This window comes from Coffea arabica, chromosome 11e, assembly GCF_036785885.1.
Source record: "Coffea arabica cultivar ET-39 chromosome 11e, Coffea Arabica ET-39 HiFi, whole genome shotgun sequence".
In the NCBI taxonomy this organism is placed as follows: Eukaryota; Viridiplantae; Streptophyta; class Magnoliopsida; order Gentianales; family Rubiaceae; genus Coffea; species Coffea arabica.
Genome location: NC_092331.1, coordinates 42,411,626 through 42,483,714, shown reverse-complemented (window position 1 = coordinate 42,483,714; position 72,089 = coordinate 42,411,626). Strand labels below are relative to the sequence as shown.

At 37.5% G+C, this 72,089-nt stretch overlaps 4 protein-coding genes and 2 long non-coding RNA genes across 14 annotated transcripts in view; 3 read left to right on the top strand and 3 right to left on the bottom strand.

The window, feature by feature from the left end:
- LOC113718270 (uncharacterized) overlaps positions 1-1,378 on the top strand; it is a 2,489-nt gene extending 1,111 nt beyond the window's left edge. Inside the window, exon 2 of the mRNA XM_027243184.2 lies at positions 1-1,378. This exon is cut by the window's left edge and continues 41 nt beyond it. Within this exon, the coding sequence (XP_027098985.2) occupies positions 1-1,378 (1,378 nt within the window).
- Positions 1,379-13,057: 11,679 nt separating this feature from the next.
- Positions 13,058-20,123, bottom strand: LOC113719135 (probable inactive purple acid phosphatase 29). Of its 8 annotated transcripts, none has more exons than XM_072072450.1 (6): positions 19,893-20,123; positions 18,569-18,694; positions 17,876-18,279; positions 14,615-15,009; positions 14,047-14,491; positions 13,058-13,358 (listed from the first exon to the last, which is right to left on the bottom strand). In XM_072072450.1, exons 3-6 carry the CDS (start codon positions 18,129-18,131, stop codon positions 13,324-13,326), a joined length of 1,131 nt encoding a protein of 376 aa, XP_071928551.1. In that variant the 5' UTR covers positions 18,132-18,279; positions 18,569-18,694; positions 19,893-20,123; the 3' UTR covers positions 13,058-13,323. The 8 variants fall into 8 exon arrangements, with proteins under 8 accessions (XP_071928551.1, XP_027100011.1, XP_071928554.1 ...); XM_027244210.2 differs by having other exon boundaries at positions 18,620-18,694; XM_072072453.1 differs by having other exon boundaries at positions 18,569-18,690.
- An 8,786-nt stretch (positions 20,124-28,909) lies between these two features.
- Positions 28,910-31,933, top strand: LOC140021072 (uncharacterized). 2 transcript variants are annotated; one of them, XR_011825051.1, is made up of 4 exons: positions 28,910-29,309; positions 29,410-29,540; positions 29,637-29,733; positions 30,719-31,933. It is a non-coding gene; the product is annotated as an uncharacterized lncRNA (long non-coding RNA). The 2 variants fall into 2 exon arrangements; XR_011825050.1 differs by having other exon boundaries at positions 29,410-29,733.
- A 6,045-nt stretch (positions 31,934-37,978) lies between these two features.
- On the bottom strand, positions 37,979-43,856 carry LOC140021287 (uncharacterized). Its single transcript, XM_072072052.1, has 2 exons — positions 42,194-43,856; positions 37,979-41,784 (listed from the first exon to the last, which is right to left on the bottom strand). Exons 1-2 carry the CDS (start codon positions 43,854-43,856, stop codon positions 37,979-37,981), a joined length of 5,469 nt encoding a protein of 1,822 aa, XP_071928153.1.
- A 2,610-nt stretch (positions 43,857-46,466) lies between these two features.
- Positions 46,467-50,846, bottom strand: LOC140021054 (uncharacterized). The gene is made up of 2 exons (XR_011825032.1): positions 50,380-50,846; positions 46,467-48,948 (listed from the first exon to the last, which is right to left on the bottom strand). It is a non-coding gene; the product is annotated as an uncharacterized lncRNA (long non-coding RNA).
- A 10,469-nt stretch (positions 50,847-61,315) lies between these two features.
- LOC140021286 (uncharacterized) lies at positions 61,316-63,046 on the top strand. The gene has a single exon (XM_072072051.1). It carries the CDS (start codon positions 61,316-61,318, stop codon positions 63,044-63,046), a length of 1,731 nt encoding a protein of 576 aa, XP_071928152.1.
- Positions 63,047-72,089: the final 9,043 nt, after the last annotated feature.

The window sequence follows — 72,089 nt, the reverse complement described above, 5'->3', positions numbered from 1 at the left end:
CGAGGAGAACGTACAGATACCTGACCAGAACGAGCAGGTAACTATTGCTGCCTTCACTAACGGGTTAGTGGCAGGGATCTTCAACACCGAAATCCATCGGCAGTACACCCATACACTTCGGGAGCTCTGGGAAAGAGTGGACCAGGGAATCCGAAATGAAGATGTAAATCGCATGAAGCGAGAAGCCCAAGCGTCTCGTACGGGGCTAGATCCCCGGAGGAGGAAAGACACAGGCCGAGGTGAACAAGGCCCCAGTGGCACTTCAAACCAACTCCGAGACCGCCGGAGTGTTTTCGATCGAATCGTAAAAGGCAGGTCGTCCACCTCGGACGCCGAGCGGACACCCCTCAATTCGAGCCGGACCCATGTCCTGGCTGTGATGAGGCAGAATCACCTCGGCCGCAACCCTCCCGAAATTCCGGGGAGAAGAGATAAGAGGAATTCAAACCTCTATTGCGCCTATCATCCGAATGTTGGGCACGAGACTGAAGACTGTAACGATCTGAAGCGAGAGATCGAGAATTTGATCCGGCAAGGATACCTGAAGCAATTCGTCCGCAAGGATGGAGGCTTCAACCGAAGCGTCTCCCACCGGGAGAACCGGGGCCCCCGCCGAGATGACCGGCGGGACACGAACATGCATTGCCGAGGTCCTGAAGACCGTAGGGAGGACAAGCAGCCTCCGCGCAATGGATCACCGGGCTACGGCCCCAACATCGTCGGGGTGATCAACACCATCGCGGGAGGACCAACGGGAGGAGACAGCCAGAACTCCCGGAAGCGGACCTACCGCCAGGCCGAGATGGAGGTGGCCGAGCCGAGCTCCCGGCTGTCCGAGGTCATCACCTATGGTCCCGCTGACCCCGTTCCTGCGGCCTCCAGCAATCACGAAGCTCTTGTGATTGAAGTCCTCACCAACAACTACGTAGTCAAAAAGGTCTATGTTGACCCCGGAAGCTCGGTAGACGTCTTGTACTACCGAACTTTCGAAAGTTTGAAGCTGACCAGGGAGCAACTCACTCCTGTCAGAACTCCCCTCGTGGGATTCGGGGGACACGTCGTCCACCCGGAGGGCATGTTGATCCTGATGGTAACAATCGGGCGTCATCCACGCTGCCGAACTGTGCCAGTCAGTTTTGCGGTGGTCAAAGCGGACTCCCCCTATAATATGCAGATAGGCCGGCCCACGCTCAATGCCTTGAGAGCCGTATACTCCACCTACCACCTGAGATTTAAATTCCCAACATCTGCGGGGGTAGCCGAGGTGAGCAGCGATGTGGGCGCCGCCCGGGAGTGCTATCTCGCCACCATTCAAGCAGCAGTCACACCCGGCCCCTACCGAGGTCAGAAGAAAAGAGGCCAGCGGTCCTCTCCATAGACTGCATCGACCCTCAGAAGGCAGGAGAGCCCAACAGGCTGGAGCCCGGAGATGAGGTGGAACAGGTGGTCTTGGATGAAGCGAAACCTGACCAAGTGGTCCAAGTAGGGGCTGGACTCCCCTCACCCCTGAAAGAAGAAATGATCTCCCTGATCAAAGACCACCGAGACGTCTTCGCGTGGTCCGCGAATGAAGTGGTCGGAGTGCCACCCGAGCTCATGACTCACCAACTCAACGTTGACCCACAGGCCCGACTTGTGCGGCAGAAGCGAAGGCACTTCGGCCCCGAACGTGGCAAGGCCATATCGGATGAGGTCGACAAGCTCCTGCCGGCCAAGATGATCCACGAGGTCCAATATCCCACCTGGCTGTCCAATCCAGTCATGGTCAAAAAGGACACCGGTGGATGGAGAATGTGTGTAGACTTCACCGACCTCAATAAGGCCTGCCCCAAAGATTGCTATCCTCTGCCGAGGATAGACGCCCTCGTCGACGCGGCGATGGGGTATGAAGTCCTCTGCTTCCTAGATGCCTTCAAAGGGTATCATCAAATAGGAATGGGTGAGGAGGACCAAGAGAAAACGGCGTTCTACACCGACCGAGGTACCTATTGTTATACTACCATGCCCTTTGGGCTAAAGAACGCCGGGGCGACCTACCAAAGGCTGATCAACCGACTCTTCCAGAATCAGATCGGCCGCAATGTGGAGGCCTATGTGGACGACATCCTCGTCAAAAGTCTCGCCACTTCATCCTTTCTGTCAGACGTGAGGGAAGTCTTTGGTGTCCTGCGAGACTCGAGGATGAAGCTGAATCCCAAGAAGTGCGTTTTCGGCGTCACCTCGGGAAAATTCTTGGGGTATCTGGCTTCCCACCGGGGAATCGAGGCCAACCCCGACAAGGTGAAGGCCATTCAGGACATGTCCCCACCTCGGAACATCCGAGAAGTCCAACGGCTAAATGGACGCCTGGCCGCGCTGAATCGCTTCCTGTCCCGATCAGCTGAGAAAGCTCTGCCCTTCTTTAAGGTGCTCAAGAAGGCTGATCAGTTTGCCTGGACGGAAGAGTGCCAAGCTGCTTTCGACAAACTGAAGCAATACCTCCATCACCTACCCACTCTCGCTTCACCTCGGCCCGAGGAGAAGCTCTACCTCTACCTCTCCGCAGCCGACGAGGCTGTCAGCGCTGTTCTGATCCGGGATGAGGGCACCCAAGTGCCAGTCTACTATGTCAGCCGAGCTCTCTGCGGACCGGAGACTCGATACACTCAGGTGGAAAAACTGGTGCTGGGCCTAGTCCACGCCGCTCGGCGACTGAAACCCTATTTCTTGGCTTATCCCATATCCGTCAGGACCGACCAGCCTCTCCGACAGATACTGGTTCGACCCGAGGCCTCCGGGCGCCTCACCAAATGGGCCGTCGAGTTAGGGGAGTACGACCTGTCGTATGAGCCGCGCACCGCCATAAAAGCTCAAGTCTTAGCCGACTTCTTGGCCGAGCTCACCTTCACGGAAGGTCCAGAGTCCACCTCTGCCTTTGCCGAGGTGTCCACCCCATCCCGGTGGACATTGTATGTAGATGGATCTTCTAATGGGGATGGCAGCGGAGCTGGGCTACTCCTGGAAGGACCTCAGGGAGAAGTGTGCTCTTACGCCCTCCGCTTTGGCTTCCCAGCCACCAATAATGAAGCCGAGTACGAGGCCTTAATTGCTGGACTCCAGCTGGCCCGCAGGCTCGGCGCACAGCAAATCCACGTCCGCAGTGACTCCCAACTCGTTGTACGCCAAGTTCTTGGTAAATACGAGGCCAAGGATGAGACCATGCAACGGTACCTCTCCAAAGTTCACAAACTCACCGCGTACTTCGAGTATTTCGAAATCCAAAGAATACCCCGGTCCCAGAATAAGCAAGCCGACGCCTTATCCCGGCTGGCTTCTACGTCATTCTCCGACCTCAACAAAACTGTCTTGGTGGAAGTCCTGAGTGAACCAGGATACGTGGAAGAGGTGGCATGCCCCGTGCACTCTGAAGAAACCTGGATGACCCCGTTCATCCTTTTCTTGGATCAAGGAGCCCTCCCCGAAGACCGAGCCGAGGCGAGAAAAATACAACGCAAGGTGGCTCGGTACGCTCTCCGCGATGGAGAGCTGTACAAACGTTCCTACCTCGGCCCCTGGCTGAGGTGTGTCACTCCCGAGACAGGACGCCACGTCCTCCACGAGATCCACGAGGGCTTGTGTGGAGCTCACGTCGGCCACAGAATGCTAGCCAAGAAGGCTCTGCTTCTTGGATATTTCTGGCCCTCAGTTCGGCAAGACGCCCAGGACCTCGTTCTCGGCTGCCCTTCCTGCCAAGTCCACGCACCCGAGTATCACCAGCCCGCAAACTTCATGGTTCCCATCACTTCACCTTGGCCGTTTGAGCAATGGGGGACAGACATCATAGGTCCCTTCCCCAGGACCGTCGGCGGTTATACCTTCCTGGTAACCGCGGTGGATTATTTCACCAAGTGGGTTGAGGCCGAGCCTCTAAGGACCATCACTGGGCTGGCAATTCAAAAATTCTTTTGGAAATGCGTCGTCTGCCGCTTCGGCATTCCTCAGGTCATTATCTCGGACAATGGAAGACAATTTGCCGAGAACCCCTTTAAAGCTTGGTGCACAAACCTTGGCATCAAACAACATTTCACTTCGGTAGGCCACCCCCAGGCCAACGGTCAAGCAGAAAACTTCAACCGAACTCTCTTGCATGGCCTCAAGACCCGACTACACCGAGTTGGGACATCTTGGGTCGAAAAACTCCCCAGTGTCCTGTGGTCTTATCGGACCACGCCGAGGTCAGCCACGCAAGAGACCCCATTCTCTTTGACCTACGGAGCCGAGGCTGTCATCCCTGCTGAGATCCTTACCCCCAGCCCTCGGCTAGCAGCCTATGCAGCCGAGGTGAACGACGAAGAAAGGCAGCTGGATCTCGACCTCGTCGATGAACGAAAGGACCTCGCCTCAGCCCGGATAGCTTCCTACAAGAACACACTGGCACACTATTACAATGCCCGCGTCAGACACCGTAGATTCCAGCCTGGAGACTTGGTTCTGAGGAAAAACTCAGTCAGCCGAGCTGAACCGCAAGGGAAACTATGCCCGAAATGGGAAGGCCCTTACCGAGTTGTGGGATCTGATCTTAAGGGATATTGTAAACTGAGCTACCGAGATGGCTCACTAGTGCCGAGGTCTTGGCACGCCGAGAACCTCAAAATGTATTATGCTTGAATTTTTAATCAAGTTATGACTTCGGATTTTATGTTATTTTTCAACATCGGCATTGCGCTATTAAAAAATAAAGGGGGACAAGCAAGGGGACGAAGTCAAAGCAAGAAATTAAAGCGCTGAGATGAAAAGAAGTAAAATTTCATTCAACAGAGGAGCGTTACAAAAAATACAAGGCCGAGGTCGGAATGCTACTAAGCACTCTCTACCTCGGCCACCCCTTTAAGGCCCACGAGCCTAGACCCCAGTCTCGGCTCCATTCCCCGTCTCGGCTCCCTCCTGGGCAGCCTTCTCTCCGGACTCTCCTCCGCCGGGGTGAAGTTCTTCTCCATGCTCTTCGCCGATGTCCCCTCCGGCTTCGTCTTCCCCAGCTTCTTCACCCTCCTCGAACACTTCGTCGAGTTCAGACAGCCACTTGTTGAACTCGTTCTGGACCTCGGCCAAGTTCCTTCCGGCCTGGATGCCCTCGGCCATCCGGTCGCACAGCTCCTGGGAGTCCTCATTGTAGCTGGCATGGCCTCTTAACGACTCCAAGGCTTCGGAGGGGAGGTGGGCTGCGGCCGCGTCCACACCCGACGTGAAGCCGAACATGAAGTTTGGTGTGAGCAGTTGGCCGAGATCCTTGGTGAAGGCCTCAGACCTCCGAAATGCATCCACTGCCGAGGCCCCAACACTGTTGAGGGCTTGCTCATGAGACTTCTTCGCCTCGTCCCCCCTCTTCTGCTCTTCTTCGAGGGCCGATCTGAGACTATTCATTGTGACCTCGGCTTCCTCACCCTTAGCTTCGGCCTCCTTAAGCTGTCTTTGAAGCTCGGCCTTCTCAGACTCGGACACCGCCAATTTCTTCTCCAACTTGGAGATCTGATTTTGCAGCTTGCCGGTGTCCTGCTCCTCGACCAGAGCACAGTACCGGTGTGTCATCTCGGCCACAAAGGCTGAGGTGGAAGCTGTGCTCACCATGAGGCTTTGAACCATCTCAGCCGGGGTCAGCTTCTTCATAAACTCCAAATCCCTTGGCAGGGGGGAGTGCATTACTAGCTCTTGGGTAACCCGAGGATGGCTGCACCTGTCGTTGGCTGAAAGTTTCCAGTTCGGACACCAGTGCCCGGCGGGGTGTGTCTTTTCATCCCCGGAAAACACCGGGGGGCTATGGAAACGATTCCATAGCGAGGTCCCCGAGACCGCATTGACCGGGGGCTTCAACTGCTTGTCTCGGCCATGAGGAGGTGAAAGTGCCGTGACGACTCCAAGGGGCACTCCCTCTGGCACGGACGAGGTGGACCCCGTAGCCGCGGTGGCCGAGCTGCTTTGGCCAGCCGTGGTGGGAGTGCTTTTAGCCGCCGAGGTCTTGGCAGCTTGTCCTTGTGACTTCTTCTTCGGCGGAGGTGCCGATGTCTCACCGGAGCTCTTCCTCTTCTGCCTTTTGGCCACTTCGGACGAGCCAGACACGACGATGTCGGACAGTTTAGTCACTGCACAAGAAACAAATATTATCATATGCCTTAGCCGAAGTGAAAGCGAAGTTATGAAAGAAAATTACAAGGAATCTTAAGTTTGGTGGAAGTGAAGGGAGTTCTGTCAGGACTGAGCAAAGCTCGACTGATCCCCCCGTCAACTAGCACGGCTTCGGGGTAGTCCAGACTGTATATCCGAAGTCCCGACCCCATCAGCTTCTGGAAGTCCTCCTCCTTGGCATCCCCAGCGGAGGGATCGGCCTTCGCTTTGATTGGCCTCCACCAGAAGCCCCTGGGGAAGTCCACTTCGGACACAAAAAAGAAGTCGCGTTTCCAATTTTTGATCGAGCTGGGAGAACCGATCACCAACTTCGGAATGGCATTGTTCCGGTTGCCAACATAAAACCATCCCTTATCCGTCCCGTGCGCCTTGATGGTATAGCATCGGCGGAAGAGGTCGACAGAGGGAGTCACCTCCTGATGTCGACACAGCATCTCGAACCCTACGATGATGCGGACCGCGTTCGGGGTGAGTTGGGTAATCCTCACGTAGAAGTGACGGAGCAAGTCCCTGAAGAACCTCGAGGTGGGCATCCTCAGCCCGGCCTCTAACTGCTGGACATAGATGGCCACCATGCCCAAGGGGGGCTTTTCGGCTGAGTCATTCGCCCCGGGCGGTAAAATCTCGTACCCCGACCGAAAAGGGTACTTGTTCATCACCTTCACGGCCCGATCTCTTCTGATGCGACTTCTAAACCTCGGCATCTTGCCGAAGTCGATGATGGCTGTGTCCTCCGGAGTGGCAGGCTCCAGTGCGTCCTCGTCGTGTGGTATCCCGACGCCGAGCTCCTCGTCGTAGCCCACCTCGGAACCACCCTCGCTCATCTCGGACGACTCCAACTCCGAGGCTGCCCCGCTGGCTCCCGCCTCGGTTGATCCCTTCTCAGAACTCGGGCTCGACCCATCCGAGCTGGACGTCGTCGCTTCTCCCCCAGGTTCCGGCCTCACCTCGGTCAGGTAGCTCGGAGTCACGGTCTCTCTATGGGTCTTAGCCGTTTTGGCCATGGGTGAAAGACGAAATAAGAAAGAAGAAGGGTACTTACTATTGCCTACGGAACTGGACGAAGTGGATGACCTCGGCTCTGATCTCGGCTACTAGACTGATCTCGGCTGATAGAACTGACCTCGGCTACGCTCACGAACTTTGCAAGTCTCAGATGAAAGTGAAAGGTGTGAGTAGTGCGGTGAGGGGGACCCCCCTATTTATAAAGGTTTGGGGGGAATCCGAAGAGGCGGTAAGAATGGGAAAGGACGGCCACGTTCGAATTCAAAACACCGCGCCTCCCTCTCTCCTCATTAATGCCCGTCCTTTTACCTGACACCCTCTACAAGAAACGTCCCACTACTTCACGACGCGACGGTTACCAGTGACCACGTCCTATCAGCTGACATGCCCACGTGTCACGTCCCCGTATCTTCCGGAGCAGTTTCGGGACTCCGACTCTTTACGACTTCGGCCAAGGAAGCCTCGGTACCTCCCTGGCCCGGAGCTCCCGAGGCTTGGGGGGCTTATTGAGGGTGCTCACCTCGGCAACCCCGTGTGTCCGAGGTGAACTCACCTCGTCCCTCATCAGAGCTCATCCGTGTCTCGGGCATATCTCCTAAAGCGCGGCCGAATCCCTAGTCTACCGTATAGGTGACCTCGGCACCTCCACCTCAGCTGCACGCGGATGAGGTCAGGACACCTGACATCACCCAGGATCAGTGCTTTATCTGAAAAGCACTGTCGCACTTAATGGCTACTGCGAAGGACTCCTCGTCACCCTGTCCAGGCGGCTACAGTGTCAGAGTCAGGCCACCAGACAGTGAGCAGAGCCGTAATGGCAGGGCATGGGTCCCACCGACATAAGACCTCCGTCCTGCCCTCCGCTCTCACTCTATAAATACCCCACACACTCCCAACAAGTAAACACACTGTTCATTCTCATATACCATTATCTTTCTCGTTCTCATACTAACTTAATCGTCGGAGTGATACCAGGGGAGAAGCCCCGCCATCCACTTCGGACAAGCAAAGGTATACCACCTCATCTCAGAGAGGCCTGATTTAGGTCGGTCCATTTACCCACCAAAAATCACCTCTTCAAGCTGGAAATTAAAGCATCAGATATCTTTGAATTACCTCTCTTCAAAGCGCAAATTAAAGCATCCAAGATGGGTGATTTTAATTGGGTAAAATATAGAATGGTGATGTTGGAGGCTTGATGTTGATGGTGGTGAATCATCTATAGCCCGAGTGGCTGGAGGCTTTGGGTGAAGAAAAAAGAAATACGGTCACTTTTACGGCTGGTTTGATCTTGATTTCTTTTGTTTACTTTTATTATTTTCTCTTTTTTATTTCCATGTTTGCATTTGTGTCTGAGACTTCATATTTTTTTATTGTATTGGCTTCACTAACAACATTATGCTATTTCGAGATGTAAGTTAATGTTTATGACAATTAGTTTCTACTATTCCCTGAAGTATTTTGCAGCTAATGAGATGGTGACTCATGAAACAATTTAATAAGATGGTAGTTTATAGATTCTGTTGAAATTAAGTTGTTGCGGGTGGCAAAGGATTCCTTGTCCCTCAAAACATATTTTACCTTTTTTTTTTTTGCATATTCTATCTATAATTTAGAATTTATAAGAAATGATGTGCAATCTATGGATGTTTCAGGCTTTTTCTTTTTTCGTCTTCTTCAATTTATCCCTATGCAATCTACTTGGTGGGAAAAATCTCTTCTTTGACTGTGATTATTTTTCACATGTATATAGCGAATTTCAGTGTATATTTAAGCTAGGTTGTGATTTACATTTCTAGGTTTGGTTCGTGCAATTCATATGTGAATTGACTACACGAGTATACTAATTTTAGCAAAATTTGAACTCTTTTTGAGTAATGGGATTGCTATTGTTCAGTTCACTATTCATCAGCTAGCTTAGTCTAGATTATTTTGATGTTCAATGCAATTCAAATTTCTATTCGTTTTTTTGTTATTGTAACATCCCAATTTGAGGGACCATGCAACATAGTTGTTCATTGATATTTCTCAATGAGGACAACGTTCTTTAGTTGACTGCTTACAATTATTTCTGCTCACTCTTCCTTTTTTTTCTGATATAATGTCATTTTACTTCCTGGAACAATGTTTGTTCTTGTCGCAGGTCCTTATCATGGAGCTGGAGACGTATGGAGGATAATGGCAGAATTGCAAGATGTTCATACATATGAATCTCCTTGAACTGGGTTTGTAAACAAGATTTACTCTCCATATCCTAATGAAAAGTGAGTTTTGGGGTGCTATTGTCTCATAATTTTCTTGCTTCTATGACATTTTTTCAGTATGGTTTCTCTGCTTTCTAAAGGATTAAATTTAAGATTAAGTGCTTTCTTTCGTTGCATTACTCTTTGAGGATAGAGGTCAGTTTTAAGATGCTATTAACCAGACATGAAGCCCCATGGTCGGCAAGTAAACATGTTTCAACTTTTTTTGTTGAATTTAGCAATCCATTGTTTCACAGTCCGTCGAGCTTTTTTTACTCTGTATCTCATTATAAAAAAATATTATTCATGTCTCCAATTTTGACTACATTTTCCCTACCTAGCAGATTTGGTGAATGTCTTCCAAGCGTTAATTCCTCAAGTCCATTTATATTGCAATCCATGCGCTCCTTGATTGAAAAGTCTTCTACTTTGGTGATGGATCAAGTTGCTCATGAACAGTGTAAAAGACATTGTCTGTCTTTTTTTTTTTTTTTCTTTTTTCCGGAAACGATAATTAATTATATTAACTTGTGCAAAAATTTACACCTAATGAGCAAAGGCTCAAGCTGCACTATACAAGTGTCTGCGACACTGAGGATTTGACCATTCCTCATCAAAATATATGCTTAGCGCATAAAAACTGAGGTTAGCTATGCTATTCCTCACTTCCTCCCTAGCTAAAACATTGTCTGTCTAAAACATAAAAAGAATTTTGTTATACTATGTTAACCCTTCTAAACGTGTCTTGCCTTGAACATTGGTTTTTCTTGGCTCACATATATTCTGTTAGAATTGTTTCTGCACATGCTGTTTCCGTTTCGATTTTAAAAATATAGTTGTCGTTTTTGGGCCATGTGTGTAAGTATCCACTCTTCAGTTTATCTGCTTAGTTCTCCAGTGGTGCAGAGATTTTGTCAAACTTTCATTGCCAAGATTTTGCAGACCTTCTTTCTTGGATATACTGTACCAGAATTCTTTCATTTCTAAAATTTTCACGATTTAACACTGGAAATCAAGGAAAATGAAGAAAACTCAAAGTTGCAGCGTGTGGTGGAAATTATTAAGGACATGCTACATATTACAGAGAGGTACTGCTTCCAACCTTTGATTGGTTAATCAAGTAGAGTCGTTTGATGATGAAGTTTTTGCCATGTTATTTCCTCTCCATTCTTTGACCACTTTATGATCGGTAAATTCACAGGATAGGAAGCATCAGGAAAATAGAAGTGGGAATCTGATAGTGTTTAACTCTAACACAGTGGATCTTCTCCAGCATGTGTAATGTGTCTGAAAGGATAACTCAATGTCGTTATTGTTTGAATGATATAGTTCATTAAAATGGTAATCTCAGTGGGAGAGTTTTGATGATAACAAAGAAAACAAGCATGTCATAGAGGAGATGAAAGTTCTTGATTTAATATGCCAATATATTATAAACCCAAATACCTATTAAATAATTTAAATAATTAAAGCAAATTGGATGGATTTCAAATCCTTCATCAAAATCCTAAATTCAAACGAAGAGCTATTCCTATTGTCAATTCCAGGGTATGGGTCTTGTATCAAGCAGTGTGGAAGGGGAGGGAAGGGACAAAAAATAAAAAAAGTTAATTAGTACCTAGTATCATCACTTATTACATAGTTATCACTTAATACTAAATTAGTATAGATGTCAATACATATAATATATGCAAGAGCAAATTTTCTGGGTAGTTACTAAACCTTTTGAATAGTTGATTTTTGACCACTCAACTATTAATAGTATGGTTTTACTCAATGAATTATCAAAAGTATAAAATTTGGACCATCCCGTCTAATTTTACCATTAACTTTGCCAAATCTAACTATTAATAATATGTCTCGTAAATCAAGTGAATCCTTAGATCTGACAGAGTTAACGGTGGAATCAGATGCAATGGTTTAAAATTTATACATTTGATAGTTTAGTTGGTAAAAACATACTATTAATAATTGAGTGGTCAAATCTTGACTATTCAAAAAGTTCAGTGGCTATACAGGTAATTTGTTCTATATGTAATGTTGTCATAAGTAATTTACAAATTTGGGAAGCTAACTTTAGGATCTATTTCCAAATTGTTTTATCAAATATTAGAGATTAGATCTATTCTGATTTTACTGAATTTGATGTTAGCAAAATCCAAGATCTAAAAGAGGTTGGTTTGGCCTTTTTTTTTTTTGTTAAAATACCAAAAAAGCTCTTTGCAATTTGTCAAATGTTCAATTTAACTCTCTCTAGTTTGGAAACCTACACCATAGCTCCCTGTGATTTCAATTAAATTAAAAATTGGACGAAAATCATTTAATCTAACGGTTATATGTGAAATATCAATATTGCCCCTATATAAATGAACTTCCCGTGGTTTGTCGAATATTCAATTTAACTCCTTTTGGTTTGAAAAACTACATTATAACTCTCTGAAATTTTGACTAAATTAAAAATTGAACGGAAAGTATTTCACATATAGCATGGGCAATATTGACATTTAATGTACAACCGTTAAATTGGATGCTTTCCACTCAATTATAAATTTAGTTGAAACCGCAGGGAACTATAGTGCAAATTTTCAAATCAGAGGGAGTTAAATTAAACATTTGGCAAATCACACAAAATTTTTTCATATTTTACCCTTTATTTTTCCAGATTATGAATTACCAATGCATTATTGTAACATTTTCCGAAAAAAGGTAGCACAGTATGAATCTCATTGCAGCAGCAAATGTGCTAAGATCTTCTTTAGTTATAAAACTTGCACTCCCAAGACTGGCCATAGTAGAACAAATTAGAATATTGGTTAGTTGTAATAGTATATGTATTTCTAGTTTATCGTTTACTGAGTGTTACTATAGTACAGAATTCGGCAACACTAAAAATCACTCACCATTCATCACGTGTACACTTTGAAATAATACCGATTTTACTATTATAGAATACTGATTTTACACTTTTAGATATTTATCTCTTAGCTTTCGGTAGTAGTTTCTCTGACTTTGGTATTACCACTAACTACTTGTCTGCAATGATGAAATATTAGTTACTTTTGACACTTGAAAATTTTCTTCGTTTAGTAATGTGCACAAATAGGACTTCTATGCTCCACCATTTTATACATCCTTTATCAAATCTTACCAAAATGTTCCTTGGAGCGAAAAGAGCTCAAATCAACAAGGATTTTGTCATGAAATCATCTATACATTCCCAACACAACTTAGTACTCTCATGATCATTTTCGACCATTTCAAGGCTTATTTGGTGTCAAAATTCTCTAGTATATCGAATCATTAATCTCCTAGTGTCACAGGAATTGCAAAAATATGATTTAATTGCTCATTTTGCATTGAACAAAACCCCCAAATTTTATAAAATTTACTAGGCCTTCAATTTTTGTTGTGTTGTACACGATGCAACTTTAGCAGCTCAAGTGAACGAAAGAATTAGAAATACACGCTTTCAGAAGTTAGAGGGCTCAAATTATACAAATAATAGTTGAAAGGTTAAAAGTATACAAACTTAATAATTAGAGAGGGGTAACTAAACATTTCGCCACCTAGAACTATTACTTTAAATTTAGTTGTGCAACTTTGGATTAGTACTAACCTGTTAGTTATAAACAGGAGCAATGGGTCCAAAATAGAAGAAACTATTAACTATGATTTACTCATTATAATTACTTTAGCCATACATTCCATCTGGTAAATTTTAAAAAGCATTGATGCTCGTCCAAACTTCTTTACTAATCTAGTGGTACTAACTCTCCACGGGAGAAAAGATTAAAGAAGGCCTTCATATGATTCTCTTCATCTATTTTAACAATCTAAACCTAAATAGCTAACAACGATACACCATACTCATTCAGTATAACTGCATAGACTTCTTGAATACTACCATTTCATGATCTCAAAAGTGTCCAATGTGCTTCTTTCTACGAGCACCTGTTTGATGAGACCGAATTATCAATACGCAGACAGAAAAGTAACATGATGATATCAAGCAGATCTACGAGGTGAACAGTAGACATTGAGTTTGACAAAATAACCAAGCACGCGAAAGAGAGAGAAAGAGAGTGTAACACCTAAAGCATGATCATTCCAAGAAAACAAGCAGAATAACATGTTCCCCTGTATCTTTGATTACAATCGTTCAGAAGAGGATGGGGGAAAAGAAGAACTAGAACGAATGATATGGAACAATCAGAGTGGAAATTTCATTGTAAGATGAGGAATAGAAACCCACAGACATGGAACAATAATCCACAGACATACTAAAATCACCTTACTTTCAAGGGTTCTTCTATTTTGTTCCCTTAATCAAATCTGAGCTTGGTGTTACTTTTTCCACAAAGTGTTGTGAACCAGGGGTGGGTGGTAATTTTAGAGTTTTCATGATTGGCGCATTTCTTGTTTTGGTGTGCTTATTGGGCACAGAATCAGAAAAACTATCGCTTATTCCACAACAGGCTAAGGATTGCAAATTCTAATGAAGGCAATATTCCTTTCTTCCACTCATTAACTCAGTAATCTTTATCATTTGTTTGTTACTCTCCTTCTCTTTTGATTTCTGGTACAGTAGTGTGATGATTTTGTGTCAGCGAAAACTAAAGCTACAAGAAAAGAAGCTTACCCATTTTGCTCCAAAGCACTTGAGCATCAATTGCAGTGAGGTGCTCATCGTCAAGCCGCTTCCATGTTTTGATAGACTTCAAAGTTCCCCAAACTCCCTCATCTGTTTTCTCAAGAGATGCCACCACCATTCTTGTTCTCCTTGACCATCCAGCCTTGCCATAAGCATGATATCCAAACCCTCCAGCATAACAAAGATGTATACCACTTAAATCACCACAGAAGTCATTAAGGTGATCATGCCCTGTGAAAACTGCCTTCACATCCCCAGCTTCTACCATGGTTGCAAAGAAGCCAGAGTTGATAGATGCAGAGCTGATACCTTCCTGTTTCACACCAGTGAAGTTTGATGAATCAAAGCTTGCATATTCAGGCAACGGAATGTGAAAGTATACAAGCCCTGGTGCAGGAGATTTTTGAGCCTCTGGTTCATTCATGTAAGCTCTCTGCATAAATAAATAGGTAAATTACATAAATTCCAACCAAATGTCAAGTGATAATAAGGTTAAAAAGTATGTACATTGACTACGAAGCTGTACTCGAAAAAGGAAGAACTGTAAGTTTTCTACCTGAAGCTTGGTAGAAGTTTGTTGAAACCAAAGCTGCTGAGAAGGTTTGATCCAGTCATAGCCAGGGATAGAAGGAACTTTGGAATAGTCACCACTGTCAAGGAAGTAGAGATTTAGTAGTGACTTATTCACCAATCTAGAATTTTCAATCCCGTGGACTTCCAGGTTGTAATTCCCAAAACCATCAATACCAAGAGCTTCAGGAGGATTTAACTGTGATAGAGTGTTCTTCATGCCAACGATATATTTCATGACACCTTTCCGTGAAAGTGTAGACTCTTGGTCATGGTTTCCAATCACTGCTGCCCATGGGATGTTTGATGATATTGCAGGGGAAAAAGCAGCATTCATAGATTTCACAGGATCGGTAGTATCAAAGCCAAATATATTGTCCCCTGAGCCAAGCATACCCAAATAAACATCATGTAATTTCTCATGATTAGGGGTTCAATATATGTAAATTAGTACCAGAGTAGTGAGGATAAAGGATACAGGCTTTTGAATATAGATGGCCTAAACAAATAAACATATTTCTTGCAAGTGTGATTGCTCCTTGACTTTTTAAGAACATACACAACAAGAATGAAATGAAGCTAATTTTGTGACCTACAGAAAGCTTTATTTACACTTGATTTCTAAGCAACATGATACTGAGACCTGGAAGTACTTTTCACATTTGAATCTATTGACTAAATCAAGGCAAAAGCTTCAATATTCTGACTCCAACGTGGAATGCACCAATTGGAGCCAGTAGGTCGTAAAAATTTCATAAAGTGAGTTAATGACAGAATCATCTGTCGCATCTATTTAGTAACTCTTGTAACAGCAATAATCATAAACAAGAGTATCTCTACAAAATTCGAAACACAGAGATGTGTCAAACCATCACTGTTTCCTTATAACAGGAGAAGCTCACTAAAAGAAGTGAAGTCTCTGCATGTTTGCGTGCTCATGCATTGTGCATGCGTGCAAGTATAAGAAAGTCACTGATGAGCTCTTAACATTACATTCTTTATCTACAAACAACTATACCGTTTCCTCTCTCTCTCTCTCTCTCTCCCCCCCCCCCCCACCACACCCACAACCCACAACAAAAGATCCCCACTTCTTTATCTCTACAAGAAGTTACCACTGTAGCCTATATCTTGATATGTTGTTCTTTATATGCTGAATTAGGGAAGATACTCTAATTCCTTAGGACCAATTTCTACTGTTCTGTAAGAGTTAGTTTCACTCCAGAAATCAACCTAATACTCTTTTACACTGCTACTTGTTTTCTTCAAAATTGAAGAACCAATTAATTTGATTTACGATATCAGGATACTCCTTGTTTATTTAGCTTTGATTTTGTGTGCAACAAATGCCAAAGTTGACATGAATCAACCAAACTCTGCAATTTCATTTTAAATCCTTTTCTGATGAGTAAACCTTTTTTCTAGTCGGTTCATCAATGAAGCACCTAATGTGTCATCAGAAAACGCTCCATTTGCTTGGAAAATGTAAGACTAAGCATGTGTCATTACAAAAGACATTTAGTCTATGAAGTATCCTTGGATTTTTATGTATTTTAAGGTGCAATGTGGGACAGTAAGCTAGTGATTTATTGACTTTAAATCAAATGAATGAGCCACTGAGTTAAAATCATAAGAAAATGGTTGATTTCTCCTTTCCTCTTGCTTTTTTGACTTCTTCCAGAATCTCTGTAGCATTTCCAATCATTAGATCATAATAACTCCTACATCTATGAATTACAAAACCCATCTAATTTGCACTCCCTTCTACAGAAAGGCTCACAGTAGGTCAACATGCTTCAAAGTTCTCTTCATACCCTTCAACTCAGGTTTGGTAGTCCATCTGTATCTTACTTTTCTGAGTGCATTAAAGTTTTCCACTTTTAAATGCAGAAGTAGATTCATAACTCATGTTGGCCCCAGGAGAATTTAGCCTGCATTCTTGTGGGCAGTTGTCTCAAGCATAAGGCTTTAAAGTCCCAATGCCTACCTCCAGTTCAAACACTCTTCAGATATTTTTATTCTTCCTTTTTTAAACACATCATGCTTTTTGTGTTCTGATTTACTATTGACCGTATCAGAGTAGACTACAAGCCAGTACATTACTCATCCACGTTTTTTATCATAAATCGAAAGACATGGGAGTAAGCGCATTCCATTATTTTGGGTACAACTCTGATTGCTCCATTAGTGAAGTTCTTTTTCCGTGTTAGAAAAACCATGTTTGGGACCAAAAACTAAATATAGATAAAGTTAGATTGACATTTTCATTGCCAAGTAAGATTTTGCTCTTGACTTAATAGCAGTCTTGTCTCTTTTACCTTGTAGGGGGAATGTGCTAGCACTGGTTCAGGGTTAAGAGACAAATTCCGTTTGGGAGGTTGTTTGGTCAACTTCTCCTATGTACGTAGACAATGAATGTTCATTAGCTTTCACTAAGATTCTGCTTAGTCTATCCTGTCCTCGATTTAAGGGCAGACAATCTGCTTTTGACGTATCATGTTCAGTAATTGTACTTGGGATGAACTAGAAACTAATTATTTTCTGTTCTAATTCTTCACAGAAATTGCCCTAGCATCAATCTGCATGGATCATCCCTAATTTGGACCAAAATTAAACTACCACCACAGCATTACTTAGATTTACTATCGAAATTCCTTTGGTCCAGCTTCGATTTCTTACTCTCATCCTTATTATTTTCAAGACTTTATCTTTCTCATCTTCGATTGGCAAGATAATGACGTAGGCATTCTATAATAATCACATTTTCAAAATTTGTATGGCTACTGTCTACAAGAGCTATTTTATTTCATCAACAAGTGTAGCTTTTCTTTCAAGTTTTCTAAAACTTTTACTCACCGCTGCTGGGTCTTTTGCATCTGTCAAACTCTAAAGAGCTTTTTTACACTCAAGGAATGGAATAAGCAGGAAGATCATAGGGCTTTTGCAAAGTCACACAAATAAAGTTGCTCTTAGTGGCATTTTCATTCTGTATCCTTCTATTTTTAAGTAGTCTATATGTCATTACTATCTTTTATGTACTAAATTTACCAGTACAGAAGCCTCGGTTCGTTGCACATAGTAGATCAGGAATTAATATTTTTAATAATATACATCCACAATAAGCATCATGGAATATACTACGTAGATCTACTTGTAAATACATGAAACTGCTTATCTAGTACAAGAAATATTTGCAATCAAAGATTAAAAGACAAAAGAGAAACCAAAAAAAGAATGTAGAGTGTACCAGTGAAAACAATAAGGTCAGGCTTCTCTGCAAAAATAAGTCGTCGAATAAAAGCTGTGGTATTTGTATCAGAGCAGGAGGCAACCTGCTGGGGCAGTACATCCAGACAAGGAGTAGTTTTACCATTAGCATAGTGCATGTCAGCCACTTGCAGAATCCGAAATTCCCCATTCTTATTGAACCTCAGTTGCTTACTTGCATGGACAGGAACAGTGCAGAGTATAGTAAGCAGCAAGACCAATATGAAGCTTGCCATATCCAGTAATAGACAATAACGAAGGAACACAGTAATGAGAAGATCTATTGAAATGGTAATGTTTCAGGCTGTACAGAGTCAACACTTCAAACTTCCACTAGTTTGCCAGGCTGCTGTAAATTTATCATGTGCACCAAGTCTATGCCTCCTGCAAGTTGCAGAAACTTTGTTGTCAAATTCTGGAATTCCTGAACCTGAGTGTGAATTCAGATGAACTCCTATAAATGAAAAATCAGACAGATGAAGAGTCTAAACGACCAAGACCAAAAATGTTCCAACAGGTCAAACTAGTCCGAAAAGAACAAGTTAGCCAGGATGAGATTATAACAGTGTGATAAAATAGGCATAAAAAATATCAAATAAAGTCCCTTTTACTATTAAAAAGATGAAAATACTGCTAGTAAGTTTTTGAATGTCAAAGCAAAGGCAGCAATCACACTGTTTTATCTTCTGTGCATGTCTTTGCGGTACTTCAAGAAATTAAATACCGGAAACTTGGACTTTCACCAGTTAACCTCTGGACATTGGTGCGGTTATTAACTTCACTCAAATCTGATATCTTCCTGATTTACAAGGAACATAATCAGAAAATGAAAAAGGCAAGTCTACTCGTTTTGATACAAGCGGAAATCTTGGATACAAGTTACAGAATATAAACAATTCATCAAGCCAGATATCAATACTGCCATAGCATGTACATCAATATCTGGAAATGCAAAGAGGAATTAGCAGATGGACTAAATTTATTCAAATCTGATATCTTCCTGATTTCCAAGTATCATAATGAGAAAATGCAAAAGGGAAGTCAACCCAATTTGATGCAAGTGGAAATCTTGAATACAAGTTACAAAATATGAACAATTTATCAACCAGATATTGATATTGCTGTAGAATGTACATCAAAATCTGGAAACGCAATGAGGAATTAATCACTATAAGAATCTCAAATCTAACCTGGAAAAATACGAAAGGATATAAACAAAAAATTTCAAACTCAGCACAAGCAGAGATATTTTAGAAATGTTTGAGTTAGTTGCTAAATTGGTTACAATGAACTCTATCTGAAACTCAAATAATCTACCTAATTTGTAATTTTAATCGCCAGCAGCTGCCAAATAACATGACTCAGTTTCACCAAAAGTTTAAATTGTTAAAAGATACCTAAACATGATCAAACAATTGCTGGAGTACTTTCGTTCCCAAAGCTCTAGTTTAAATGTATAACCCTGCAGGTTTAAACACTGAATCCAGACAAGCATGTTTACCAAATAAAAAGCACATTGAAAAGCAAAAAACTGTGACATCTGCAAGCTCTAGTTCATAACCCTTTTACTCATCAAATGACACAGCAAAAGGCCAACTGCACTTAAAAGAATTATCAATCCAATATAACAGCTATCACAATCAAACACAGAAGTCACCTTTTCCAACACTAATCAAGATTACTCATCTTCAGTTCAAAAATATGCAAGATTTCATATTAAACATGTGGCTCCACTAAAAATTACAACATTTATTCTTACAGATCAACACCTCAAAACAACATGATAACACTGAAAATACAGTAAAACAAGTCCGGAATACAGGATAATAAACAAATTTCTGCAAGAACATACGAGACTTAAAACTAACATCCAAACCAGCGGCTCTCCTGCGACTATAATTACACAACAAGAAATCAATAGAAAACCATACAAGACACGACAAAAGGATAGCTATATGAGAATTTATGTCCTTATTTTTTAGCTAAAATGAGCTTACCAGAGAGATGTCTCTCTCCTAGAAGGCTTGAGAATTAAATGGTCGCAGAAATTGAGATCGAGAATGTGGGATTTTCAGATATTCTGAATCTTTATACACTGCGTTGCTTTGTTTTTTATTTTTATTTTTTTTTGTAAGAACGTTGACTGCGTTTACTTATAGAGCGATAAGGTCCTTGATGTGAAAGAGACATTTAATGACAGCAAGCAGTTGGATATCCGTCTCCTAGAATGCTTGATAAGAAACAGATTTTTTACGAGTATGAAAAAAAGGTTATAGAAACAAAGACAGGAATCACGGGCTTGGATACCAACACGGTTGAGAATTTAATGATAGAATTATTGTTTACAGTTGGAATAGTAACAAAATAATGAAATATTCGCATATCCAGTGCTGACAATAATTTGGGATGAACCAATGAAGGACTATAATTATGACTAGAAACAGTTTTGACATTGATTTTGGGCTTATTTTGGAAACCTACCCTTGAGGCTTTTAACAATTGTGAAGGAGCCCCCGAATTTGGATATCATTCATATTAGCTCCATTGGATTTGCAAAATCTATTGCTATAACTTGTGATATTTTTTAGATTGATTTTGCGATTAGTTTGGAGGCCTACCTTTGAGGTTTCTAACAACTGTCGATGACTCCTCATATTTGAAAATTATGCTTATTAGCTCGTTAGATTTGCAAAATTATCAACATAGTGTCTATATGATGTACTCATGCGATAGTTTATAACTCATGTAGGGATGGCGGTCACCCGGCCCGCGGGGGGCTAATGGGGAGAGGGTTGGGACGGGGGTGGGGGTGAGGGGAATTCCCTCCCCCCCGCGCTTAGAAACGGGGCAGGGGGCGGGGGAGTGTAACCCCACCCCATCCCCCGCCCCGCCACCCATTTTAAAAAAATAAATATATAAAATATATATGTATATAATTATATATATAATATATAATTTAATTAGTTACAAACTTATGATAATGATATTATTAGTTATATGTATTATATGATATAATTGATATTATTAATTATACTAATAATTATATATATGTACTAATACAAATTATTAATTGGTTATATTAAATTTACTAATACATTTATACTAAATCCCTAATTACACTTAATACAATAATATTTTTTTCTTAAAAAAAGCACAAGCACAATAATGAATTAGTGATTGTATTTGTGCCAAAAGTGAAAACTTGACTATTTTAGTTATATTTATTTCATCATGTTGGATTGTATTCAAATAATTTTTGTTTGATTGTTTTTATAAGTTTCAATTGTAAAATTATAATGAATAATAATTTGATGATGTGTTGATATTTTAGTACTTGATTATTTGCTAAAATTTAACCATAATAAAATTATATAACAAATTTTTATTAGCCCCGCGGGGGCACCCGTGAGGGAAGCGGGGCGGGGGGAGTGAGGGACGGGGGATGGGGCAGGGGCGGGGGATGGGGGAGGGGTCCCCTGCCCCAACCCCGCCCCATTGCCATCCCTAAACTCATGGTTTGATTAAAAAAATTTGGGCAAAGAAGTATTTGATTTCTTTTTAATATGTTTGTGGATTATTTGTGATTGCCTTGTAAAGACATTTTTTTTTGGGAGGGATTATATATGTTGTTTTGCACACATCTAATGCATGCGATTGTATTTTTATGCTATATTGGTTGTCATCCTAACCATCCCTATATTTCAAGTATTTGATTTTTATATCCAACTTAAACATGAATGTATGTAATAATATTTTTAGTATTTAATTAACCTTTTGGATTTTTACCAAGAGCTCAAGCAAAACTTATAATTTTAAAATGTCCAACTTATTGGATTATTGAATTGATTTTTTGGACTCTTACCAAAGGCTAGTTCAAGTGAAACTTATAGACAAATTTTACCTAAGAGGTGAATACATATTTTTTTTGAACTTGTTGAGGACCAATTCAATGATACTATGAAAATTCAGAAAATGAATTTGTATTAGGGGTGCAAACGAATCGAACCGCTCGCGAGCCGCTAAACTCGACTCGAGCTCGATCAATATCGGCCAGAGTCGAGCTCGAACTCGAGCTCAAAACATTAAGCTCGTTAGCTCGCGCGCCGGCTCGCGAGCTTGAATATATATATATTTAAATTTTTTATTTTTATTTTTAATAGTAAAATTACATAAATATCCTTAATATTTTATTATTTATTAAGAAAAAATATTATTTTATTTATTTTTTAAAAAATAAAATAATTATTTTTTATTTTTTTCGAGCTCGAGCTCGGCTCGAATCGAGTCGAGCTCGAGCTCAAGTTTGAAAATTACCATCTCGTCGAGCTCGAGCTCGAGTTCGAGTTCGATGAAATTAAGTCAAGGCTCGACTCGATAAGGTCAAAGCTCGACTCGGCTCGACTCGTTTGCAGCCCTAATTTGTATTGTAAATTAAAGATGAAAGAGCTTTCTACAACATCCAACTTAATCAGTAAGAACATTAGTCAAGTGACAGTAAACTCCTTAGTTTGATCCTTAAACCCTTCCCCCCTTTATTAAATCAAACACGACCATAAACTTTATTACTAGAAACAATTTGATGTACATCAACTTGCTACTGTTCAATCGTGAGCCACAACTATTGGATTCCTATCTACCTTACTTAAAGTCACCCAAGAATAGAAGGACGACATACATATAATGTATGATAATATTCCTAACAGCAGGTGGTGATTCTAAGGGATCCACAATATAGCGTAATAATAAAGTACTATTGGTTTTGACCATAATGTTCCTGCAGCAAAGTATTCACACTCCTATGATAGACTCTAGACATGCCACTGCTTCAGCTTGAATGGCAGATTCTGTTGATGTCAACTTAGCTTGGGTATGCATCACCATTCCTTGGGAATTATGAACAACATAGCAAATGCGACCCTTGTGTTTTGGCTATCAAACTAATTATCTATAATTCCAATTATAGGAGAATTGTCTAACAAAGAGAAACCCGAACGAAAATGAAGCTCCATATTCCCCTTGGTAATCACCCTATTATGAGATTCAGCATGCAAATTCAAACCTCAATCTACTCGATCCATAAATGTTAAAGACTTCCACATCTAATAGGTAGAATGAAGTGCTTGAGCTGGATTGATACACACTCATTCCTAGAGTAGTTTATTTCTTGCCAGCCAGATTTGCCAAATAATGAAGATCGATAACAGAATGAGATCCTTAGATGGCATTGTTTGCACCCACTAACTGAACCATTGCTTAAAGTTCAGCGGTTGTCCTATGCTAAAGTCAAAACTCAATGTTGAAGCTCTCCAAACTCTTCACGTAAACTCATATTAGAATAAAATATGAGAGATTGTTTCATGCTTCACATCGTATCTAAGACACGATGATATAAGGATACATCCCCTTTTGAAAAGCGCTACATTATTTGGACAAGCATTATTCAACAGCCTCCATATAAAGAATTGAACTGTTATAGGAGTCCTAATTAACCGAATTGCTTTCCATAATTGTTCATCACTTCCATAGGTAGTTCTCATGCTAGAAAAATACTGCTTGCATGCTTCTCGCATGGTACAAGTTAGATGATTACTTGACTTTATAGAATAGAAGCCATTATTTGTGAGCTCCTAACTCAAATAATCCTTCCCCCAGGAAACTGAGTTGTAGATGCTGAGTACTCTGTTAACTACTTTTTTGAGAAACAGTTGGTTTACCAAGGCTTTTCTTTGTTGTCCACTTTGATCAAGTAAATCAAAAACCCTGAGATTGAGGAAATTTGAGAGCAATTAGTTTCTAGGTAAAGGGGTCAGTATACCAAGAACCCAGTTATCCTATATCTTAATGGAGCTTTCATTGAAAACTCTCCATTTAAGACCCAATTTCAATAAATCCCTTCCCCATAGGCTACTTTTCCATTTCCAAAATGCTGTTGGTTTTGGTTTAAGAGAGATAAAATATATTGAATGGCAATACTTGGCCAAGATGAATTTACTGAAAAGTGATTTTGGACATGATAAGATATGTCAAGTGTACTTTGCTAATAACACTCTATTCAACTTCTCTATTGATCTCAGGCCTAAGCCATCGTGAAATCTAGAACAACAAATAAAGTTCCATGCCTTCTAAGGAATTCCTCTCCCATCAACATTGCCTACCCAGATGAACCTCACTATAAATTTGTCAAATGTTGTGGTGATAGTTTTGGGGATACGAAACATGGAAAGGGTGTAAAGAGCAATGGAAGACATGACATGTATAGCTAATATTACTCTTTCCATCATCGATAATGACGAAGTTTTTCAGGTTTCAAGCCTAGCAATAACTCGATGCCTTAGCTCCCTAAATAGATGAGATTTTGGTTGAGAAAAATCAAAGGGTAAGGCTGAAATATTAAGGAGTGGAAGCAACTGATAAAATGTGGCAGATGTTTTGGCTAAACTCCTCGCTGGCATTGGAACTGAGAACCAAGCTAGATTTTGGTAGTTTATGAGCTATCAGAGAGTTGAGCATACTCATCCACCAATGAATTAAAAGCTAATGTTGCTTGATTTGAGTAACGAAAGAAGATCGTGCTGTCATCCTCAAACATGAGGTGTGAGATAGGAGGTACACTTCTTCCCACCACTAATAGAGGGAATAGGTGTTGTTGGGCTAACTAAGTAATGGCAAATGAGAGAGTTTCTTGACATAAAATAAATAGATACAAAGAAAGAGGGCAGCCCTACTGAAAGCCTCTTGTGGGCTAAAAAATGTTGGAGAGTCATCCATTAAATGACACCAAGAATTTAACAGATTGAACACACCCTTTAATCAAATTTATCCAATGTTCAAGAAATTGCATCTTCCGAAGAACCATGTCCAAAAATCGTCAAGAGATTCTATCATATGCTTTGCTTATGTCCAACTTTAGCACTGTGTAAACTTTGGAGCCTTTGTTGTTCTTTCTTATGTACTCAAGTACTTCATGTCCAATAAGGATATTATCAAAGATAAGGCATTTCAAAACAAAAGCATTCACATAAAGGGAGATTAGCCTTGGCAACACTCCTCTTAGGTGGTTAACCATCATCTTCGTAAAAAGTATTGCAAAAACTAATAGCCAAAAATCTGTTAATTTGGAAGGTTTCTAAACCTTTGGAATTATTACTATTATGGTGTGGTTTCAATATTCAGCGTAATTTCTATGGTTTAAGAGGTCAAGTGCAACTTCACTTACCAATGCTCCAAAGATACTTCAAAACTTCTAATAAAAATCTGTTGAAATGGCATCGGGACCTAATGCTTTCTATTTTGCCATTTGAAATTCTGCTTCATGAATTTCTAATACTGCGAACAATCTCCCTATTTCTCTTTTATCCTTTTAGAGATTAAAATAGTCAAATTACTCAAGAAATTTTGAGTATTTTCCTGTGATAGGGGTTGATTTTCTTTAAAATCTCCATACTATGTGTGACATTCTACCATGTATAAACTCCTGAAATAATAAAAAGCCATTTGTTGAAGTTGGACATCATCAGAAATCCATTCCCTGTCATCATTAAATAGTTCAATAATGTAATTTTTCACTCCTTTTTTAAAGCCAATTGAAGAAAAATTTTGTACGTTATCTCCCATCATACCTCAACTGACCTTAGACCACTACCTTTAATAATTCTCTTGGCATTGAAGCAAGAAATCTAAGTGATTATTAAGCCAATTATCAATCTATATGTCTGGCATTTCATTGATTTGCTATTGGGCCATTTGTAAATTACTTTGAGTTTAAGGTTAAATTGCAAAAATAGTAGATAAAGTTGGTGTTTATGCTTGTTTAGACAGGTTCTTGATCAAGGATGAAACGCACGTTCAAGTTGGAGAAGCATTAGATAAGAATACGCGTGAAAATCTAGAGGAAAAAGCATGAAAAGGTACATTAGAGGTCCAACCAGTTTTTAGAGCAAAATAAGCCCCAATCGATTGGAAGAGTCAATTGGAACCATTTTGCCAATTTGCTCTCCATGATCAAGGTTTTCAAGTCCCTTCCAAGTTTGGAGCTCTTTTGCTATTAATGAGACTTTATGTGGACGACTTGATTTGACTTTTAGGCATCATTGGCTCAATTATAGAGTATTTTGGCTGGAAAAAATAATTCATTTTATCTTGTTCTTGATTTATACTTGAAGATTGCTAAGGAGAAGGAAGGAACTCTTTCCCTAACTTGGCTTATACCCTATTCTCTTTTATTCATTATGCATAATTCTATGTTATCTTCTATAATGCTTGCGTTTTTAAGTTTAATTATGGATAAATAAACTACTTGTTCCTATGGTTAGATGGAATTGATTGTTTCTTAGTTCATAATCTATCTTGGTAAATTGATGAATCTTATGCATGCTATTTTATATCTTTGGTTTTCATCTTTGTAATTGGAAAGATCCTTAACTATGGAGCGTCTAAGGTGTCAATTGATAGAAGAAAGTTATTAATTAATACAGTTCATAAAGACTTAAACTTTAAGTTGTAACTGTCATAAAACCTTTAAGTTGTAATTCATGAGAGTAGAGAAGTTCTTGAAGGGTGATTTATATAGTCTCAAGATCTTAGTAAGTCTTTAATTTAGGTTAAGTCACAAAAGTAGTTTTAATCTTGTTATTGATATAGTTAATACACTAGTAAAAATGGGAATTACAATCTTAGGAGATTCACCATAGTTTTGCACAAGATTTATTTAACTGACCGAGATAAGATTTGTACCTAAGATAATTAAGGAAATTGAAATTGGAGAAATCAATTTTTATTGGTAATTTTCATAAGATTTGTTATTTGCTTAACATTTTTCTTTGTAGTAGTATTTTTAGTTTTTTGTAACTTTTTTTACAATTCGGTGTCAAAAAAATAAGGTGATTTGAAACCTTTTGGTAGATAATTTTCCTTTTCTGTAGAATTCAACACTTGAATACTAACTTATATTTCATCTATGCACTTGCAAATAAAGAAGTAAGGTTAAATAAACTTTACATCAAGCTTTTGGAACCATTATAGAGAAAAAATTGATTAATATCAAGATGAAGAATTACTTTATTAGTTTAGACAAATTTTTCTTTATTCTGATTAATTTCTTGTGTTGCTGTTGTTTATGTGATCTTGTGTTTAGGGATGGCAACGGGGCGGGGGACCCCTCCCCCGCCCCCCCACCCCGTTGCCTATTAATTCCCCCCGACCCCCGCCTCCCACTCCTCCCGCCCCACCCCCGCCCCGCCCCGCTTCCCCCGCGGGGGTTAATAAAATTTTTCTCGCAGGGTTAATAAAATTTTATTATAGTTAAATTTTAATAAGTAATCAAGTACTAAAATATTAACACATCATCAAGTTATTATTCATTGTAATTTTACAATTGAAACTCATAAAAACAATCAAACAAAAGTTATTTGAATACAATCCAATATGATGAAATAAATACAACTAAAATAGTTAAGTTTTCACTTTTGGTACAAATACAATCACTAATTCATTATTGTATTTGTGCTTTTTTTTGAGAAAAAGTGTTATTCTATTAAGTGTAATTAGAAATTTAGTATAAATGTATTAGTCAATTTAGTATAACTAATTAATAAATTCTATTAGTAGACATGTCTAATTATTCATATAATTGATAATACCAATTATATTACATACACTAATATACATTATATAATACATCTAACTAATAATATCATTATCATAAGTTTATAACTAATTAAATTACATATTATATATAATTATATATATATATATTTATATATATATTTTTTGGCGACGGGGGGAAAAAATTCCCCCCGCCCCAACCCCAGCCCTGAGAGCCCCCCGCGGGGCGGTTGCCCACGGGCACCCGCCCCATTGCCATCCCTACTTGTGTTGTATGATCCAGAAATCAAGAAGACCATAAAGGTAAGAAGCACAATCCAATTTGAAAGTCCAAAAAAGGAAGAGGAGTTTTCTACAGCTAATATAATGGCAAAAGAAACTAATGAACCCAAATCTAGGGTTTTACGCGATTTATTTCCCAAACGGTTCAGGGCCAGACAAGTATATCATATCCAACTATGAATGCTAATAATTTTAGTTGAAACTATCCTAAAAAAAAGCTAATTCCATGAAACTTAAGAACCAATGAAATTTGCCTGGTAAAATGAAAGTAAACATTAGAGAACATGTAGAAGTTATTACCCTCCCTAGTACTAAATAGATAGATGATCCTTCTGTAACAGTGAGTGACAAAGAAGAAAAAGAAAAAAGTGAGGGAGTGGTGGATAAATTTCAAGGGAAAAAATGTGGTTGATTCTTCTAATTTGAATATTATGTGTACACCATATTCATTTTCTCCAAAAATTGAAATAAATACATTGGATAAGAAGTTTGAGAATTTTGTGAAAATTTTCAAGTAGTTGCGTATTAACATACCTTTTGTTGATGCTACTAAATTTTTAAAAGAATTTATGTTTAGAAAAAGAGGGATTGAAGATCATGAAACAATTGCATTAGCTCAAAAATGTGGTAAATTTCTATACTTTTCTATCTTCACTATTTCTTACTCTGGCGGTGAAATTTAGTTTTTATTGTTTCTTACTCCAGTTACTAAAATGAAACCTTCTTAGATAATTTGCTATTAAAATGAAAGTTTCTTAGATAATTTTACTCCAAACTACAAGGAAAGTACTTTATATCTTAGATTAGCTTATAATTATTAGCCATGCATATACACGCACTACAACAAAAATGGCCTTTCCTGACATACATATGAGGACACTTGATAGTTTGTGTCATTATAGCACTTCTATCATTACACTTGTTATCAAATCAATAATTTATACTCTTTTTTATTTTATTTTATCTGAAATAAGAATAATAATGTATCTTTAGACTACCTATCATGACACTTGAAAAAATGTGAGATGCACCAAAAAAAAATTAAAACACAAAATGGCGTCGTTTGATTTTGGCGGAAGATTGCTTTGCCAAAACACTTAGTGAAATTTCAAAACCTCATTTTGCCTGCTGAAATTTTGCTTCTCTTATCTCTCTCACAAACTCTCTCTCTCTTTCTCTCTCGGCAAACTATCTGTCAAAACTCTTGGCCAAAATTTTGCTTTCCCCGAAGAGTTTTTTCTATTGAATCTCTCTGCAATCAAACTACCCATGTTTTCCCATTGAAGATATGTAATTACATGATAAATTTTTGCCCTAAATTGATTTTTCTTGGTTGTCTGCCTGAATCTGAAATACCAATTTTTGCCCTCCTTCTCTCTCGGCCAATTTCCTCTCCTCTGCTGTCCAGTCGCCCCATCGAAGAGGACAAGTTCAGATTCTCTAGAAATTATTTCTTAGCAAAAGAATTAGGCAATTCCGGTAAGGAATCTGGCCACAAGCTCGCAGATATCGATGTCGTCGATGAACAGGTTATACTCTGCAATTTTTCTATATGTAAATTTTAGTTGGTGGTTTCCTACAAAAAAAAAAAGTTAACCTTTTGGGCCTTTTCCTTACTAAATAATGCAGGATCTAAGGGAAGCCCTGGCCAATATTGAGCAAAAACATGAGAAAGAAATTGATGAATTAATCAAAAGTTACAAGAGCTTGTATCAAGAGTGGGTTTGTGAGTTAAGCTACGGCGGGATATAAATATATATGTAGTGTTTTTTAATTATTTTTGGGAACGTATTGATTTAGACTGTCAATGTAGAAATGTTTGGTACTAATTTTATATTATGCTGGATAATTAATAGGTGTGGATTTGGGCTTGAAGATTTTGCTTAGACTGCAAAAACTGAGTATTCTGTTGTTGTACTCAATAGTTATCTTCAGTCCATAAATCTCAAGCAGGTACGTCAACTTCACCACCCCTATATGCTTTGTATTCTATTTCAGTGCAGGATTTTTGTTGAAGTTTCAGCTAATTTTCAGAGTTTTAAGTTGATCATTGCTGATAAAGCTGTAGAATGATTAGGCTTTACAAGTCATAGCTTGCTTTATTTGCTACCCGTATGTAGACTTGTATAATTTACTTTAATGCTTGTAATCACTGGGAACTGATTCAGTTTGTTGAGTGCTATAAGAAGTACTGGTAGGCTTTGGCAATATAGGGGTCTATCAATAATAAGTCTTACATGATATTTGAGAGGCTTGAGTCATGGGGATTGTTGCTTCTGATGCATCTGTGATGTTGAATTGATAATACAATTAGCACTAGTTTATCATGCTATTTGGATAGCAGTTAAAAGTTATCTTTTCATGTGAGAGAGTATATAGACAAAATGCCAAAACTTTAATTGGGCTATCCTGATGAGCAAGAAGAAGAGAAGGCCGAGAATTGATGGGGTTTCAAAACCTTCAAGTGCTGCAAATTATGTCTTCAATCTGAATCAATAATCCTTTTCGACTTTCAATGCATTTCTCCATTATATTCATCAGAAAACAGAGCAAAACAGAGTATTAATGAACATCATCTTGACCATCATCATATTGTTTAAAGAAAATGATCAGCTCTCAATCTAGTAAGCAAACAATCAAACAGATTAAAAGCTTCAGCTATGAATGAATGAATGTCTCATCATCTACTCCTGAACTCAAGAAAATCAAAGTCTAGAACTCATACAGAGTTTCAATCTGGCAACAAGAAAATGATCCACTGGGAAATAACAGAACCACCTAAGTATTATCGAGTTATTATGGCCTAATTGAACTGCTCAGTCAATGGAATGCGCGATGTTATAGCAATATTAGAAGCATCAAACTGGCTAATTCTAGAAATCATTTATCATCATCAATGGAAATTACGTGACCTCATGCTGCGCTCAAATTTTTGCAGATTAACGGGCTTCTGGAAAAAGGGATGCTCCAGAATCTGCTTCGCTGTAGTCAGCTTTTGTTCTTCGAGGCACAGCAACACCACTTGCAAGAAATCCCTTGAGAATTCTCTCTCATCAGCATTATTGTTCAATTTGTTCTTATTCTTGCGAAAGAACTTCATAGCCTTCTTGAATTTTTGTGCCAGCGCTGCCATAGCTTTCTGCTTCTGCTGCTGACCTTCCTGTTGCTTTATTAATTTTTTCTCCGGGCTCTCAACAGCACTAATGTTCAGCAGCTTCTCCAGTGCAGGCAATTTGATCGTTGAGTTCTTGAGTTCTTCATCAGCAATTTCCAGTTTTTCCTTCCCTTTCTGCTTGGCTTTTTCTTTTAATTCTTGATCATCAGAAACTTCCAATTTTTCCTTCCCTTTCTACTTGGCCTTTTCTTTCATTTCCTGATCATCAGCAAGTTCCACTTTTTCCTTTCCTTTCTGCATGGCCTTTTCTTTCATTTCCTGATCATCAGCAAATTCCAATTTTTCCTTTTCTTTCTGCATGGCCTTTTCTTTCATTTCCTGATCATCAAGAATCACCAACTTTCCCTCTCCTTTCTGCATTGCCTTCTCTTTCACTTCCTGATCGTCATCAATTACCAATTTTTCCTTCCCTTTATTCTCGGCCTTCTCTTCTCCTTGCTCATCAGGATAGCCCAATTTCAACCAGATCATTTTTGGAATTGTAATGCTTCAACACTTTGTTTTCTTTGATTAATTATCCACCAGTTCTTTCCTATGATTTCCACGTTTGTGACCCCAATGGCCGCTGGTACCTGGCTGATAGTGGCTCTGTTCATAGGGACCTTTTACTTCTCACAGGCAAGGCTCTCAGCCATGCTACAGCTGGTCTGAGGCCTGCGGCTTCACATCGCTCTGCATTGGATAGGCATTTCGAGCAATGAGAGCTAGTGGAGCCAGAGTACTAGACATTGCTGTTATTGTAGTTGCTACTGATGATGGAATTCGACCTCAAATAGAAGAGGCCATTGCTCATGCCAAAGCAGCTGGAGTGCGAATTGTTATTGCTATAAACAAAGTGCGCTTGCATTTATTCTGAGATTTTCCACTGTGTGTTGGCTTGTATATCATTTAGTCTCATTTGCATTCTGCTTTTGATGTATGAAACATGATGACAAATCTCCTCTTGCTTATGGGAGTTGGCATTTTCAGTTCTCATAATCACAATACTGCTAAAGTTTGATGTTTCTAGATTTTTGCATCATAGCATATTATCTTATATGCATTCTGTTCTTTGGGATAATTTTAAAAGTCCTTTGGGTTTCTGATTGACGGAATGTATAGCAGGGAGCATTACCTACAGGTTGCTTCTATCTCAAAAAAAAAAAAAACTCCTGACAATTAAAAGTGTCAGCATAGAATTCGATATTCTAATGTTGTATAATACCTATCCTGACACTTTCAATTATCAAGAAAAGGGATTGTTGTTGGCAGATGGGATGTTATAATAGCATAGTTTTCCTGACATGTTGAATAGTATGAGTCTATCCCCACATTGGAAGGGACAACACTCGCCCTAGGTGTGAGGATAGATAAAGTGTCAGGTTAGATTATCTATACTGACACTTTTAAATGCCGTTAAAGGCCATTTTTGTTGTAGTGACGGCGAGTGACAATTCATATCCCATTTCTCCATGTGGACAAATTTTCAGTAGTTTTATAGAACCAGAAGATGTCATGACGGGAAAAGTTGCTTATTTAATCATCCCAAACTTGCTTTGAGCAAGGATACAACAAGAGGACAAAACTGATTGTATGGAATATGTACATTCTGGTAACTGTACCTATGGAGGGACATGCAAATATCACCCATTGGTTGGTTGTGAACGAAGAGTCACCTTGAATAACTTCAATTTTCCTTTGTATCTAGATGCAACAGATTCTAATCACTATTTGCAAGATAGATGTTCATGTGGGTTTTTATGTAAGTACAATCATCTACAACCTCCTCTCTTGCCACATAGGAAATCAGATATGTTAATCCCCTCACTTATCAGAATACTTGCATATCCTTCTACGGGATCTATGTATCCTCATTTGTCTTTTATACCACATCATATGGTACTATTATATTATATAATCGAATATGTGTATTCTTTCATGCATGTTATGCCACCTGCTATAAACAGTGTTTTAAAAGGTGAAGGCGTTAGACGAGACATTTTATTTCTGTCTAGACGGGGTGAAAGCCTCGAGGCGTGGGGCAAAAGCCCCATAAATTTTAAAATTTTAATATTTTAAAATATAAAATATAAAAATTATTAAAAATTTTTACAATAAAATATTATTAAAATACATATAACTACAATTAAATTTTCAAAAATAGATTGTCGTGATGTATGGAAGTAATAATAATATTAAAAATATAGTAAAAGTTTACTAAATACGTGAGGGATTTTAAATGTTTATAGATGACAAGAGACAACAACACTGTTTCGAAAACTAATATTGCAAATTTTGGGGTAACTTTTAAACCTAAGAAAACTATAAGGATTCATAGCAACAATTTACCTAGTATTATAAGTCAGATAGAGACCACGTATGTCTTCTCTTCTTCACCGTTCTTACTTTCTGTTATTTTAGATTTGTTTTTGATTAATTCGAACAACTAAATCTTAGCATCAATCTTATTGCTTCCAGTTTCTTGTTTTCTATCTTTATTTACTTGCTTTATTCTCTGGCCCTATATCTATGTTTTTTCCTCTTCCATTAAAGGATTTCTATTTCTGCAAATCTGAGTTGCCCTTCATGCCTCAAGACGTGCGCCTCATGCCTTGGGTGTCACCTCAAAATTTGAAACAGCGATGGGGCGTATGCCCACTAAAAGTTGCACTTTCTACCAACACCTTGAGGCAAATTTGCTTCACCTCACATGGACCACGTCTCAGGGCACGCCCAAAATACGCCTTTAAAAACAATGGCTGTAGATAGTCGTTTACTTGCTCTGTGACCGCCTCTTGGAGTTAGAGCTATTCATGTAATTTTCATCTCTTAGGGCTAGAGCTATTCATGAAGTGTCCACTGCAGTAGTTCAGGAGTTGGGTGTCATACATGGGGAGTTGGACTTATCCCACGGTGAAAAGGGTGTGTTCCTATTACATGTTGTTTGGGTTCTGCAACTATGCTTCAACTTGTTCGTTTATCCATAATTGATTGTAGACCCATGCATTCCTATTATTTGAACAGTGTGAAATCCTACTTACAATTGCTCACCTCCAATTGTGTAGCTTAGCTCACATTCAAGGGTGTAGCTTAAAAATGCAGTGAATTTATGTTATTATTTTTTTTGTAATTGAAGTAAATCTATATTGCTAAACTTTGTTCATTTTTCATTTATAAGTTAGTTATAGAAGAATGATGGAAATACTACTTTATACTAGTTTAGCCTTTTACTATTGAGAAAGTAATTTTCCAGTTAATAGTTTCTCTAAATATACTATTATTTTATCAAAATATATCAACTTTCGTGCAATAAGGGGCATGGATTATAAGAAGCAGAGCAATTAAAATTCAAACTTGTTCAGTAACCGAAAACATTCATTTAAAAATGTTTGTCTTCATGTTAAAAGAAAAGTGTTTCAGAGTAAAAAAGTAGAATAAAAGGGCAAATGTGTAAAAGTTAACTTTCTCAATTTCATCTTTGATAAATATGAATGCAAGGATTTAATTACTAGATATATTATCACATTTATTAATGGAATTCACTAAATTGTCAATCATAGTTGGTTTGAGATATATGAATGGAATTGGACGTGCATAAATCAAGTGTTTTTCTAGAAATCATTCCTTTATTGGTAATCTTGATGTTATATGTTTTTTGCTTAATTTGTTTTTCTAATGGTCATTTTGAATACTTGAGCTCTTTTTGACAATTTTGTGTCTAAATAGTAAGGTGATTTAAAATGTTATGATAATTACTTTTCTTTCCATGTGGCACAACACTTGAATACTCACTTGTATGAGTATTTGATCTATTCACTTGTAGAAAGAAAAGTAAGATTAAATAACTTCACGTCATATGTGTAGTGAGTAGATGAAAGAGCAACTCGATAGTGATTAAAAGATTTTACAACTAAAAAAGCTAATAGTGGATATTTCTCGACTTTGAGAAATTAGCTATTTTATATGAATAAAATCTCAATTAACAACTGTTATTGCCTTCAGATTTGTTAAAAGATTAGATATTATTATTTAGTTCTGTGATAGTTGATGCAAGATGTTTTAACATTTTTGACAATTTTGAATAGTTTGTCTTCAAAATTGTAAACAAATGTCATAGTTATGAGTTTTTCATCTAAAAAGTTTTAACAAATGTCATAGTTATGAATTATTAACATAAGAGTTTTAGATCTTTAAATATAATTTCTAACTTTTAACAAATGTAATAGTTATGAATTATTAACATAAGAGTTTTAGATATCTAAATATAACTTCTAAAAGTATAAATATCATAATTGTGAACTTTTCATCTAAAAAATACATTGATTTTAGTGTCATTACTTAAGTTAGAATTCAACATTTGAGTGGAGATTAATTTCTAAGAATATTAGTTAAAGATAAAAGTCACAAAAATGAGAAAAGTGGAGAGGGTTTTCTGCTTATAAAGTCATTGTGTATGTTACATGCGATGGTCAAAGAAATTCTTATAATTTTTTTTTTTAAAAAGACCATTGTCGTAACTTTTGACTTGCACAACTGGTCCCTACATGCAGATAGGACCTATTTTGTAAAATTGGTCGTTGCATCTGATAGATCGGGTGGCAAAAAACAAATTTTTTTGCAAGTATTTCAACTGATAGCTTAATTATTTTTACTTTGACATTCAATTAATATGTTTACACGTAATTTATGTGTTTGCAAATTGCAACTCTTTATATTGTGCTCCAAGCAACTTCTTCCATAATCTACACACTCCCTAGCATTGTGTTCATTGCTGAATTCTCTCAATACTTTGCTATCTTTTGTAAGTAAATTTAGTTTCCAAAAATTATCAATCCAATGTACTTTTGTTTAAGTATATGATGGTACGGGGGAATGTAAGCAAGAGGTCTCGAATTCGAATCCTCTTTCTTACACTAAAAAAAGAGGGGGGAGGGATGGGTTGGGTGGTATGGGGGGAGAAAGTGTAAGGGAGAGGTCTCGAGTTCGAGTCCTCCAACTTACACTAAAAAAAAAAGAATGTTACTCTTTGAGAGGGGGAGGGTTGGGTGGTACGGGGAGAGGGAGTGTAAGCAAAAGATCTCGAGTTCGAGTCCTCCTGCTTACACTAAAAAAAAAAAAATCTATGGTTGGGGATTCCTATAAATACAAAACTAAAAGCTTACACTATATATAGTTGTAACATAGTAGGAGAATTTGCCAAAGTTGTGATTAGATCAAAAGCAGATCTGGAGGTTGTTATCAAAGTGAAGCGGTCCAATCCGAATTGGGAGGTGCAAGTTAAAGCTCTGACGAAATATAAGGCCAATGGCTGAGATAAGCCATCGGAAACGCCTCCGGGCAATCGCTTGTGACGCTGAAATAGAGTTTGTGTCTAGAAAAGTTAGGGGAGGTTGAGGTTTTTGGAGAGTATTAAGGAAATGGGGTTATGGTATGGGGTAGTAGAGGGGGTATGGGATAGGAAGCATTTTTTTTATGCTTTTGGCGTTGATGTCATGTTAATATTTTCTGTCGTGTAAATATGCTATGTCAGATTAGTTTGGATTCTCGACTCTAATTTATCCATGTATGAGGATTTTTAATTCAAATTTTATCGGCAGTGCTTGTATGTACAGTAGCTAACTATAGTAGTTATCATCATTTTTGAATTCAAAAAAGATGTAATACATATGAGAAAGAATTAAGCAATCAAAGATTCTTTATGTTTCAATATTGTCTGATTAGATTATATATAATATCAAACCATCTGATTATAAATTATATTACTCCTAAAAATTAAAATTATTACTTATATATTACCAAATGAATTATTAACTATCTAATTACATACTCAATTAAAAAAAAAATATAAAACCAATCAATGCTAATATCAGATTATTTAAATCTTAAAAAGAGTAAAACAAGACACATGCCATAATATGCATATAGCTATCTAATTTTTAAAAATTTTGAAATGAATAACATGCTAACACAAAACTAATTTATTTTAAACAACATAAAATAAGTCACATGTTAATTGTAACTATATTAATTTAATTTTGACCTATTTCTAAAAAGTTTCACTACAAAAATATTAATAATACATTAATTTATTCTTAAATACTATAACTAAAATTACATGTTAATATTGGATTAATTCATTCTTAAGCACTATTAAACAAAACACATGATAGGAATACACTAATTTAGTATAACATAATATAAAATTTAATTACTTACCTTAAAAAATAAGACAAGATAAAAAAGGTAATATGCCTAAAGCACGTAAAACAGTGACATAATAAAATAATAGTCCAAAGAAAAATTAAGTGATAACTCACTTTTGGAGCTGGAAAGATACTGCATATGCCCTTAAGATTGATAAATCTAATTCAGTCAACCAGGAGCATAATGCAAAGTTGGTACTTGTCGCTTCTTGTAAATGTGATGACAACCTTGTGTAGAAAAAAAAAGAAAAAATGGGCTAATGCGATTGTGAGAAAGAAAGAAAGAGTAATAAGAAAATAGAGAGAGAAAGAGTTGTGAGATTGGAGTAATATAGAACAGAAAAAATTAGAAAGAGAGACATAATATAGAAGTGAAAAAGAGAAAATAACTTGAGATAGGTATAAGATCTTGTTTATTGCTACGTTAGTTTTTAGAGGTTTTTTTTAAACATCAAAGTTACCTTTACATTAGCCATTGATTTAGCTGCTGTGAAAGAGAGACAGAATCTAGTTACTGTGTATTAGTTTCTTTTTTTTTAAAGGGCCCCCACGTCTAACAAATATGATAGATAAAATTTGCAAAATAGTTTTCGTTATCACTGCATCTGTCAAACTTGATTATAATTTTGGCCATCATATTTATTAAACGCTGCAGCCATGCTTTTTAAAAAAATTAAACAAGAATCATTTTGGTCATTACGTATGACAGATGCAGCAGGTCTATAATAAGAAAATCACCTGCACTTTCTCCTTTTTTTTTTTTTTTTTTTTATAATTATTTTTTTTTTTTTTTTAGAAATTCTTTTTATTTATTCATGGAAAATATAACCAAATATTCCTCTTACATAATCCTCATTTTTCTAATTGAAGGTATCCCTATTCTGTCCAAACGGATTGCCCCACGAGCCAACCTTGGGAATTTACTGAAAGTATCGTAAACCTCAATTTGTTTATCTGGATGAGATATACCCACATTGGATAAAGCATCAGCAACTGTGTTAGCCTCCCGATAGCAGTGCGTGAATCTAGGTGGATCATCTAATAACTGCCAAATCTGGTTGACGTATCTTCGAATTTTCCACGGACACTGAGTACGACGTTGAATGATCCCAATTAAAACCAATGAATCTGATTGTACACATATGTTTCCAAAACCGTTATGTATACAGATCTGAAGACCAATAAGAAGGGCACAAGCCTCTGCACGGAGACATGTAGTTTCTCCCAGATATGCCGAGAAACCAATCATTGGTAATCCAGTGGAATCCCGGAGTATGCCCCCACCTCCACCTATTCCTGGATTACCCTTAGCACATCCATCAGTGTTAAGAGTATACCTCCCTGTCTCTTTGGTTTCCCAGCGGATACCTTGATATACAACCGTACCCCCAGGTGCTTTTGACCAATCATACAATTGACAAAAGGATTGTAGTCTTATCAATTGTTTAAAATGTATTCCTACCATGGATTGGATTTCTGAGAAGATGGCTTGGCGAATGGCCGATGATTGCATCTGGACACCCTCAAACATTGCTTTGTTCCTTGCCTTCCGAATCTGCCAGCAAATTACACTAGGAAGAATACGGCAAATAATCCTTCGCAACTCAGAATCCTGTGAATTCAACCACCAATCTACTATGCGTGCTCGTAGAAAAGATCCTGAGAATTTTATTCCACATAACCCTCCAAAATAATTCCAAAGGAATGACGCAATGTGTCCATTGGAGAATAAATGCTCAATAGACTCCTCGGAAGGCTCAGTACAGCAAAAGCACTTTGACGGCAAATGGAAACCAAATTTACGAAGCTTATCCGGTGTCGGTATTCTCCTCAGAAGTAGTCTCAACATGAAAAATGAAACTTTCAAAGGTATCAGAGAGTGCCAAATGGAAGCAAATACCATAGACGTGGGTCGGGTCTGCCTAATGTCCCCAAAAGCCGAATGTAGAGAGAAATTTCCAGTTGTTGTGGGCATCCAAAAGACTTCAGCTATACTTCCTTCTTCTGGGACCATTTGTTCTGAGATGGAATAAGCAATTTCCTTTGGCAATGTGTGGTATAGAAGATTCAAATCCCAATGGCCGTTGTTTACGAAGTTTCGGAACGTCAAATTTGGGATAACTGGAACCTTTAGAAACAATGCACCACTCCCCAACCAGTTATCGTACCAAAAATGACACGCCCCATATTTGGCCACCCATAATATTGAGAGTTCCACTTGCCGGCTCACATTGAGCATCCTTCGCCAAATTGCCGAATCCGTTGGCCTGAGTTCTACCTGACAAGGGTGCAAACATTTACAATACTTTGCTTTCATGAAGGTCGACCACAGTGATGATTCTGTTCGGAATTTCCACCATAACTTGGAGGAAAAGGATGTGTAGACGTCGCATAATCTCCGAAATCCAATTCCCCCTTCCTCAACTGGATAGCACAATTGAGGCCAACGTATCCAATGAAGCTTCGATTCCTCGGGTGAGGATCCCCAGAGGAATGCCGAGCATGCCTTTTCTATAGTTTTAAACACCGAGCTGGGAATCACTGCAGCTGACATTAGGTGAACTGGAATTGATGATAATACATGCTTGATTAGAATAATTTTTCCTCCAAAGGAAAGTAACCTTGATTTCCAAGACAGAATCCTTGCTAGTATTGCGTGACAAACTTCTCCAAAATAAGATGATTTGCATCTTCCAATGTAGAGCGGAAACCCTAAATAGCGTATTGGAAATGACTTGCGGGCAAACCTAGAGATGCGATCAAGCAGCCGTCGTCTTGCCATTGATACAGATGGATGAACCAGATAACAGCTTTTTTGTACATTTAGTAATTGGCCCGAGCATCTTTGATAATCATCTAACACTTTCATGATAGCCTTCAGGGAAAATGAGGATCCATTTGCAAATATAAGAACATCATCCGCAAATGCCAAGTGAGTAATAGACGGGCATCCATATGGAACTTTGAAACTCACAAATCTTGGTTGCATGACAAGATTATTCAGTGCTCTAGATAACACCTCTGCCCCTATAATAAATAATGCTGGTGATAATGGGTCCCCCTCACGGAGTCCTCTCGAAGACTTGAAAAAACCATATGAGGATCCATTTATAATGACGGAAAACCAGACATTAGAAATCATTCGCCAAACCATATCAATGAATCTCTCACCAAAACCGAACCTTCTCAGAACATTGATAATATGACTCCATGCCACTCTGTCATATGCCTTAGACATGTCTAGTTTCATAACCACATTACCACCTCTATTCTTTTTCGCCATACCCGATATCACCTCCTGTGCAAGTAGGAAGTTTTCGGTTATATTGCGACCCTTCACAAATCCTGTCTGCTGGGGAGAAATAATTTTTGGCAATATTCCCGCCACTCTGTCTGCCAAGATCCTTGATAATAACTTGTTGAAGAAGTTACATAGGCTGATGGGTCTAAATTGAGAAAAATCTTGAGGATTTGGCACCTTTGGAATTAGAACAATTGAAGTAGAGGTGATGAAACGAGGTAGCTCTGCTCCACAGAAAAAACTGAGTACCGCCTTGTAGACATCTTGGGCGATTACTTGCCATGCAAAAGTAAAAAATTTTCCCGTGAATCCATCTGGGCCAGCAGCACTTTCTTCATCCATTGCCTTCAGGACTCTAAAAACCTCTTCAATTGAAGGGATTTCTTCCAACTTCACATTATCCTCTCCTGAAATCATAGGTGGAATGAGTTGTAGCATATCTGCAGATGATCCCAAAGAATCTGAGAAAAGTTCAGAGAAATAGGTGGTTGCTTCACTTGCTATATCAGCTTCATTGTCCACCCAAACACCATTGGCTTTTTTTATACGATGAATCATAGCTTGAGCCCGTCTCTGTCTTACTATCGCATGAAAATACTTTGAATTAGTATCTCCCTGTCGAAGCCATTTTACCCTAGCCTTTTGCCTCCAAAATTGTTCTTCAATTGATAATGCATATCTCAGCTCCGCCTGAGCCTTTTTGAGTTCAATCTGGCACTCCTCCGAATCATCTTGATCTACCACTTCTTCTGTCCGTTGCACCGCCATTTCTGCAGATCGCACATTATCGATCACGTTTCCAAAGTGTTCTTTGTTCCATGTCTGAATGGCTTTTCTTGTTGCCAATAATTTAGAACATAGAGCACGCATCGGAGATCCATTGACATCTTGAGTCCAAGCCTGGCGTATTACCTCCAAGAGTTGTGGTTTAGTTGTCCACACATTCAAAAATCGAAATGGACGCGGCTTAGTATCTGATTGAGCAACAAATGAGAGCTTTAACGGTGAATGGTCAGATGGATGTCTAGCCAAGTGAAGGACAGAAATGTTATAAGAAAGATCCAGACATGCCCCGTTGACTAAGAACCTGTCTAACCTCTTTGAAATCCGAGCTCTACTTCGTCGATTGTTTGACCATGTAAAATTGGGTCCTGAGAAGCCTACATCAAATACTCCAGCCTCCTCCATGAAAGACAGAAATTCCACTCCTTCTGTTATAGCAAATGGACGACCTCCCCTTTTTTCATGAGGTGCCACAATAACATTAAAATCACCCCCAATACACCAAGGAAGAAAACTAGGCTTATCAGCTAACAATGAGGACCATAACTCACGCCTCTCGTCAACTGAGCATTTTGCATGAACAAAGGACAAAATTATTGGAGAAGGAATTAGGGGACTTTGTACATGTAGAGAAATATGCTGATCCGAATTACCAACAATCGAGCAAAGAAAAGGATTATTGTAGAACACCCAAATATCACTTGAACAATTAACAAGCACGTAATCAAATAATAGACGTAGACGAATGGTTTGTATTTTAGATACGTCTAACTTTGGCTCACAAATCACAACAAATTGGAGATGATGTGTCCGTACTAAATTGATTAATCTTCGTAGATTAGGTGCTTTAGCTACTCCTCTAATATTCCAAAAAATGCCATTAATCATGAGAAAGAACCTGGAATGAGTTTTTGGATGATGTCTCTGACCGTGAGCGCAAAATTCTGTCGGTTTGCAGATTAGCCCTCAAACCTTTTGTCCTTTTTTGTTTGGGATTACGGTCAGCCCCCCCTGATTGATCAATACTTGAAGAAGGACCTGATGATTCAGGCAAATTTTCTTGTGGGACACCCGGTATGGGAGACAAATTTCCTGCAACAGTTGGTGAATTAACCTCCACTATCCCATGCTCTGTAGGACCGAAATTCTCCACTCCTCGCAACTCAACATAGAGATGCTCCAAAGAGTTATTGTCGGCCATGGACTGAAGTTTCTCTTTTGATGCTTCAGACGATGTAGCTTGGGTCCCTTCATCATTTCCATGGACCTGTTCTGAATGCTTTTGCATTAACAATTGTTCCCCAACAAGTGCTTGCTCCCTCATATGAGCCGTATTCAAATTCCCTTGCACATCATATGTTGTCGGCTTGGATGCAGCAACTATCACCACTTGGTGATCAGTATTTAGATGATGAAGAGAATTTTTGTCGGCCTTACTCTGAAGTTTGTCTGTGGGATTTATATTAGTTTCAAAACGGGTCCCTTGGTATTCATTCCCGTGGACCTTTTCCAGCTGGTTTTCCATTTCCCTTCGTTCCTCACGAACTGGCAGCTCCATTGCAAGATCATTTTGTGGTTGTTCAAATCCAGCAGAGGAAGACAACTTAGTTACTCCAAGCTGAATTAGGTGATCATCAGGCTTACTAACTTCTTGAACCTTTGTGGCAGTACAAACTTCCTCCACCACTGCACCTTTTAGTTTTTCAGCATAATTGCCCATCTCAGTACGCTGCACTTCGTCGGAATCAGTCACGGCATCTGTTGTTTTTTCCAAGTTAGCATCTGGGTTTTTCACGAGGTCTAAATTAGACACTTGAACATTATTAACTTCTAACGATAGATCCCTCTGCAGCTTCGTGTTATGCTTATATAGATACCGAGACCCAACCTCAGTTACATTCTTCTTGCATTGCTCTTGGGAATGACCCAAACGTGAACAAGATGAACAATACAATGGCATATTCTCTGGCACAATCCGTTGCCAAAATCCAGACTCCCCTTCAACAGCCACCCAAACTCTTTGTGTAAAAGATTTCGCTACATCGAGCTCCACACATACCCTGGCCAAACTTGGTCGAGTCCCAGCTGCCGTTGCCGAATCTAGAAACAGTGGTCTTCCTACTGGAGAAAGTATGGAGAATAATGAATGTTTGTCGAAATAATGAATAGGCAGAGCTGGAAGAACTACCCAAACCGGAACCAGAGATGATTCCCTAAGCACATGAAACTCCCTTGTCCATCTAAACACACGCATCGGATATTTACCCAGTTGCCAAATCCCTCTCATCCAAATTCTGTTGAAGTCAGCTTCAGCCATGCACTTAATGAGAACATGCCTATAGTCCATCAATCCAATAGAAACATGATCCTTCAGGTTTAAAGAAGCAAAAAACTTTCGAATGTCTTCCAAAGAAGGTCGGCCGTGAGAAAATTTTCCCACCAAAGCCCATTGAAACGGCGCTGCAAGTTTGTCTGCATCTGCTTTAGAAAAAACTACTGCAGCTTCTCCCTTGTAGACAGAAGCCTGCTGAATGTGGATAGACGATGTTGCCGGCTGAGAAAAAAGTTGAGAAAAAGATTTTTTTTTTGTAGGTGATAATCCTTGCCCCTCAGCCGACGGCTGAAGGGCAGCCATGAACTAGTTGAGAAATTAGAGAAAATAAGAAGAGAGAAGGAAGAGAGTTTTTTCCTAGAGAGACAGCTCAAGTATTTTTTTGCACTTTCTCCTATTTATGCGATCTATAATAATTAATTTATGAAAATTTACCTTTAGATTTTTTGGACAAACAAGTAACATTTTAGGGAAGAGATTGTAAATTTTATGTCTAATATGTGTGTGTTTTTATTTTCTTTTTTATTGAGTAGGTAGGCATACTTAATTATAGTAACCATAAATTGTCATGAATTTTGGTGATTGTAGATACTATATGTTAAATGCAAGATCCTCATAGATGCGATTGTCATGAAATTTGGTGATTGTTTGTGACGCCCGAAAGAAGAAAAGAACAAAAAATTTCTAGTTCGCTTTGTTTTGGCGAATCCGGCCGGAAATCCGACCAGTTTTTGGCCGGATACCTGGCCGGATTGCCTTGGAGTTTTGAAAAAAAATGATTTTTGCCACTGCCTTGAATCCGGCTGGATTGTGACGTGGCATGTCGGCCATCAACTTTGACCAACTGATTTTCTTCCTTCTTATCTTGTTTTGGCTGAGATTTTTCCTCATTTCTTTCCTTGGCTTGGCCGGTATTTAGCTACTACCATAGGTTATTTGGAGGACTAATAAAATGTTGTAATGAAATGGAAGGACAACATGTATTAGTATGAAGGTGGATAGTAGCATTTGCATATATTTAAAAGATAAATAAGATAGAGAACATGTTTAGTATGAAGGTGGACAACATGTTTAGTACACTTGGAATCCTCAGACTTTTAGGACCATCATATATATTATGACATTCACTGCACAATATTCCTCTTATTTTACCATTTTTATCAACTTCCTTCAACTCAAGATAACGGATGCTACAGTGACCTTCTAAATTCTCCAATTAAAGAAACGATGTAGGGGGCATACACATTACACATATAATACTTATACTTCTGATAAAAATCAAAACTATCAATGTCACAGGCACAAATAGAATCAATAGCTGAGAAAGAGAAACAGAACTTCACACCCAGTTAATTCATTTTGCAATAGCTGGATTAGTCCTTGTGTTATCCTTCGAAATTTTACTCAACATGACTATTACATATAGAGTAAAAGATATTATTGATTGTTTGGATGATGAGCAAAGGGAGTTTGTTCATACATTAGGATTTGGGCCAATTTTTTGAATGTGAAGAATTTTTGTACTAACTAATTGAGTATTTCATATAGATCAAAGGAGAATATATATATATGTATGAGTATTCGTTAAAGGTTACTTCCAATGGTGTATAATACATATTTGGCCTGAGCAACCCTAGGAGTAGCCAGTATAGACTAAGAGAAAGAGCTGACATCGATGTAATTGATAAAAAATTGATTTGAAGGAGCGCACAAACAGTTATTGTACATTATTTTTAAAATAATAAGATAGTAGTTCAAAAAGGTTTTAAAATTAGATTTGATTTTAAAGTGAAGTGAAGGAGACAAAGGGTCTAAAATGGGATTTCTGAAAATGGGTCTATAAGTGGGCTGGGTTGAACCTAAAAATAGTTAAGAAAGAGTTTCACTAAAAATATATTTGGTAACCAAAAACATTTGAAAAGAAAAAAAACTTTTGATTACAAAATATAAAAATCCTTTTTAGTAGATTCTAGGTCTTTGAAGGAAAAAAAAGAGAAATAGGCTTAGAAATATAGGTGTACATTTTGATTTGATAATCTAAAACTCCGATGATCCAATTCGGATTCAAATTGATAAGCAGATATCTAATCCATCAGATGGATGGTACTTTTTTTATTTGCGTAGTACCTTTTATTAGAATTTTTTATGCATTAGATCTACTGATTTATAATAGTTTTGTCTCTTGTTTCTTATTTTTATATCTGTCTTTTTTCAAAATAGGTTTTATTTGCATATGGTGTTAAGTTTTTAAATGTATTGCCATATAATTTGTGGATAAAAAGGTTGTAGGTGAAATATTAAATCTTATTTGTCTGAATCAGAATAAAAAAAATGAAAGTTACTTTATATTGCAATAGAAGAAAGTATTGATTAATTTTTAAAATTCATATGTAAGTACAGCAAATCATTTACGTGATAGTTCAGAAAGTCTAATACATTTAAATTTTATTTTATTGGGATTTATAGTTTTTTAAAGAAATTTTAAAAACAGATACGAGTCAAAAATCCAAATTTTGAATATCTGCATTAGTGGATTCAGATACAAATAAAAAAATAGTTGATACAATGCAGTTTATAGATTGGGCAATCAATTTATGAAAGCCTCTACTCGAGAGTCATAATTGAGGAAAAAGAAACCTAAATTCAATTTATTCGAACATTAGACACCATTTTACACTTAATAGATGCCAATTATAAGGATTAATTCAATTTTTTTATTGTAATCTTGACTACATATCCATTTTATATCATCTATATCAATGTAAAGTGTAATAATGTTAGAGGACATTGAATATAGACAAAATTTTTAATTAAAACCATTTAGTAAAATTGCATTAATTGCAAAGTTCTAAATACGACAATCTCAGAATAGTATCTAGAAATGCAAATGGCACTTAGAAGAAAAGAAAAAAGTAAGCAAAAAACTTGTATCTGTAGGTATAAATACACAAGAAGAAAGGAATATAACATAAATGATTTAGAAGACTAAGACTTGTGACATATGATATTTTTTTTTCTTGTATAGAACTAAGGGTCTATTAAGGTTAGAAAAGCCAAATTCATCCCCTTTCTCCTTTTTTTTTCCAACAAAAAGATTTTAGATGTAGTAGTTGAGAAGAATCACTTGACAAGAAACTTATCCAAATCTTACATCTAAAATATTCTCTAGCAAAATTTTAATCTTTTCAAAATTTTGTAATCTAAAAGTAGTTTTTTTTAGAATCTTAACCTTCTTAAAAAATTTATCCTCTTCAATGGGATAGTGAGAATCAATAAAATATCAAAATTGAAATGCCTTCCCAATACTTCTAGTTAAAAAAAAAAATCTAAAAACAAGTTGTTCTCTATGCTCATGTATAAACATGCAAGTTGGATGGTCTTTCAACTTCAAATGCACCTAGACAAAAGCTTTATACAAATGGTCTGGTATCTCCATTTGTCGAGTCCCAATTAAGTATACATCTTGATTATCATTAATCAAGTTCAAAGTAGGCCTATGCTCACCAAAAAGTTATCCTCATAACCTGCTGGACGTTCAGCATCTCTTTCCCCATAACCTTCTCTACATCCAACATCTCTTTCAAACGCACATGCAAAGACGCTACCTCTTGAAGAGTAATAATTTTATCCTATTCTAATTTAAACATTGTAATAAAAGTCACGACTGTGAGTCCATTCAGGATTCCTCAAAAACATCTTTGGCCGGTCATATAAGGCACCCCCTACGTCCACATAGAAACTGCAATGATAATCATCACTAGGAGAAACGAAGGCATCATAATGCAAATCCTAATAACTCATCTTAAATCGGTTGGGTGAATCCTCAAAATCGTATTTTCCTTGCACTTTAAATTGTAAATATCAAGATCAACCACAAACATCTCATACTAATGAACAAATCCAAAATTATGAATCATTTTTGCATTAGTATATTGCATTGCTCCCCCAGTGAACTCCATCATAGAAATTAGAAATGTCCCACCTTTTTTCTTAGGAAATAGTTTTTTCATCTCCTCTTGATGAAATGAATTGCACTTTATTTCTATACTGTCCATGGTCATGGCTATGCCTCTATATAGATCATCCACCAATCTCAATGCATATGGTTTTGATGTTGATACAAAAAAAAAGGCGTTATGTGAAGACATAGACATTGCATAAAACACCAAATCGATTGTAGTTTGAGTTTTTCAATTGGAGCAAAGTAGTCAACAGCTAACAGTATGACTTTAATAATAGGGATCAAGAGTAGCTATGTCCGATTCAATTTGAATGGAGGTGATAAAGGGCAAATGGAGCATCCAAAACTAAAGAAGATGGAATTCTTAGTCCTCTACTTTAATTGAGGTGGCGAAAGGCAAATAGAGATTGTAAAGGTCAATAATAGGTCGATGAGTAAGAGTGTTAGACTAAGATAGAGAATAAAGGCAGAAAATGAGCCAAGAAATAGATCAGAATTGTTAAGGGAGGACAATTGCCACCAATCAATCACCATTTCAGGAGGAAGAATTGGTTTTGTCGAGATTTTTCTATTTTTTCAAGAAATTGAAATGATTATACTACTAGTCCTTTCTCATAACCTATCAACCCAACAATACTTATTTTACCTTAAATTCTATATGATGTGCAATTCTACATATTATTTATTAACATACAAGAAATAGAGATATAAGGAAAAAAAAGGCGTGCAAGATGAGAAAAAAGATCGAAATTAACAATTGCATGAGAAATGTCATGGTTATGAGAAGATAATGCATTAGTTTGACGCAAAATAATTTTTTTTTGAGAGGCTACTATTAGATTAGCTATTCAAAATTGCAATGCTAGCGTCAGACTAATAAGACAAGTGAGAAATATCCACAACTAATGTTTGGATTATTATGAAGATGAAACAAACATTAATGGTAATAAATAAAACAGATAAAGTATAAAAATCAAGTAAATTGACAAATAGAAATAATCTCTAGTATGCATTGTCCTAAAGAAAATAGCCACTACATAACCACATAAAGCATGTAACCTTATTTATTGTTTAGACTAAATAATTACAACTTATTGTATAAACAAAAGTAAAGATAAATTGCATACTTATTACATATATTATGAATAATACAATCTAAGTTCACAACAATACAAAATCGCATATATATTACATTGACTATATTTATTTACAAAATACTCATATGACTTCTCATCTATTAGGAAAGAGTCTCTATTAATGACAACAAAATATTAAATAGTGCAAAATAAAAATAGTCTAAATGAAGTAACGAAATCACATAACACATTAAACACATAGGACAAGTAAGAGCACATAAATGAAATTAAAGATAAGAAAGTGTACCTTCTTTTCGATGTGCTTGTTTATATAAAGAAACAAACCCCTCATCTGATGCTAAAACATAAGAAAATGATGTTAAGGTACTAATGTCATGAATAATAGCCAATTTTATAATACATTGAAATAATTTAATCACATTTGTCATGCAAAATCAGATAAAAGATTCAAAATCAATTAAGAAAACATAATTAAACAGCAAATTTGGCAACTAAAAAAAGAAAGTTACCCTATTAGATTCACAAAATGAGGTAGAGTTGCCTATTAATACTCAAAATCAACAAAGAATCACTACATCAATTTAATTGAAAAAATATATAAAAAAAGAAGTACTAAATTCACACTATTATGTTAGAAAATGTAAATAAATTCAAACACTAAAAAAATACAATTTAAATACATGCAAGAGAAGCATAATTACCAACTAAAGGAAGGAAACAATTACAGTTGAGGAATCAAAAATTATTAGGGACTAAATTACAAAAATTAGAAAATTTTTGAGATCAAAATATAATTTTATAAAAAATTAGGAGGCAAAATTAAATAAAGATAAAGTTTAGAGGCCAAAAAGCAATTAAATTAAGGACCGAAATAAAAGAAATTTAAAATTTTTGAGCCACAGTTAAATTACTCAAAATATTAGGGGCTAAATTGCAAAATTTGGTTCTGATTTGGGTGAAATATGAAGAAACAAATTGGGCCATACAACTTCGGCTCAAGATAAAAAATGAAGATCATCTTATTAAAAAACATAAAAGAGCCCAACTAAAAACTCGTATAATCATCTAACAAATGTATTGGATTTAACCATTTCAAACTCGGGTAAAAAGCCTATAAAGACAAAAGCCCAACCGAAAATAATGAAACAAGTCCAATGGTTTTTTTTTTTTCCTATTTTTCCTTCCTTTTCCTTTCTTCCCCTTTTTTCTTCTTCTTTCCTTTTCTCCTCCTTCTCTGATGGAATTAACTCTAGCGGCCTGTGTATGCCATAGCGGCGCCGGCCACCGGACCGCCGTTGGTTGCCGGTCGATGACGATCTCTCCAGTGGCAAAAATTCACCAAAAAAACACCACTCTACTCGATTTTTCATGTACAATCCATTTCTGGCCTTAGTTTTCGTAAAATATGAACAAAAAGACAGTCAAATGGCTGATTTACAACCACGATTCTATTTTTTTAAATCACCCAAATCAACACTAAAATTCACAAAATCTATACTAAAATGACTCTTGTGGATTTTAGAGTGCAACTATGATCTTAAATGAACAAAAAAAAAACCCAATTTAATTCAATTTTATCATTCTGGCATTTTTTCAAACACTTGGAAGGCAAACACAAAAGCTATTTTTCTTTCTTCAATGTTGTTTATAACTTAATCCCAACATTTCAACAATACAACAACAACAACAACAACAACAGAACCAGAAAAAGCAAGAGAAATTAAACAACAAATATGGATTTAATATGATTAAAAAAACTAGAAAATACCTCAATGTAAGTAAGAGTTTCTTGGTCAATTTTTTGGATGAATTCCCAAACCTCAATCCTTTATTGCTTGCTTTCTTTTGTGTTTGATTTGTGTGTGGGTGTGTTGTGTGAATTAGGTGAGAAAAGAATAGAGGGAGCCAAGAGGAGAAACAAAATTGGTGAGAGCTGTTGTGTGCAAGTGAGTGTAAAAATAGAAGGAGTAGAGAGGATTTTTTGTGAGTGAGCATGTTGTGTTGAGAATTTTTTTGAGAAAAAAGGAGAAAAGTGGCCGAGAGAGGGAGTTGGAGTTGGTGAGTTTTTTTATTGTGTGTTAGTTTGGGAGAGAGGAGGGCCGAGAGTGAGTGAGGGAGCTTGAGGGAAATTTTTTCGATGTGCTTGCCAAAAAAAAGGACCGAGGGAGATTGGAGAGGTTGGAGTGGTTGTAAGTTGTGATGACGAATTTTGTACCAAAAATGGAGAAAAAGAGGGATGAGAGGTGGAGTGTTGAATTGGGTGAATAGTGTATTAGTTGGGAAAATGATTAAAGTGTTATAAAACTAATAAAATAAACTACTAAAAGTAAAAACTACCAAAACTAATAAAATAAACTATCAAAAGTATAAACTACCAAAAGTAGGGATTAGAATAGTAGAGTGAGAAGCGAGGACAGAACTATAGTTTTATTATCTTCACTGATCAAAGTTCTTCAAAGTTACAAATGAAATAGGATTTACCCTTATATATAGGTGATCTAAGATCAAAAGTACATGAACCCTATTAAATACTAATACATGAATTTAGCACTTCAAGTACATCCATAAATGGGTTCATCCAATGTACTAATGAATCTAGAGAGAATAAATGTATCTATCTACTTGAAAATACAAACGGACATCCACATCTTATAATTATTTCATAACACTCCCCCTTGAATATCCATTACACAAAGAATATGCCTCGTTAAAACCTTACTAAGGAAAAATCCAGTGGGACAAAAACCTTAGTGAAGGAAAAAGAGTACACTATTCTTGTGTAATAATTTCTCCTCCTGATGCAAACATAATATGAAATCTTTTAGTCGACGCATTCCAATATTCTTCACCAATTTCCCAAATGTAGTAGTTGGTAATGCCTTGGTAAACAAATCTGCCAAATTATTATCCGATCGAATTTGTAGCACATCAAACTCACCATTCTTCTGTAAATCATGAGTAAAGAAGAATTTCGGTGAAATGTGTTTCGTCTTATCTCCTTTAATATATTCTCCTTTTAATTGAGCTATACAAGCTACATTATCTTGATATAAAATTATTGGAGGATTTTTCTTCTCCAAGGATAACCCACAACTCTTCCGGATGTAGTGGGTCATTGATGTTAGCCAAACGTATTCTCGACTGGCCTCATGAATTGTTATTATTTCAGCATAATTTGATGAAGTGGCAGTTAAGGATTGTTTTGTAGAACGCCAGGAAATGGCTGTACCGCCACAAGTAAAGAGATAGTTAGTCTGACATCGTGCTTTATATGGGTCAGACAAATACCTAGCATCAGCATATCCAGGCAACTCAAACTTATATTTATTTGAATAAAACAAACCAAGATCAATTGTTCCTTGGAGATAGCGAAAAATGTGTTTAATACTATTCCAATGTCGTCTTGTGGGCGAGAAATTAAATCTTGCTAATAAATTCATAGTAAATGATATATCTGGTCTTGTACAATTAGCAATATACATAAGCGCACCAATTGTACTGAGATATGGTATTTCAGGACCAAATATCTCTTCATGTTCCTCTCGTGGCCTAAAGGAATCCTTATTAGGATCTAATGATCTAACGATCATTGGGATACTTAATGTATGTGCTTTATTCATACAAAACCGCTTTAATACCTTATGGGTATAAGCAATTTGGTGGACAAAAATTTCACCTTTCTAAATGCTCAATTTGTAAATTAAAACATAATTTTATTTTTTCAAAATCTTTGATCTCAAATTCTTTCTTCAAATATTCGACAGCCTTTTGGATCTCTTCACGAGTTCCAATCATATTGAGATCATCAACATATATAGCAATAATCACAAAATTTGACCCATTTTTCTTAATAAAAATACAAAAACATATTGGGTCATTGGTATAACATTCTTTAGTAAAGCATACATTGAGACGGTTATACTACATACGTCCAGATTGCTTGAATCTATATAAAGACTTTTGTATTCTAATAGAATACACTCTTCTAGGATTTGATTTACATGCTTCAGGCATGTTGAATCCTTCAGAAATTCTTATGTAAATATCATTTTCAAGATTTTCATACAAATAAGTAGTAACAACGTCCATCAGACGCATATCAAGTCTTTCATGCATTGCAAAACTCACAAGATACCTAAATGTAATCGTATCTACTACAGGTAAATACGTTTCATCATATTCAAATTTAGGCTTTCGTGAAAATCCTTGGACTACAATCTTGCTTTATATCTCACAATTTTATTCTTTTCAATCATTTTCCTCACAAAAATTCATTTATATCCAATTAGCTTTACACCTTCAAGTGTTTCCAAAAACTTTTGTTTTAACCAGTGAATCTAATTCAGATTGTATTGCATCTTTCCATTTTGGCCAATCATTTTTATACTGACATTCATCAATCGATCTAGATTCATGATCCTCATCAACTTCTATCAAGTGCTACATTTCATTAGACTCCAATTAAATTTTCTATAATTTCATTCTCTTCAGGAGTTGGCTCTTTGGGAGCTGGCTATTCAGGAGCGACTTCTTCAAGAGGTTAAATTTTGTCATGACATTTATTTAATCTCTGAAAATATTTGAAATCAATTTATACCTTATATAGGTAGGCCGGCCTTTATATGTAGCACTTGTGCATGTCCTTCAGGGACATCAATTTTAACAAGAGTATTTCCTGTAGGAATAGTTGATTTAATGACTCTTCTGGAGTCGATAAATATAACTTTCTAGTTCACATTATTTTGTATGAGGATCGAGGAAATCCAAATTTTATCATTTTCTTTTGATTGATCTTTTCCTCCCCCTAATGTCGGTAATCGTAAGTCATCAGAATAAATAAATTATTCAATAGATCACTCTTCTGGGTAATGCATACCCAACATAAATTTCTTTTGGAGTCATGTATAATATAAAGGGGGTATGTATAAGTACTTGTCGACATTCAAATATTTTTATTTTTGTCAAATGATATATTCATTGGAATAAGTAAACTTCTGGTTTACTGCAGGTGATAATTATAAATCAAATGAAAACAATTATATCAATAAACATGATAATGTGCTGATTAGTAGATTGATAACGTGAAAACATGAAGACAACTATTTCTAAACATAATCTCTATTATTTTCTCAATTTGATATCCATTTCTTCATCAGGAAGAAAACAAAAATAAACATGAATAAAAGATGCGAGAATTGATATTTACAAAGTAAATTGATAAAACTAACAACATACCAAAGTAATTGACAATCTTACAAAACTAACAACATATCAAACATTTAGACAAATATTAAATATTTAATATATGATCATATTGCATCTTCAGGATGCTCAAAAAAATCAGCAACATCTAGGTGTATCATGTCAGCATCATCATCATCATAAGCATCCTTTTGATCGATAAAATTTGTTTCGACATTTTTATCTTTCTTTTTCAAAAATGTTTAATAAAGGTCAACAAGGTGGTCAGTCGTACGACAAGTACAGGACCAATGACCTTCCATACCACACCGATATCATTTTTCTGGTCATTGTTATTATCCCACTTCTGGGGAATATTTTGTTGCTTGCCACGATCATTGTCACAAGGCACAAATCTGCTACGTCCGTGACCACGACCAGAATTTTAAGGTTGAATCGCATTCGCTTCAAGGAATGGACTAGTACCAGTTGGTCGGGACTCATGATTTTTTAACAATAATTCATTGTTTTGTTCAACCAAGAGGAGACATGCAATAAGTTCAGAATACTTCTTAATTCCTTTCTCTCTATATTGCTGCTGCAGGAGCATATTAGAGACATGAAAAGTAGAGAATTTTTTTCTCTAACATGTCTTCATCAGTAATATTTCACCACATAATGTTAATTGACAAGTAATTCTGAACATGGCTAAAATATATTCATTGATAGATTTAAAATCTTGTAGTCGTAAGAGAAGTCAATCATATCAGGCTTTTGGAAGAACGACCAATTTCAGGTGGTCGAATCTTTATCATTTAAGTAGTTCAAAGGACAAGAGGATTCTCAAGCATAATTAATATTCTATAATAGCATCTCCAAAACTCATTGCATCAGGGTGTAAATATCTATAACAAATCATTCTCATGATAATAAAGATCAATGAGTAGAATTGAAATATTACCAAAAAAATGTCGAAAAATATATGTTTGTGTTTAGTGGTTGCTCAATAGTAAACACTTGTATTTCATGATTACTTAAAAATTAGTCATAAGAAATTGAAATAAATTTGTAGGAAAGAAACTTACCTCAATAGTTCATCAATGGTTTTCCCAAGAAAATGCCCAATAGTTGATTTGACATACTAAACTCCAGACAGAGTCTTGTGTTTCGTTTTCGCTCTAGGTAGAGGCTCCGTTTTTACCTTTTGCTTAGAAGTAGAGACTCGTATTTTTCTTTTGCTCAAGGTAGAGGCTTGTGCTGCTAACGTGTTGTAAAACTAATAAAATAAACTACCAAAAGTAGGGATTGGAATAGTAGAGTGAGAAGCGAGGAGAGAACTATAGTATTACTATTTTCACTGATCAAAGTTCATCAAAGTTACAAATGAAGTAGGATTCACCTCTATATATAGGTGATCCAAGATCAAAGGCACATGAACCCTATTAAATACTAATACATGAATTTAGTACTTTAAGTACATCCATAAATGGGTTCATTCAACGTACCAATGAATCTAGAGAGAATACATATATTTATCTACTTGAGAATACAAACGGACATCCACATCTTATAATTATTTTATAACATAAAGGGTGATTTTTGGATTCTTTTTCTTTTTCTCTTTCCCCTTTTTTCTTCTTTTTCCCTTTTTGGTAAACCTACAAAAATAATAAAATACACATTAAAATACATAAAAATAAATGATCCATAAATACATGAAAATTTCAAGAAAATATTAAAAATTAACAAAAAATTGGTGTTTACAACATTGACAATAAATATCAATTATAATCCTTGAAAGAGAATTAGATAAATTAAATATCTTTAATTTATCAATAACTTAACTAATTAATTAATTTTATTTTTATAGAAAGATTGACATTTAGCAATGCATCATGACCACTTAAGTGATTAGAAAAATCAAATAGTTTGATTTCACATTTTTCTGATTGGTTGTCATGTAATTATTATCCTTTCATCTTAACTATATTCCAATAAGCATAGAAGTACAAAATCTGTACCAACTTCTTTAAATGTTGATCATTTTCTTATTCCTGAAATATAATTCCCTTGATATTGAAATTTGAGATAATTTAAATTTCACTTTCACTCTCCATAGAGATTCTAGCATCAATATTTCAATAAGAGACAATCAGGAATATATGTTCCTATTATTAGGAGAGTAAATCATTTATTAATAATTCACTATCCTTCCATATTTTAGGCCATACACCACAATTACGGTATAAGTTACTTGATTAAAAATGACAACTTATAGAGTCAAAGTATACTGACTAGCACTCGAGATTCTATGGTAATCTCAAATCTAAAGATTACTTACACAACCAGCACAAAGAAAATATGCACTGGTATTCGAATAGTTATTTATATGATAGTCTTATAGAGTGTGAGAACCTTGATAAGGATAGATATGCATATAAACAAATATTTACGCTTTGCACTTGCATTTTAGATTTTTAATGGATGTTATTATTAATTGCTCTTGAATAAGTGTGTAAAAATATTTTGTTTAGGTTATAAATAGCTTAGTGGTGCAATATATTGCATTATTTGATTTTTGCTTGGATAAATTAATATTACTTGATGTAGGTTATTTTAGTGCCTTGATTTTGATGCCTTGAGCTTCAATAAGTCAACTTTAAGTATTAATAGCGTTAGGTATTAAGGGAAACTAGATTAAGATGAATCGTTTTAAAGTCAAAACTTTTTATAATTACCCGTAGGACGTTGTATTTCGATAATTGAATTTTTGCAAGGTTAGTATACTAGTAGGCAATCGGATTACATTTGGGATAAATTTTGGAATTAGTTTAGAATTGAGGGCTTAAGTGGAAATTCGGGTGAAATGTGGATAGACAAAATTGGCCCTCCTCCAATTCAAATTTATCCATGCAGCCAAAGAACATTCCAAACACTTCTAGCCGGTTCCATTGTCTTCATATCCACTCCACCATTTCACCAACCATAGTGCCGACTCATACCCCATTATCATATACTATTATATCATCTACCACTACAACACTTCTAATACATTTGCTCATTCCACATTTCCATTTCCTTAATCTGCCGTGAGCAGCGATTGGAGAGCAGGAGAGAAAGAGAGCCGAGCCTTTTGTTTCTTTTCTTTCTGTCCGTAAGCTAAAAAAAAAAAGAGGAAAACCTGCTGCTCTGTATCCTTGTACCCGTGAGCTGGTGAAGGGTCTGAGAACCAAGCTTCCTCCATCCTAGTCGCAAGTTGGAGCAAGGGAGAGGAAGAGCTGGCAGGCGGCATTTCTGGATAGCCGAGAGAAAGAAAATTTTGCAGCTGCTTGTCGTGTGAGCTAAGCCTTAAGCTAAGGTAATTTTCTGGACCTAGACTAGATATTTATAGGTTGATGAAGCTGTTTAGGGGCATGCATGTGGGGATTGTACGGCTGGAAGAAGAATTGAGTTGCAAGAAAACTGGTTTGGAAAAGAATTGTAACTGCCGAGAGTTTGAGCTGGAATGGCAGCTTTAGTATGTTAATTGATGATGATCTGAGTTAATTGTGGGTTTAGCTAGTTAAAAACTGAATGATCAAGCTTTGCATGGAGTTAATTAGCTGTGCGAAAGCAAGAAAATTTAAGGAATACAAAATCTGGTTGCATGCAAGCCACCCGAGAGCAGGATTGAGTGAATTTCTGGTTGGATGATAATTTTTTGTAAGTTATCCGCACTTGGTTTGGGTCAGAATTGATAGATAGTTAATTATTGGGTCTTGCATGGAGCTGATGAGCCGTGAAAAAAAAATTGGACTCTTAGAGTTATTTGCTGGAATTTATTTTTTTTTCAGGATGTCCGGATGAAGGAATGGTGAAGTTCCTAGCTATTTTTATAAATTTTGGCTTTGAATTCCTATGCTAAACTATAATGTATATTATCTATTAACTTGATTTGGACATGCATGAAAGATTTGAACATGAATTGAAGATATTTTGGAGAAAAATATGTATTTCGCTGACTGATGTGTGAAAACTGGAAAAAAAAGGGGGGCCGAGAGAAGGGGCTTGAGCACGTGACTAGTTTTCCTTTGAGTTTTAGCTAAGATGCTTATACTAGATACTTAAGATTTACTTGTAGCTTGTTAATCACTGTTTGCATGTTGAGTTGAAGATTTAATGGATGTCTTGAATTGAAATTTATTGGGATTCTCTTGATTATCGAAACAAGAAAAGAAAATCTAAATTTTTAGAATTATTCGGAAGACAAGTTGGCTGTGGTTTTCTTCTTGTTTTTGGATTGATTTGTGATTGAACGTGATTAATTGTCGTCAAGAGCTAATGATTGATGAAGCTCTTGGCCATTTGAGTAGTTTTTGCAAGAATTTAATTTTTGGTAAATTTGTTCAAGTGGTTGGCTGAAATGTATTTGGAAGGTCCATGGGTTGTGATTTGGGATTGCTTTGGTACCTCGGACTTCCTTTATTGAATTTTGATTATACTGGAATTTGTTGAGACCTAGGGCTAATGATTGATGAAACCCTAGTGAAATTGATATTTGGTTTGTAATGTTTCTATATTGGTGACTTGGAATCCATTGTGCAAACGAGCTAAAATTGTGAAGATTGTTTTGGTCGCTTGAACTTGAATACTTTCAAATCAAGTTTTGTGGAAATATTTTGTTTAAATATCAAGTGATAGAATTTGAGTTTGGTATTAAAAATTTAGATATTGGGACTTTTGAAACCTTGTCGACTAGCTAGTCCTTTTCTTTTGCTTAAACTAGTTTTATTACCTTTAGGAAATGATTGAATTTGACTTTTAAACTTTAAGTTTTTCATAAAACTATCCGGGACTAGTTGTTTTAAAGGAAATTTGAAAAAACACTAGATTTGAATAATTTCAAATAAAAGATATAGAAAACTTGTTCGGCAAGAAACCTCGTTTGAACCAATTTGGTTCTGGTTTGCCCTCTAGAGGGGAAATATCTTTAAAGAAACCACATGAAATGTTTTATTCCTTTACTAGTCTTGATTTTTAAGAGATTTATTGATTTGTTTCGAGGAAATAAACTAGTTTTATACGAGTTGATCTTTTATATATTTAAAAACCAAAGGGTTGTGTAGTAAAACTTATAGTTTTAAAACTTGGATTTCTAGGGTTTAACGAGGACGTGGACTACGATTCCCAGCTAGACTTTTGAGCCTCACGTTGTGGTGAGTGTCCTGCTTGTTCCATGATAAACGTGTTAAAGTGCTTTCTTGACTTGTTATGTGATAGTTGAAAAGTGGTTTTTCCTGAACTCTCGAAGTGACAGTGTGTACTTTATCGCACTAGCCTTTCGAGTGATGACTTGCTTGAAATGTTTTCTTGAATATCTTGCAATTGTTGACTGGAGCGTGGACTCGTCAACCAATCTACCAGGCAGGGGAGTGTACTACACCTTAGGGTAGGAAGGCCTCTTATTCTGACCTGGTAACCTCTTGTTGGACGCAACGTCGTTGGGTGAATCCCTCGACCAGTCTATACTAACCTCTTGTTGGACGCAACATCGTTGGGTGAATTCCTCGACCAGTCCCTAAGGTATACTCGAGTATTACCACTCTCTTGTTTGGCGTTCGGGCCCGGTAGGGGGAGCAAATTGGTTAGAGCGTGTTAAGGAAAAAAATAATGAATCTACATGGACTTTAGATAGTGAGAGTTGACGGAGGGTCAACTACGGTTCATTTTGATCAAGTGCAGGGAAAATGGCTCCTGAGAGCCCTGTATCCTACCCTGTGCTGTTATACGCTTTCCTACTTGTGAATTTAAGTTTGGAACTATTATTTGCTATTTGTTTATATGATTGCATGTTTTGGGCACCACTGAGTTTTAGCTCACCACACGATATTTGTTTTCCTTAACAGGTCCTGGAAATCGAGAGACCTGAAGTTTATCATTTCGTTTGTGCAAATGTTATTTCGGATTGTTCTTGTATCTTGTTTTGGGTTGCCACTTGAAGCTGAAAAAGTGCAAACCCTAAGTTTTGGCTTGTATGAAGTTATTTGAGCTTTATAAGTTTATCGGGTGGTTGTAATGTATATTTGTTGTTTGTGTTGAACTAGTCGGGGTTGTATTTAAGAGTGAATGGTTGGATGTCCATTGGTGATGTTATCTCTGAAGTTAATGTGTTTTAGTATTCAAATCGCTTAAAGGTTGGCATGTTCGGATATCGAACTGTGTTTTGGTTTAAGTATATGGGGATATTGGTCAGTCTGCTTGCGTGAGTCCTGGCGAGAGTTAGGCAGACGACCCGCCAACCCTCCGGTTCGCCTTAGGGGGAAGTTGGGTCGCCACAGGTGGTATCAGAGCCTAGGTTAGGAAAATTATTGGAATGGTTCACTAGAAGTGTTAAAAGCCCTAAAAAGAGAAGCGAGACAATTAGACGCATTTTAAGTAGTACTTGAGTAAGTTTGCTAATTAAGTATTAATCTTTGAATTTTGGTTATTTTGCAGGTATGAAAAATGGAAACGGATATGTTAATGGTAATGGAGTGGCTAATGGACACGTAGAGTCTCTTAGATCCATCTCCTATAGGCCACGAGACGGAGGACCCCATATACGCTATACTGTAGCTGATAGGTTTCTACGAAGCCAATGTAGGGTCACATATGCTTACCCTAATGAGTTAGTGCTGTCTTTGGACGACGAGCGTCGCCAGCTGAGGGACGCTAATCACATTTTGACCCAGGATGTCGAGGAGTTGAGTATCATGGTTGATACCCAGATGGATCGTATAGCTGAGCTCGAGCAGAGGCTGGCAGCTGAGAGGGTTAGGTCAGAGGCCGCTCATGAGGAGTTAGGGAGACAGAAGTCTCGATTGACTCGAGTTGCCGAGGAGGTACGAGATAGGAGTGTGGGTATTAGGGCTGATGCTACTATGATGATAGACGAGGTAATGGGGATCATTGAGGGTACTGCTCAGGCAGATCCGGAGGAAGATCCGGAGGAGGACCCTGAGGAGGACGTTGCTCCTTGTAGCCCTGCTGAGGGTTAGACTAGATTTACTTTGCTTGTAAATAGGTATCCAGGGTTAGTTAGGGTGACACTAGTTTAGGTCATAGCATTTTGTCTAGTTAAATGGCCTACTACTGAGGCACTATATCCCTAATTTTGGTATAAGGGATTGTTTGTATATATTTGCTAAACTTGTGTGCCATACTTTCGAAAGGCACCCTAACCTGCTAAGTTGTATGAACTTTGGTATATGAGTATATGCTTTCAAGTGTTTTATCTTCTTTCTCTTGGTATTTATGTTGGCTTTACCTAATAATCATAAGTAAATAAATAACAATATCTTCAATTAATTATTCTATTCACATATAGGCATAATTAGGCTATGGATCGGCAAGTTAGAGATAGAGCACGTGGAAGAGCAATTAGACAACACTCCGAGGGTAGTGGTGATAGGGAACCTGAGGTCGATTAAGACCATGGTCAGGGAAACGTGGTCGGAGACCCAGTGGCCACCGCAATCAATAGAATAACCGATGTTCTAGAGCGCATGACTGAGCAACCAACCCCGGGGGCAGTGCATCATCAAGGAGGCCCGATCGATACCGAGGATCGGGCATTAGAGAGATTTTTAAAGTTTGGATCTCCTAAGTTCTACGGAGGTCCAGAACCTGAAGTAGCTGAAGGATGGTGGGAGAGAATCTCTGATATTTTTGCCGCTCTAAACTATTCGGAAGAAAAGCAAGTGACTTTTGCGGCATTCCAGTTTGAGGGAGTTGCTCGTTCCTGGTGGAACCTAGTTAGGGTCAATTGGGACACGAATCATACTCCTAGAACCTGGGCGAACTTCACAAGGGAGTTCAACGCCAAGTTCCTACCCCCTCTCATCCAAGAGAAAAGAGAGGACGACTTTATCAAGTGTAGGCAGGGGGCGGTGAGTGTCACCGAATATGAAATTCAATTCACAAAATTGTCCCATTTTGCTCCTGAATTGGTAGCCACGGAGCAAAGGTGTGTAAGGAGGTTTGTGCAGGAACTGAATGTGGAAATCCAAGAGGGATTAGCCGCTGTTCGGTTAGACACGTTTGCGGATGCCGTCGAGAGAGCTCAGAGAGTGGAAGTCGCTAGAGCTCAGGTAAAATCCTTCCAGGCTAAGAAAAGATTTGGCCCTAGCAGCAGTTGGGAGCCGACTTATGCAAATGCTTCACCGGCCAAAGTGGGTCGAGGAATGGGTGGAGTAAATAATTTTGGAGCCCTACGAGACGCTCTCGCAAGAGGAGCTGGGGTGAGAGGTACCGGAAGAAGAGATATCGGTACTAGAGGAGGACCAAGTGGAAGGAATCAAACTAGAAATGTTCCGCAAGGAGGTCGTGTGACTACCCCTCAGGTAATTTGTGGGTATTGCAAGAGGGCTGGCCATACCGTGGATGAATGTTGGAAGAAGGGAGGAAAGTGTTTAAGGTGCGGAAGCAGCGAGCACCAGATTTTCGGTTGCTCGAAAATGCAAGACGGTGGTACCCTGAATGCTAGACCAGCCACTTCTGGAGGAGATAGGCCGAAAGTTCCGGCTAGGGTTTACGCTATAGACGATCAGCCTGTGCCTGATTCCTCGGAGGTCGTGGAAGGTACTCTTCCAATCTTTCATCAATTAGCTAGAGTACTAATTGATCCTGGTGCAACTCATTCATTTGTGAACCCAAATTTTATGTCCGGAATTGATGTACAACCTGTTAGATTACCCTTTGATATTGAAGTTAGGATACCTATGGGTAATAAGAGTATAATTGCTAGCCTAACTTATAAGAACTGCGAGTTTTGGGTCGGAAAGCGTAAGATGCTAGTAGACCTAGTCAGTTTAGACATAAAAGGATATGATGTTATCATAGGAATGGATTTCCTAACTCATTACCATGCTAAACTTGATTGTAAAGTAAAAGTGGTGGAATTTTGGATTCCTGGGGAAGCAACCCTAAAGTTGGATGTGAAAGGTAAGTTAGCATCATCTGCTATGATCTCGGGAGTTCGGGCAAGGAAAATGTTACATCGAGGAGCACAAGGTTTCTTAGCTTTCTTGATTAATGCTCCCAGTGATCAAGTGAAGTTGGAGGATGTACCAGTCGTAAAGGAATTTTCAGATGTGTTTCCCGAAGAATTAAAAACATTATCTCCGGAGAGAGAAGTGGAGTTTAAGATTGAACTAGTACCGGGAATGGCGCCGATTTCTAAGACTCCGTACCGGATGGCTCCTGCAGAGCTAAAAGAATTGAAAATACAATTATAGGATTTATTGGAGAGAGGTTTTGTTAGAGAAAGTGATTCGCCATGGGGCGCACCTGTATTGTTTGTTAAGAAAAAGGATGGAAACCTGAGATTATGTATTGATTATCGAGATCTAAATGAAAGTACAATTAAAAATAAATATCCTCTACCATTGATTGATAGTTTATTTGATCAACTGCAAGGATCAGTAGTTTTCTCCAAACTGGATTTAAGGCAAGGGTATTATCAATTGAAAATTAAGAAGGAGGACATACCTAAGACTGCTTTTAATACAAGATATGGTCATTTCGAGTTTGCAGTCATGCCATTTGGATTAACTAATGCACCAGCTGCCTTCATGGACTTAATGCAGAGAGTCTTTAAAAAATATTTGGATCAGTTTGTAGTAGTTTTTATTGATGATATCCTAGTATATTCTAAGACTCGAGAAGAACATGTTCAACATTTGAAAGTGGTTCTGCAGATTTTAAGGGAGCATAAATTGTATGCCAAATTTAGTAAGTGTGAGTTCTGATTAGATGAAATTTCTTTTCTGGGGCACAAAGTATCGAAAGAGGGAATTGCAGTAGATCCGGCAAAAGTTGAGGCAGTCACAATATGGAAGCAGCCAGAAACTCCAACTGAAATTAGAAGTTTCTTGGGTCTAACAGGTTATTACAAGTGATTCATTAAGGACTTTTCAAAGATTGCTGGACCTATGACAGAGTTGACAAAGAAAAATAATAAGTTTATTTGGTCTCCAAGGTGCGAATCAAGTTTTCAGGAGTTAAAGAAGCGCTTAACATCAGCTCCTGTTTTGACATTGCCTGATGGAGTGGAAGGTTACGTCGTATACTCTGATGCGTCTAGGGAAGGTTTAGGATGCGTGCTAATGCAAACGGTAAGGTGATTGCTTATGCCTCTAGAAAGTTGAAGCCTCACTAACAAAATTACCCAACGCATGATTTGGAACTGGTCGCAGTGGTCTTTGCTTTAAAGAAATGGAGACATTATCTGTACGGTGTGACCTTTGAAGTCTTTACGGACCACAAGAGCCTCAAATACTTGTTCTCTCAAAAGGAATTGAATTTGAGACAGAGGCGATGGGTAGAATTTTTGGAAGATTACGATTGCTCAATCAACTACCACCCAGGAAAAGCCAATGTGGTAGCAGATGGTTTGAGTAGAAAGGCCCAAGTAGCAGGGTTAATGGTAAAAGAATGGGACATGTTAGAAGAAGTTAGTGTTTGGAACCCTCGCTTGGAGAGATTGAAGGTTTTATTTGGGAACTTGTCAACAAGATCACCGTTATTGGAGTGTATTAAGGAGGCACAGAAAACAGACCTTACAATTCAGGAAAGGTTGAAAAAGTTGCAAAAAGGGGAAAACCTAGACTTTAAGTTAGGATCTGAAGGAGTGTTAAGATTTCGAGATCGAATTGTAGTTCCAATTGACGAGGAATTAAGGAGGGAAATTCTAGAAGAATCACATCGATCAAGTATACTATACACCCAGGAGTGAACAAAATGTACCACGATATGAAGGAATTATACTGGTGGGGCGGTTTAAAGAGGGACGTGGCAAAGTTTGTGCAAAAATGTCTGATCTGCCAGCAAGTGAAAGCTGAACATCAGAGACCCTCTGGGTTATTGCAGCCATTAGGAATTCCTGAATGGAAGTGGGAACAAATAACCATGGATTTCGTAACAGGTTTGCCTAGGAGTCAACAAGGATTTGATGCGATTTGGGTAATAGTGGACAGACTTACCAAGTCCGCACACTTTTTACCTGTAAGTATGAGCTTTTCTTTGGAAAAATTGGCCAAGTTGTACACAGAAGAGATTATGAGATTGCATGGTATTCTTATAAGCATTGTGTCTGATCGAGATCCAAGGTTCGTTTCACGTTTCTGGCAGAAATTTCAAGAGACATTGGGGACCAAGTTGAAGTTTAGTACCGCTTATCATCCCCAAAAAGATGGGCAGTCAGAAAGGACAATTCAGACATTGGAAGATATGCTGAGGTCGTGTATATTGGATTTTGGAGGTAAATGGAGTCAGTATATGGCCTTAGTAGAATTTGCCTATAATAATAGCTATCACGCCTCAATTCAAATGGCACCTTATGAAGCATTGTATGGGAGGAGGTGTCAATCTCCGATTCATTGGGATGGAGTAGGAGAAAGAAAAATTTTAGATCCAACGGTTATACCTTGGATGGACGAAGCTCAGGAGAAAGTGAAACTAATTAAGGAAAGGCTTCAAACTGCCCAGAGTCGACAAAAGAGTTACGCCGACACAAGAAGGAAAGATCTGGAATTTGAAGTAGGAGACAAAGTGTTTCTGAGAGTTAAACCCGTGAAGGGCGGAGTAAGGTCCAAAAAGGGTAAAAAGTTAAAGCCAAAGTATATTGGACCTTTTAAAATTTTGAAACGAGTCGGAAATGTGGCGTATCAACTGCAAATGCCTCCGAGCATGGCCAAGATTTACAATGTATTTCATGTATCCATGCTCAAGAAATATTACCCTGATCCAAGCCACGTATTGCAACTGCAAGGAATTGAAGTGGATGAATCATTAACCTATGAGGAAAGACCAGTTAAGATTTTGGAAAAGGAAGTGAAAGAACTGAGAAGTAAGAAAATTCCTTTGGTGAAGATTTTATGGAGAAATCATGGAATAGAGGAAGCAACTTGGGAACTGAAAGAAAATATGCAGAGGAAATACCCTGAGTTATTTCATTAGAAGGTGAGAATTTTGGAGACAAAATTCATTTAAGGGGGGAAGGATGTGACAACCTTGATAAGGATAGATATGCATATAAACAAATATGTACGCTTTGCACTTGCATTTTAGATTTTTAATGGATGTTATTATTAATTGCTCTTGAATAAGTGTGCAAAAATATTTTTTTTAGGTTATAAATAGCTTAATGGTGCAATATATTGCATTATTTGATTTTTGCTTGGATAAATTAATATTACTTGATGTAGTTTATTTTAGTGCCTTGATTTTGATGCCTTGAGCTTCAATAAGTCAACTTTAAGTATTAATAACGTTAGGTATTAAGGGAAACTAGATTAAGATGAATCGTTTTAAAGTCAAAACTTTTTATAATTACCCGTAGGACGTTGTATTTCGATAATTGAATTTTTGCAAGGTTAGTATACTAGTAGGCATTCGGATTACATTTGGGATAAATTCTGGAATTAGTTTAGAATTGAGGGCTTAAGTGGAAATTCGGGTGAAATGTGGAAAGACAAAATTGGCCCTCCTCCAATTCAAATTTATCCATGCAGCCATGGAACATTCCAAACATTTCTAGCCGGTTCCATTGTCTTCATATCCACTCCACCATTTCACCAACCATAGTGCCGACTCATACCCCATTATCATATACTATTATATCATCTACCACTACAACACTTCTAATACATTTGCTCATTCCACATTTCCATTTCCTTAATCTGCCGTGAGCCGATTGGAGAGCAGGAGAGAAAGAGAGCCGAGCCTTTTGTTTCTTTTCTTTCTGTCCGTGAGCTAAAAAAAAAAAAGAGGAAAACCTGCTGCTCTGTATCCTTGTACCCGCGAGCTGGTGAAGGGTCTGAGAACCAAGCTTCCTCTATCCAAGTCGCAAGTTGGAGCAAGGGAGAGGAAGAGCTGGCAGGCGGCATTTCTGGATAGCCGAGAGAAAGAAAATTTTGCAGCTGCTTGTTGTGTGAGCTAAGCCTTAAGCTAAGGTAATTTTCTGGACCTAGACTAGATATTTATAGGTTGATGAAGCTGTTTAGGGGAATGCATGTGGGGATTGTACGGCTGGAAGAAGAATTGAGTTGCAAGAAAACTGGTTTGGAAAAGAATTGTAACTGCCGAGAGTTTGAGCTGGAATGGCAGCTTTAGTATGTTAATTGATGATGATCTGGGTTAATTGTGGGTTTAGCTAGTTAAAAACTGAATGATCAAGCTTTGCACGGAGTTAATTAGCTGTGAGAAAGCAAGAAAATTTAAGGAATACAAAATCTGGTTGCATCCAAGCCACCCGAGAGCAGGATTGAGTGAATTTCTGGTTGGATGATAATTTTTTGTAAGTTATCTGCACTTGGTTTGGGTCAGAATTGATAGATAGTTAATTATTGGGTCTTGCATGGAGCTGATGAGCCGTGAAAAAAAAATTGGACTCTTAGAGTTATTTGCTGGAATTTTTTTTTTTTCAGGATGTCCGGATGAAGGAATGGTGAAGTTCCTAGCTATTTTTATAAATTTTGGCCTTGAATTCCTATGCTAAACTATAATGTATATTATCTATTAACTTGATTTGGACATGCATGAAAGATTTGAACATGAATTGAAGATATTTTGGAGAAAAATATGTATTTTGCTGACTGATGTGTGAAAACTGGAAAAAAAAGGGGGGCCGAGAGAAGGGGCTTGTTAATCACTGTTTGCATGTTGAGTTGAAGATTTAATGGATGTCTTGAATTGAAATTTATTGGGATTCTCTTGATTATCGAAACAAGAAAAGAAAATCTGAATTTTTAGAATTATTCGGAAGACAAGTTGGCTGTGGTTTTCTTCTTGTTTTTGGATTGTTTTGTGATTGAACGTGATTAATTGTCGTCAAGAGCTAATGATTGATGAAGCTCTTGGCCATTTGAGTAGTTTTTGCAAGAATTTAATTTTTGGTAAATTTGTTCAAGTGGTTGGCTGAAATGTATTTGGAAGGTCCATGGGTTGTGATTTGGGATTGCTTTGGTACCTCGGACTTCCTTTATTGAATTTTGATTATACTGGAATTTGTTGAGACCTAGGGCTAATGATTGATGAAACCCTAGTGAAATTGATATTTGGTTTGTAATGTTTCTATATTGGTGACTTGGAATCCATTGTGCAAACGAGCTAGAATTGTGAAGATCGTTTTGGTCGCTTGAACTTGAATACTTTCAAATCAAGTTTTGTGGAAATACTTTGTTTAAATATCAAGTGATAGAGTTTGAGTTTGTTATTAAAAATTTAGATATTGGGACTTTTGAAACCTTGTCGACTAGCTAGTCCTTTTCTTTTGCTTAAACTAGTTTTATTACCTTTAGGAAATGATTGAATTTGACTTTTAAACTTTAAGTTTTTCATAAAACTATCCTGGACTAGTTGTTTTAAAGAAAATTTGAAAAAACACTAGATTTGAATAATTTCAAATAAAAGACATAGAAAACTTGTTCGGCAAGAAATCTCGTTTGAACCAATTCGGTTCTAGTTTGCCCTCTAGAGGGGAAATATCTTTAAAGAAACCACATGAAATATTTTATTCCTTTACTACTCTTGATTTTTAAGAGATTTATTGATTTGTTTCGAGGAAATAAACTAGTTTTATACGAGTTGATCTTTTATATATTTAAAAACCAAAGGGTTGTGTAGTAAAACTTATAGTTTTAAAACTTGGATTTCTAGGGTTTAACGAGAACGTGGACTACGATTCCCAACTTGACTTTTGAGCCTCACGTTTTGGTGAGTGTCCTGCTTGTTCCATGATAAACGTGTTAAAGTGTTTTCTTGGCTTGCTATATGATAGTTGAAAAGTGGTTTTTCCTGAACCCTCGAAGTGGCAGTGTGTACTTTATCGCACTAGCCTTTCGAGTGGTGACTTGATTGAAATGTTTTCTTGAATATCTTGCAATTGTTGACTGGAGCGTGGACTCGTCAACCAATCTACCAGGCAGGGGAGTGTACTACACCTTGGGGTAGGAAGGCCTCTTATCCTGACCTGGTAACCTCTTGTTGGACGCAACGTCGTTGGGTGAATCCCTCGAGCAGTCTATACTAACCTCTTGCTGGACGCAACGTCGTTGGGTGAATTTCTCGACCAGTCCCTAAGGTATACTCGGGTATTACCACTCTCTTGTTTGGCGTTCGGGCCCGATAGGGGGAGCAAGTTGGTTGGAGCGTGTTAAGGAAAAAAATAATGAATCTACATGGACTTTAGATAGTGAGAGTTGACGGAGGGTCAACTACGGTTCATTTTGATCAAGTGCGGGGAAAATGGCCCCTGAGAGCCCTGTATCCTACCCTGTGCTGTTATACGCTTTCCTACTTGTGAATTTAAGTTTGGAACTATTATTTGCTATTTGTTTATATGATTGCATGTTTTGGGCACCACTGAACTTTAGCTCACCACACGATATTTGTTTTCCTTAACAGGTCCTGGAAATCGAGAGACCTGAAGCTTATCATTTCGTTTGTGTAAATATTATTTCGGATTGTTCTTGTATCTTGTTTTGGGTTGCCACTTGAAACTGGAAAAGTGCAAACCCTAAGTTTTGGCTTGTATGAAGTTATTTGAGCTTTATAAGTATATCGGGTGGTTGTAATGTATATTTGTTGTTTGTATTGAACTAGTCGGGGTTGTATTTAAGAGTGAACGGTTGGATATCCATTGGTGATGTTATCTCTGAAGTTAATGTGTTTTAGTATTCAAATCGTTTAAAGGTTGGCATGTTCGGATATCGAACTGTGTTTTGGTTTAAGTATATGGGGATATTGGTCAGTCTGCTTGCATGAGTTCTGGCGAGAGTTAGGCAGACGACCCGCCAACCCTCCGGTTCGCCTTAGGGGGAAGTGGGGTCGCCACATAGAGGGTCAATCCAATATATTTATACTCTTACAAGCATCTATTTATTATAATAAGTGTTTCCATACCATAGTTGATAAGATCAACTACTCCCCAAGGAAGTGACTTAATATATGCTAGTCTATCAAAAGTCGACTCCCTCTTTGCTTTTAATTCTATAACTAAGGGCATTTCCAAATAATACCGTGAATGTAGTAAGAATCTTATTATTATAAATTTTTATATTTCTCTTGTAAAATATAAATCTTCATAACCCTAACTATTTCATATACTAATTGATGTAGCATTTAATCTTATTAATCCAATAAGGTAATAATTATACATATTTGAAATGCAAAACTTGTATGAGTAAATGCGTGCTACATTTCAACATCCTCCTCAATAAAAATCGATTTACCTATTTTTAAAATGAGAATTCCCTTATAAATCATATTGGCACCAAGTTGACCTTTGAGGAAGTACTTATACACCTAGACATTCCCTAGTTTGGATATTTCCCAACTTATTCTAGTTTCTGCCATCCTAATTTGCAATAGTTGTGTCAACAAAAAAATGTTTCGTTCTTTCATTCGTCAAATGGTGTCGCTGTTCCCACCAATTAAGCATAATATAATGTCTACACAAATTATGACTTATGATGCTTGATTCATGTGAAGCGACTACTTCATAGGCCATTATTTGCCATAAAATAAAAACTTTAAATTGATATATGGATAATGCTTCGGGTAAACTTTGAAGACAGGTTTGTGATTAAGTTCATGGCCTATCAGGGACATAAATGTACAGTTACTCAAAATGTGGTTGTGAAGAACAATGTCAATGTCACTATATATTGTTAGTAATCAAGCAAGGTTAAGATAATATTTGAAGAAAATGATGAGACCCAAAACTTTTCTATGATTGTTAAGCGCTATAAATATCATGATTTTCTTAAGAGGACAACCACAGTGACGAGGGTGAACCAAATGTCTGCCATGGTTGTTCAGAGATATGACTAAATCAATCAAAAGCAGCCACTAAGTAGGTTCTCTTTAGTGTTTGGCAAAGGATATATGTCCCTGAAGTTCCTTTGTTAGGGTTGGGTAGTGTAATGTGAAGGTCACCAAGGTTTCTGTTGGGATTCTATTAATATTTTTTGTTGACCACTCTTAACAATAACTTGGTTACTATCCAAAACTTTTGTTGATTAGGTATTCGAGGACTTTAGTAATCTATGTTAGGAGACCTTTGTGCAGAGATGAATTAAAACTCCTTCTTGTGTTTTGTCTATGAAAATATGCACTACTTATAAAAAAATGTATATATCATGGTTGGAGATGGTTTTGGAAAAAAATCCTTCCTAATTACCCTACTTAAGGTTTGAAATAGCCATTGATTTCATAGCATGAGTAATCCCTACATGTAAAATACTACATTACAATTCAATAACAATAGGAAGCCGTCATGGAAATATTTTCAAAATACCACAATGGCTAACTAACTAGTACATCATATCTTCAAAACAAAAGCAACAAGCACCAATAACGATGGCTGCCATACCACCTTGAAAATTATCCAATTAATTTTGGATGCTATGAAACTAATTCACAATTATATCAATCTAAATTGTCAAAACCGACATTGGTTTGACAGTAGCAGCAGTAGAGTAGGAATTGGATTGGGAAATCCAACTACTCTAGCGTAATTCTAACACTAGCTAATGAAGGTGCTATATGACCTTCGTAATGATAAAATAATGCAAGGTAGTTTCACTAGCTAAATCATAAAAAATAATGTTGATGAAAATTAAATAAATAAAAAAGTAGAAAATAACTTGAAACTTACTTCCTTACCTAGACATCTTTAGTTGTGCCTTTTCATTCAAACTTCCAAGTTGTAAGGAAACAAATATGCATATGTAGTGGAGGTTTAATTTTTATTTCCTATAAGTAGATCATCTTAGATTAATTCCATGCAATATGAGAGAGTGTTCATGAATAATATCTCTAATTGGTGTATTCCCTCTGTCCCATTGAAAGTGTCATACTTTCCATTTTGGGATGTCCCAAAATAATTATCATGCTAGAAAAGTCAACATACTTTTTAGTCTCTCTTTCCAATATAGACCTTCTTTCTAATCACATGCATATTACCATTCAAATTTAAATTTTGAATTTGTGGGGGTAAAATTGGAAAGAGAAGCACAAACATCACAATCAAACCATTATTTCACACGTGCACGAGCCAAACTCTTCAAAGAATCCCTCCAAGGCCTTGTGCGAATTGTCTAAGACCAATATGGAGTCCATAGAGATATTGAAGGCTTAGAAGGAGACAATAAAGTTATCTACACCATGATCCAAGCCCATGAAGAGACAAGTGGACCTCCAAGTGAGTTGGACGAATAGGGCATTTAGCACTGATACAGTCCTCCGTTTCGAGGTTGCCAAGGATCTAACGATGTT

Bases quoted from the DNA above. Each gene is read 5' to 3' on its own strand.
- LOC140021287 (XM_072072052.1), bottom strand. From the start codon at position 43,856: ATGGCTGCCCTTCAGCCGTCGGCTGAGGGGCAAGGATTATCACCTACA. The intron at 41,785-42,193 runs GTTTGAGGGCTA...CAAAATGCTCAG, and splicing joins CAAACAAAAAAGGACAAAAG to TTGACGAGAGGCGTGAGTTA.
- LOC113719135 (XM_072072450.1), bottom strand. From the start codon at position 18,131: ATGGCAAGCTTCATATTGGTCTTGCTGCTTACTATACTCTGCACTGTT. The intron at 15,010-17,875 runs GTACACTCTACA...TGCTTGGCTCAG, and splicing joins TGACCTTATTGTTTTCACTG to GGGACAATATATTTGGCTTT. The intron at 13,359-14,046 runs GTAAGCTTCTTT...CTCATCAAACAG, and splicing joins AGTGCTTTGGAGCAAAATGG to GTGCTCGTAGAAAGAAGCAC.
- LOC140021286 (XM_072072051.1), top strand. From the start codon at position 61,316: ATGACTGAGCAACCAACCCCGGGGGCAGTGCATCATCAAGGAGGCCCG.